Here is a 72,089-nt window from a genome sequence, read left to right on the forward strand (position 1 = left end):
ATTGAGCGGGACCGAAGCCCGCCGCTGGAGGGGGCGGAGCTTGGTCCCACAGCACTAACCAGCGCCATTTTCTCAACAGAGCACTGCAGAGACGCTGGCTCCCCGGACTCTCCCCTGCTGAACACGGTGACACAGGGCAAAAAAGAGGGGGGGGGAGGGGGCACTTGTAAGGCGCAGTGAGTGTATTATACATAATTATATAAAAAAGCGCTATATATTCTGGGAATTTGTTTTCCAGTGTCAGTTGGCGCTGGGTGTGTGCTGGCATACTCTCTCTCTGTCTCTCCTAAGGGCCTTATTGGGGGACTATGTCCAGATAAATATCCCTGTGTGTGTGGGGGTGTCGGTACGAGTGTGTCGGCATGTCTGAAGCGGAAGGCTCATCTAAGGAGGAGGTGGAGCAGATGATTGTGGTGTCTCCGTCGGCAACGCCGACACCTGATTGGTTGGACTTGTGGAATGTTTTAAATGCAAATGTGACCTTATTGCATTAGAGTTTGGACAAAGCAGAGTACAGGGAAAAAACAGGGAGTAAATCCATGGCTTTGACTGTGTCACAGGGCCCTTCAGGGTCTCAAAAACGTTCTCTATCCCAAATAGCAGACACTGATACCGACACGGATTCTGACTCCAGTGTCGACTACGATGATGCAAGGTTACACCCAAGGGTGGCCAAAAGTATTCATTATATGATTATTGCAATAAAAGGTTTTTTGCATATCACAGATGACCCCTCTGTCCCTGACACGACGGTGCGCATGTATAAGGAAAAGAAACCTGAGGTAACCTTTCCCCCATCTCATGAGCTGAACGAGTTATTTGAAAAAGCTTGGGAAACTCCAGACAAAAAACTGCAGATTCCCAAGAGGATTCTTATGGCGTATCCTTTCCCTGCACAGGACAGGGTACGGTGGGAATCCTCGCCCAGGGTGGACAAGGCTTTGACGCGCTTGTCCAAGAAGGTGGCGCTACCGTCTCCCGACACGGCAGCCCTCAAGGATCCTGCTGATCGCAGACAGGAAACTACCTTAAATTCTATTTATACACATACGGGGGCTTTACTCAGACCGGCAATAGCATCGGCATGGGTATGTAGCGCGGTTGCAGCTTGGACAGATAACTTGTCAGCTGACATTGATACCCTAGATAGGGATACCATTTTATTGACCTTAGGTCACATTAAAGACGCAGTCTTATATATGAGAGAGGTTGGGCTGCTAGGTTCAAGAGCCAACGCCATGGCCATTTCTGCTAGGCGAGCCCTGTGGACCCGCCAATGGACGGGGGATGCCGACTCAAAGAAGCATATGGAGGTTTTACCTTACAAAGGTGAAGTTTTATTTGGGGAAGGTCTCGCGGACCTGGTTTCCACAGCTACTGCGGGTAAATCTACTTTTTTGCCTTTTGTTCCCCCACAGCAAAAGAAAACTCCACAATATCAGATGCAGTCCTTTCGGTCACATAAGTCCAGAAGAGGTCGGGGCTCATCCTTCCTCGCCAGAGGTAAGGGTAGAGGGAAAAGAACGCCTGCTTCGGCTCCCAGGAACAATAGTCCTCCCCGGCTTCTACTTAATCCCCCGCATGACGCTGGGGCTCCACTGAGGGAGTCCGCACCGGTGGGGGCATGTCTTCGACTCTTCAGCCAGGTCTGGGTTCTGTCAGACGTGGATCCTTGGGCGATGAAAATTGTATCCTAGGGCTACAAACTAGAATTCGAAGAAGTGCCCCCTCGCCGATTTTTCAAATCGGCCTTGCCAGCTTCTCCTCCAGAGAGGGAAGTAGTGTTAGCTGCAATTCAAAAGCTGTGTCAACAGCAAGTGATTGTCACGGTTCCCCTAGTCCAACAGGGAAAAGGGTACTATTCAACCCTGTTCGTGGTCCCGAAGCCGGATGACTCGGTCAGACCCATTTTAAATCTGAAATCCCTAAACCTGTACTTGAAAAGGTTCAAATTCAAGATGGAATCGCTCTGGGCAGTGATCTCCAGCCTGGAAGGGGGGGATTTTATGGTGTAACTGGACATAAAGGATGCACACCTTCATGTCCCCATATATCCTCCTCATCAGGAGTACCTGAGATTCGCTGTACAGGACTGTCCTTACCAGTTTCAGACGTTGCCGTTTGGGCTTTCCACGGCCCCGAGGATTTTCACCAAGGTGATGGCGGAGATGATGGTGCTCCTGCGCAGGCAGGGAGTCACAATTATCCCGTACTTGGATGATCTCCTGATAAAAGCGAGATCGAGAGATCAATTGCTGAAAAGCGTGTCACTCTCCCTGAGAGTGCTACAACAGCATGGTTGGATTCTATATCTGCCAAAGTCGCAATTGATTCCAACGACTCGACTATCATTCCTAGGCATGATTCTGGACACGGAACAGAAGAGGGTTTTTCTCCCAATGGAAAAAGCCCAGGACCTCCAGAACATGGTCAGAGACCTGCTAAAACCAAAAAGAGTGTCGGTTCATCAATGCACTTGAGTTCTGGGAAAAATGGTGGCAGCCTACGAGGCCATCCCCTTCGGCAGGTTTCATGCGAGGACTTTTCAGTGGGACCTTCTGGACAAGTGGTCGGGGTCCCATCTACAAATACATCAGAAGATAAGCCTGTCCCCCAGGGCCAGGGTGTCTCTCCTGTGGTGGCTGCAGAGTGCTCACCTTCTAGAGGGTCGCAGATTCGGCATTCAAGACTGGGTTCTGATAACCACGGACGCGAGCCTCCGAGGATGGGGAGCAGTCACACAAGGAAGGAATTTTCAGGGACTGTGGTCAAGCCAGGAGGCTTGTCTACACATCAACATACTGGAATTAAGGGCCATATACAACGGCCTACGACAAGCGGAGAATCTTCTTTGCGACCTACCGGTTCTGACTCAATCAGGCAACGTCACAGCCGTGGCTCATGTAAACTGCCAAGGCTGGACAAGGAGCAGAGTGGCAATGGCGGAAGCCATCAGGATTCTGCGCTGGGCGGAAAATCATGTAAGCGCTCTGTCAGCGGTATTCATTCTGGGAGTGGACGACTGGGAAGCAGACTTCCTCAGCAGACACGATCTCCATCCAGGAGAGTGGGGACTTCATCAAGAAGTCTTTGCAGAGATAACAAGTCTTTGGGGACTTCCTCAAATAGACATGATGGCATCACGCCTCAACAAGAAGCTTCGGAGGTATTGTGCCAGGTCAAGGGACCCTCAGGCAGTAGCGGTGGATGCCCTGGTGACACCATGGGTGTTTCAGTCGGTCTATGTGTTCCCTCCTCTTCCTCTCATCTCAAAAATATTGAGAATCATAAGACGAAAAAGAGTACAGCCAATACTCATTGTTCCGGATTGGCCTCGAAGGGCCTGGTATTCAGATCTTCAGGAGATGCTCACAGAAGATCTGTGGACTCTTCCTCGCAGGGAAGACCTGTTGCAGCAGGGACCCTGCGTGTTCCATGACTTACTGCAGGTTACGTTTGACGGCATGGTGGTTGAACACCGAATCCTAGCGGGGAAGGGTATTCCGGAAGAAGTCATCCCTACTCTGATAAAGGCTAGGAACGAAGTGACGGCGAAACATTATCACCGTATCTGGAGGAAGTATGTATCTTGGTGTGAAGCCAAGAATGCTCCTACGGAAGGTTTCCACTTGGGCCGTTTTCTCCACTTTCTACAGACAGGAGTGGATATGGGCCTAAAGCTAGGCTCCATTAAGGTACAGATTTCGTCCCTACCTATATTCTTCCAGAAGGAATTGGCTTCTCTCCCAGAAGTCCAAACTTTTGTAAAGGGGGTGCTACACATCCAACCTCCTTTTGTGCCCCCAGTGGCACCATGGGATCTTAACGTGGTGTTACAGTTCCTAAAATCTCACTGGTTTGAACCTCTTCAAACAGTTGAATTAACGTTTCTCATTTGGAAAGTGGTCATGTTGTTGGCCTTGGCATCTGCAAGGCGGGTGTCCGAATTGGCGGCCTTATCTCATAAGAGCCCCTATCTCATTTTCCATGAGGATAGAGCAGAGTTGAGGACTCGTCCTCAATTTTGCCTAAGGTGGTGTCATCGTTTCATATGAACCAACCTATTGTGGTGCCTGTGGCTACGGGAGACTTGGAGGATTCCAAATCCCTTGATGTGGTCAGGGCCTTAAAAATTTACGTAGCCAGGACGGCTCGGGTTAGGAAAACAGAGGCACTGTTTTTCCTGTATGCAGCCAACAAGGTTGGCACTCCTGCTTCTAAGCAGACTATTGCTCGCTGGATCTGTAACATGATTCAGCAGGCTCATTCTACGGCTGGATTGCCGCTACCAAATTCAGTAAAGGCCGATTCCACTAGGAAGGTGGGCTCTTCTTGGGTGGCTGCCCGAGGCGTCTCGGCCTTACAGCTTTGCCGAGCAGCTACTTGGTGGGGTTCAAACACTTTTGCAAAATTCTACAAGTTTGATACCCTGGCTGAGGAGGACCTCATGTTTGCTCATTCGGTGCTGCAGAGTCATCCGCACTCTCCCGCCCGGTTTGGAGCTTTGGTATAATCCCCATGGTCCTTACGGAGTCCCCAGCATCCTCTAGGATGTAAGAGAAAATAAGATTTTAAACCTACCGGTAAATCTTTTTCTCCTAGTCCGTAGAGGATGCTGGGCGCCCGTCCCAGTGCGGACATATTTCTGCATGACTTGTATATAGTTATTGCTTACATAAGGCTTATGTTACAGTTAAGATCAGTCGTTGGCTGATACTGTTTTGTTCATACTGTTAACTGGTTGCGTATATTCCAGGTTATACGGTGTGGATGGTGTGGGCTGGTATGAATCTTGCCCTTGGATTAACAAAAATCCTTTCCTCGTACTGTCCGTCTCCTCTGGGCACAGTTTCTCTAACTGGGGCATAGAGGGAGGAGCCAGTGCACACCCATTCTAAAGTTCTTTATAGTGCCCATGTCTCCTGTGGAGCCCGTCTATACCCCATGGTCCTTACGGAGTCCCAAGCAATGCGACTATCCACCCTACCCCACAAGCTCTCTGCTTATGTGTCATCCTTGACTCTGAACTGTCCTTTGTTCCACATATTCAATTTGTCTCTAAATCATGTTACCTAAAAAACATATCCAAAATACGCCCTTATCTTACACAAGACACTGCAAAAACTCTAATCCATGCACTCATCATCTCCCGAATTGATTATTGCAATAGTCTCCTTACTGGTCTTCCCAAACATAGGCTCTTACCACTACGATCCATTTTAAATGCAGCTGCGTGGCTAATCTTCCCTGCTAGACATTCATCGTCTGCTGATCCGCTCAGTCAGCCCCTCCATTGGTTACCGGTATTTTGCCGTGTTAAATATAAAATACCTTTACTTACATACAAGGCTATTAACCAAACTGCACCATGATACATCTCTTCACTCATCTCAAAGTATCTCCCTACCAGACCTCTCCGCTCTGCACAAGATCTGCATCTCTCATCCACACGTATTACTTGTTCCCAATCAAAATTACAGGTCTTTATCCGGGCTTCCCCCACTCTGTGGAATGCCCTCCCATGCACAATAAGACTCACCTCTTGTCTCCAAACATTTAAACGTTCCCTGAAAACTCACCTCTTCAGACAAGCCTATCAAATGCTAGACACGCCCACATAACCTTCAATGCTTCCCTATCTAATTACATCCTCTCTGCACAGTCCACATAACCTCACATATTTTGTCTTCCAACATTGCTGGGTGATCATATCATACAACCCATTAAGAACCTAGCAATCTGGCGGACCATTATGCAATAGGTAGCATCTATCCTTGTGTATCAATGCCTGTTCCCCTATAGATTGTAAGCTAGCAAGCAGGGCCTTCCTACCTCTATGTCTGTCTGTTTTTGCCCAGTTTTGTTCTATTACTGTTGTTCTAATTGTTAAGCGCAACGGAATATGCTGCGCTATATAAGAAACTGTTAATAATAATAATAATAATAATAATTATAACTTAACTCTGTTTACATTCCCACCCGTCCTCTTTGCTCTGCTAATGCACGCCGTCTCTGCCAACTGATTACCTCCTCCCACTCTTACCTGCAAGATTTTGCACATGCTGCTCCCTATCTCTGGAATTCTCTACCTCCCCATCCAACTCTCCACCTCTCTTCAAAACTTCAAACGGGCTCTCAAAACTATTTCTTCAAATCCAGCCAACTCTCCTCCTAACCCTCTAGTCTATGCTAACTGTCTACCCCTTCTGTGTTAGCCCTTTACCTTTTAGATTGTATGCTCGCAACAGCAGGGCCTTCTTACCTCATGTGCCTTTCCTTTTTTCACTATCTTATACTCCTTACTCCCTTTGATGGCACCTAACCCCTGGTCTTCCATGCCTGTCCTATATTGTCTTGAACTGTAAGTGCTGTTTTCTTGTTTGCTCATTTTATTATGTACTGTGTAATGGGCGCTGCGGATCCCTTGTGGCGCCATATAAATAAAGGCTGATAATAATAATAATAATAATAATAATAATAATCCTATTGACTATCGACCTTGTAACTGTTTATCTATCGAAAACCTCCCGACCAAGGTTTCTCCATTCTGGACCTCAAATGCCTCCAACAGGTTATGTTTTCAGATTCTTTAATAATAAGTAAGTTAATATTTTTTGTAGAGTTTGACAAACATGTTCCTATACTAATTCTTAGAACATGACTGTTTGGGAGTACTTGAGGACTGAAGTTAAAAAACACCCACTCATAGTAGGCCCCACTCATTTCCTTTCGAAATAAACATCTTATAGATTTCACAGACTATAAATAGTTTAGTAATTGGTTATTTCGGGTAGTTATACTCCTGAGTGCACAGTATTTGTCATACAGAATGTCGGATAGTGGGAACTAGATTGTACTTTAATGTTTGGTTCTACATGACGGTTTTATAGTGCTTACTGTATGATAATTTTGGTTTACCAATAAAGCCTGCTCCTTATCAACTACTGTCTGTAACTTGGTATTGATCATCATTTCATAAGTGCATCAAACGGTGGAAAGAGTCTTCGTTCCCCAGTATCATCTGTGCACTAGTCACAACGAAGGGACCGGTGTTCTGTAGGAGGATGCATTGAACTCCAGAAAATGCACATCAGCATACCTTAACGGGAAGAAAAATAAATCTCAAAACTTTAATATCTACATTCCATAGCCCTAAATAGGCCCCCTTGGAAAACAGTTTTATTGTTTCTCATTAAATTAGAATTGTGCTGAGGTGCATCTATCCCGTCTCCTATTATTATTAATGTACAGAATCTGTGCATATTCAGCATTTTTTTTTTCTACTGTTAAGACTAAAGAAAAAAAAGTGTCCGTCTCATGGCTGGCTCTTCTCTTTTTGTTGTTTCTTTGACTTTCAAGATACTTAAATATAATGACTCATCTGCCAGAAAGCTGTACACATTCCATCATTTGTTACTTATACATACTCTAATATTTAATATCCACTAGCACGTATACATATATATTTTCCTAAGGTGTCCCTTCCTCACAGCTGGGGATGGGCCACCTTTTTGGTTTGAGATGGGTCCTACTGTTCACACACACACACCCTTCGCCATTTAAAGCTGATGAACAAAATGAACTTGCCAGTTCTGTAGTAATACATCAGCCATTCTGTCAGGGGGTAGTGCAGCTTTAGCAGTTTTCATCTAATATTTGTCTTTTACTAGAGAGTTCCCGAGGGCCTGATTCAAAGATATACACTGATGCCATCGTAGCTGCGTCATTGTACGTGCTAATGTGCAAAATGATATGCTGATGTCACAGCCGCTGGAATTTGTATTTAGACAGGAGGTAAGACGCCGGAGACATTTCTACTGCGTATGGAATTGCTGCAGTCAGTAACACCCCCACATATGCTCGCAGTGTTGGACTGGGGTATGAAGGGCCCACCGGGGAAATGCAGTGGTAGGGGCCCATTCTTAGAGGCTTGGCCAACCATTAGTGCATGGTCCTGGCCCCTTGATAAATAATATATATATAGTAATTAATGCTAGTGCATGCATGATAATGTACTAGATTAATAACAGCAATGCACTGTAGAAAATACACCATACTCCTGTGCAGTATAAAGTAACATATTCATAATGTATAATTGAGAGGGTGGGCCCCCCAGGCAGTGGGGCCCGCCAGTGGTTTCCCCTGTACCCCTGTGGGCCAGTCCGAGCCTGTATGCTCGCGACACGTGCTTTTGACGCCACTCCCACATTACCTCCACCAAACTGTCCCTGACTGTCAATCACTTTGCAAATAAATCCTCTCTGCAACCTTCGCCACAAGACCATCCCACCACATGTGTTGTGTCACTTAAAGACATGCACAGACTGCTGATAAATGCTCAACAGCGAAAAAAAATCATGTTTGCTTACATCTCTGAATCAGGCCCAGAGTAACAATCAGTGGCGGCTCCTGCCTGGATGGAGGAAGGGGGCTGCCGTTGGCGTGCTGCCTGGTCACCGCCACCTTGTCCCCATCGCCGGCTGGGTCCCGGCGTCTGTACCATGTAGCCGACAGGTGCATGCATAGTAGCAGTGGCAGTACTGCACACGCGCGCAAAATCCCACACTGCTTCGGCTGTAGCCCATAGATTCTGGCTAGGGCTGAAAGGCAATGAGTGGCTTCCTAATCGCAGTCCTGTCTCAATGGGACTGCCTGCTGGTGACTGGCAGGTAGAACTTCCAAGGAAGTCACTGCCAGTCACAGTGTAGCCAGTGTACTGGCAGCTGGAATGACGTTGTCGGCATAATATCGGCAGCCATGCGGGCGCCCGTAATTCATGCTGATCCCCCATGTACTGCATCTGGCTCACTAAGCTGAGGTGGCGGATTTTACCTGGGGGGACTGCAGTCCTGCAGCCCATAGGTAAAGTCCGCTACTGGTAAAAATCAGCTTTTATCAGTGATACGTAACTGCAAATAAATGCTGATAATACATTACCAAGAACACAGATATCCCTGTTTCCTCCTGTTTAAAGTGCAACTGGCACATAAAGAAAGAAACGGTCGCAACCATCCCATATTCAGTGGGAGAGTTACGATTTGAGGGCTCTGTACTACTGCCACAATTGGGACTGCACTGTACTGATTTTTACAGGAGTTTGAAGGTGTGTCCTATTCACCACTGCCCTGCCTAGCAGTGAAAGGGTGGTAGGAGGGGACCAATGTGGTACAATACTCACACCCATTGTTGGGTGGCACAGTAATTAGCACTAATGTTTCACAATACTTGAATTCTGCCATGCATTTCAGTCAGACAAGGGTATTATGTGGAGCAGGGTCATCTTAACAGCAGTGTAGACCCCTGGGCAAAGCAATGCACTGGGTCCTACCCATCCTCTATCGGTAGGGATGGGCTGTACTATCAGTTGCAACTTTGATGTCCCACGGTAGGGGTGTTCTATCTTCAGATCAGCATGTAGGACCTGCAGCAGTAATTTTTGCACAGATGGTAAAAGATGGGGCGGGAGGTAGAACACTAAACTGTAGAAGGGGCTGAATGAAGGTGCCCCAGTACATGACTTCCAGGGTGGTAGGGGGCGTTTAATATGCATGGGAGGGGTGGATAGTGGAGTGGGCTTAATATTCATAATTTCTCAGTAGGAGCACGGCTTGCTTGACTGCAGATGTGATAACCTACTACAGAACCCCGTCAGGACTCCTACAGCGTCCCTTATTTGGATCTTGTGCTCCCAGTGCTAGGGCAAGAACCGGAGCTGCAGGAGTTAACATTTCTCCTAGTTGTAGCAGGAAAAGGAGCCCAGACCTAGGAAGCAACAGGTTGACCTGAACGGGGGAGGGGCCAACTGTGTGGGAGCTGAGCTCTGAGGAGAGAGCGCTGTGTGAAGTGCCAGGGGAAGCCATCCCACCTGTGGAGAGACTGAGCTGAATGGTGCAATCTGTCAACGAGGTGGCAATTGAGGATTGACTGGGTCATAATGAGAGGCCTGAGTTTTGGAGCAGCCGCAGCTGCTGCATGGTGACGCGTTGAGCATGTCGGTGTGTGACAGGGACAGGCTGAGCCAGTTGACTGGAGGAGCTGGTAAGCACTAGGGACAGTGGGAAAGCCAGCAGAGGGCAAAACAAGCAGCTTTTACCTCACAGCTAGCACTCATTACCTTGGGCACCTGGCCATTGAGCCCATACAGAAAGATGGCCATGTGGAGTCATGTGGAATCTGTATGTTTTTTTTTTTTTTTACCTGAATGTGCTAATTGGTTTGCTGACAAAATGAGTCTATGGAATATATTTACTAAAATTCGTATTTCAGCCGAGATCAATCTCAGCTGAAATCGGCAGTGTGAGATTGCAACTTTTTGAGAAAAAATAAGAATTTACTTACCGATAATTCTATTTCTCGGAGTCCGTAGTGGATGCTGGGGTTCCTGAAAGGACCATGGGGAATAGCGGCTCCGCAGGAGACAGGGCACAAAAAAGTAAAGCTTTACTAGGTCAGGTGGTGTGCACTGGCTCCTCCCCCCATGACCCTCCTCCAGACTCCAGTTAGGTACTGTGCCCGGACGAGCATACACAATAAGGGAGGCATTTTGAATCCCGGGTAAGACTCATACCAGCCACACCAATCACACCGTACAACTTGTGATCTAAACCCAGTTAACAGTATGACAACAGAAAGGGCCTCTTAAAGATGGCTCCTTAACAATAACCCGAATTAGTTAACAATAACTATGTACAAGTATTGCAGATAATCCGCACTTGGGATGGGCGCCCAGCATCCACTACGGACTCCGAGAAATAGAATTATCGGTAAGTAAATTCTTATTTTCTCTATCGTCCTAAGTGGATGCTGGGGTTCCTGAAAGGACCATGGGGATTATACCAAAGCTCCCAAACGGGCGGGAGAGTGCGGATGACTCTGCAGCACCGAATGAGAGAACTCCAGGTCCTCCTTTGCCAGGGTATCAAATTTGTAAAATTTTACAAACGTGTTCTCCCCCGACCACGTAGCTGCTCGGCAGAGTTGTAATGCCGAGACCCCTCGGGCAGCCGCCCAAGATGAGCCCACCTTCCTTGTGGAGTGGGCTTTTACAGTTTTAGGCTGTGGCAGGCCTGCCACAGAATGTGCAAGTTGAATTGTGTTACAAATCCAACGAGCAATCGACTGCTTAGAAGCAGGTGCGCCCAACTTGTTGGGTGCATACAATATAAACAGCGAGTCAGATTTTCTGACTCCAGCCGTCCTTGCAATGTATATTTTTAAGGCTCTGACAACGTCCAACAACTTGGAGTCCTCCAAGTCGCTAGTGGCCGCAGGCACCACAATAGGTTGGTTCAGATGAAATGCTGATACCACTTTAGGGAGAAAATGCGGACGAGTCCGCAGTTCTGCCCTATCCGAATGGAAGATTAGATAAGGACTTTTATAAGATAAAGCCGCCAATTCAGATACTCTCCTGGCAGAGGCCAGGGCTAGTAACATAGTCACTTTCAATGTGAGATATTTCAAATCCACCTTTTTCAATGGTTCAAACCAATGGGATTTGAGGAAATCTAAAACTACATTTAGATCCCACGGTGCCACCGGAGGCACCACAGGAGGCTGTATATGCAGTACTCCCTTGACAAAAGTCTGGACCTCAGGGACAGAGGCCAATTCTTTTTGGAAGAATATTGACAGGGCCGAAATTTGAACCTTAATGGATCCCAATTTGAGACCCATAGATAATCCTGATTGCAGGAAATGTAGGAAACGACCCAGTTGGAATTCCTCCGTCGGAACCCTCCGATCCTCGCACCACGCTACATATTTTCGCCAAATGCGGTGATAATGTTTCACGGTGACTTCCTTCCGTGCCTTAATCAAGGTAGGAATGACTTCTTCTGGAATGCCTTTCCCTTTTAGGATCTGGCGTTCAACCGCCATGCCGTCAAACGCAGCCGCGGTAAGTCTTGAAAAAGACAGGGACCCTGCTGTAGCAGGTCCCTTCTCAGAGGTAGAGGCCACGGTTCGTCCGTGAGCATCTCTTGAAGTTCCGGATACCAAGTCCTTCTCGGCCAATCCGGAACCACTAGTATTGTTCTTACTCTTCTTTGCCGTATGATCTTCAATACCTTTGGTATGAGCGGCAGAGGAGGAAACACATACACTGACTGGTACACCCAAGGAGTTACCAGTGCGTCCACAGCTATTGCCTGTGGATCTCTTGACCTGGCGCAATATTTGTCCAGTTTCTTGTTGAGGCGAGACGCCATCATGTCTACAATTGGTCTTTCCCAACGGTCTATTAACATGTTGAAGACTTCTGGATGTAGACCCCACTCTCCCGGATGAAGATCGTGTCTGCTGAGGAAGTCTGCTTCCCAGTTGTCCACGCCCGGGATGAACACTGCTGACAGTGCTATCACGTGATTCTCCGCCCAGCGAAGAATCTTGGCAGCTTCTGCCATTGCACTCCTGCTTCTTGTGCCGCCCTGCCTGTTTACATGGGCGACCGCCGTGATGTTGTCCGACTGAATCAACACCGGCTTTCCTTGCAGGAGAAGTTCCGCCTGGCTTAGAGCATTGTAGATTGCTCTTAGTTCCAGAATGTTTATGTGAAGAGACTTTTCCAGACTCGTCCATACTCCCTGGAAGTTTCTTCCTTGTGTGACTGCTCCCCAGCCTCTCAGGCTGGCGTCCGTGGTCACCAGGATCCAATCCTGAATGCCGAATCTGCGGCCTTCTAATAGGTGAGCCTTCTGCAACCACCACAGAAGTGACACCCTTGTCTTTGGTGACAGGGTTATTCGCAGGTGCATCTGCAGATGCGACCCTGACCATTTGTCCAACAGATCCCTTTGGAATATTCTTGCATGGAATCTGCCGAATGGAATTGCTTCGTAAGAAGCCACCATTTTTCCCAGGACTCTTGTGCATTGATGTACTGACACTTTTCCTGGTTTTAGGAGGTTCCTGACCAGATCGGATAACTCCTTGGCTTTTTCCTCTGGAAGGAAAACCTTTTTCTGAACCGTGTCCAGAATCATTCCTAGGAACAGCAGACGAGTTGTCGGGATTAAATGGGATTTTGGAATATTCAGAATCCACCCGTGTTGTCTTAGCACCTCTTGAGATAGTGCTAAAGCTGTCTCCAGCTGTTCTCTGGACCTTGCCCTTATTAGGAGATCGTCCAAGTATGGGATAACTAATACGCCTTTTCTTCGAAGAAGAATCATCATCTCGGCCATTACCTTGGTAAAGACCCGAGGCGCCGTGGACAATCCGAACGGCAGCGTCTGAAACTGATAGTGACAGTTTTGAACAATGAACCTGAGGTACCCCTGGTGTGCGGGGTAAATCGGAACGTGTAGATACGCATCCTTGATGTCCAAGGATACCATAAAGTCCCCTTCTTCCAGGTTCGCTATCACTGCTCTGAGTGACTCCATCTTGAACTTGAACTTTTTTATGTAGAGGTTCAAGGACTTCAGATTTAGAATAGGCCTTACCGAGCCATCCGGCTTCGGTACCACAAATAGAGTGGAATAATACCCCTTTCCTTGTTGTAATAGGGGTACTTTGACTATCACCTGCTGAGCGTACAGCTTGTGAATGGCTTCCAACACCCTCTCCCTTTCGGAAGAGACGGTTGGTAAGGCAGACTTCAGGAAACGATGAGGAGGATCCGTCTCTAATTCCAACCTGTACCCCTGAGATATTATCTGCAGGATCCAGGGGTCTACCTGCGAGTGAGCCCACTGCGCGCTGTAATTTTTGAGACGGCCCCCCACTGTCCCCGAGTCCGCTTGAGAGGCCCCAGCGTCATGCTGAGGTTTTTGCAGGAGCCGGGGAGGGCTTCTGTTCCTGGGAAGGAGCTGCCTGTTGGTGTCTCTTCCCTCTTCCTCTGCCTCGTGGCAGGTACGACAAGCCCTTTGCTCTCTTATTTTTGTAGGAGCGAAAAGGCTGCGGTTGAAAGGTCGGTGCCTTTCTCTGTTGGGGAGTGACTTGAGGTAAAAAAGTGGATTTCCCGGCAGTAGCCGTGGCCACCAAGTCTGATAGACCAACTCCAAATAACTCCTCCCCTTTATACGGCAAAACCTCCATGTGACGTTTTGAATCCGCATCGCCTGTCCACTGTCGTGTCCATAAGGCTCTTCTGGCTGAAATGGACATAGCACTCATCCGAGATGCCAGTGTGCAAATATCCCTCTGTGCATCACGCATATAGATAAATGCATCCTTTATTTGTTCTAACGACAGTAAAACATTGTCCCTATCTAGGGTATCAATATTTTCAATCAGGGATTCTGACCAAACTACTCCAGCACTGCACATCCAGGCAGTTGCTATAGCTGGTCGTAGTATAACACCTGCATGTGTGTATATATTCTTTTGAATAACTTCCATCTTTCTATCTGATGGATCCTTAAGTGCGGCCGTCTCAGGAGAGGGTAACGCCACTTGTTTGGATAAGCGTGTGAGCGCCTTGTCCACCTTAGGGGGTGTTTCCCAGCGCGCCCTAACCTCTGGCGGGAAAGGGTATAATGCCAATAACTTTTTTGAAATTATCAACTTTTTATCAGGAGCAACCCACGCTTCATCACACACGTCATTTAATTCTTCTGATTCAGGAAAAACTGTTTGTAGTTTTTTCACACCATACATAATACCCTGTTTTACGGTATCTGTAGTATCAGCTAAATGTAACGTCTCCTTCATTGCCAAAATCATATAACGTGTGGCCCTACTGGAAAATACGTTTGAATTTCTACCGTCGTCACTGGAATCAGTGCCCGTGTCTGGGTCTGTGTCGACCGACTGAGGCAAAGGGCGTTTTACAGCCCCTGACGGTGTTTGAGGCGCCTGTACAGGCATTAATTGATTGTCCGGCCGCCTCATGTCCTCAACTGACTGTTTAAGGGAAGATAAACCATCACGTAATTCCACAAATAAAGGCATCCATTCTGGTGTCGACCCCCTGGGGGGTGACATCTGCATATTTGGCAATTGCTCCGCCTCCACACCAATATCGTCCTCATACATGTCGACACCACGTACCGACACACACCGCAAACTCACAGGGAATGCTCTAATGAAGACAGGACCCACTAGCCCTTTTGGGGAGACAGAGGGAGAGTCTGCCAGCACACACCACAAAGCGCTATATATACAAGGGATATCCTTATATTAAGTGCTCCCTTATAGCTGCTTTAATATATATATATATAGCCATTAATGTGCCCCCCCTCTCTGTTTTACCCTGTTTCTGTAGTGCAGTGCAGGGGAGAGACCTGGGAGCCGTTCTGACCAGCGGAGCTGTGACAGAAAATGGCGCCGTGTGCTGAGGAGATAGGCCCCGCCCCTTTTTCGGCGGGTTCTTCTCCCGCTATTTTTCCAGTCAGGCAGGGGTTAAATATCTCCATATAGCCCCTATGGGCTATATGTGAGGTATTTTTAGCCTTGTATAAGGTTTATATTTGCCTCTCAGAGCGCCCCCCCCCAGCGCTCTGCACCCTCAGTGACTGCCCAGTGAAGTGTGCTGAGAGGAAAATGGCGCACAGCTGCAGTGCTGTGCGCTACCTTATGAAGACTGAGGAGTCTTCAGCCGCCGGTTTCCGGACCTCTTCACGCTTCAGCATCTGCAAGGGGGTCGGCGGCGCGGCTCCGGGACCGGACTCCACGGCTGGGCCTGTGTTCGATCCCTCTGGAGCTAATGGTGTCCAGTAGCCAAGCAGCAAATCCACTCTGCATGCAGGTGAGTTTACTACTTTCCCCCTAAGTCCCACGTTGCAGTGATCCTGTTGCCAGCAGGACTCACTGTAAAGAAAAAAACCTAAACTAAACTTTCTCTAAGCAGCTCTTTAGGAGAGCCACCTAGATTGCACCCTTCTCGTTCGGGCACAAAATCTAACTGGAGTCTGGAGGAGGGTCATGGGGGGAGGAGCCAGTGCACACCACCTGACCTAGTAAAGCTTTACTTTTTTGTGCCCTGTCTCCTGCGGAGCCGCTATTCCCCATGGTCCTTTCAGGAACCCCAGCATCCACTTAGGACGATAGAGAAAACACGGTTATTTACTAAACTACCATGTTTTTTCAATACAAGTTCACCGATGTCGGTGAAATTTGTATTGCCGGCAGTGTTTTACAGGAGAGAATAGTAAAACACTGCCGGACTTAACACAATGGTCAAGAACTACAGAAAATGTTTGACCTCTGTAATTGCCAACCGAGGTTATATTACAAAGTATTTAGTGAAACTTTTTGATTGCCCAAATATTTATCTTCCGCAAGAATATACAAATAAATTGTTTAAAAAATCATACAATGTGATTTCCTAGTTTTTTTTTCAGATTCTGTCTCTCACAGTTGAAGTGTACCTATGATGGAAATTACAGACCTCTCTCATCTTTTTAAGTGGGTCAACTTGCACAATCGGTACCTGACCAAATACTTTTTTGCCTCACTGTAAATGTGTCCCCCGGCTGTGGCATTATGTCCGTGGCTAGTGGAGTCCGGTGCTGGTTTTAAAAATGCGGGGGACACCTACGTCTTTTGTCCCCTGTATTTTTGGAACCAGGACCGTACCAAGAGCCCGGTGCTCGCTGTATAAAAATACTGGGGTACCCTACGCATTTTTCCCCCTGTTATTTTAACAACCAAGACCGGCTCAAAGAGCCCGAGGCTGGTTATGCTTAGGAGGCGGGACCCCAAGCATTTTTAAAAAAAAAATATTTTTAACTCTTTTTAGACACTTTTACACAGAGAACCATGCACGGATCTCACTGATCAGTGCATGACTATCAGAACACGCGAGCAAAAAACAGGTCTATTTCAAACTCCATTTCTGTACGAATTCCATGCTTTCTCTGCAGTGTTTGGCTATTGTTGGCAGTGATTGAGAATACGAATTCCTAATAAATTCCCGTGTTGTATAAAATAACAGCCACGTTTGACCGATGATCTATTGATTCGTATTTGTGTGGTCGGTAGTGCCCCAACACTGCAGAGATTTGTGTTTAGTAAATTCCTGAGATGACACTTAGAAAATAAAAACAAACTCGAATGTATTCGGGAGCTTAGTAAATTTCCACCTATGATGTTTATTTTATTACCAGTTATTTATATAGCGCACACATATTCCGCAGCGCTTTACAGAGAATACTTGGCCATTCACATCAGTCCCTGCCCCAGTGGAGCTTACAATCTATTCCCTATCACATGTACACATTCACACCAGGGTTAATTTTGTTCGGATCCAATTAACCTACCAGTATATTTTTGGACTGTGGGAGGAAACCGGAGTACCTGGAGGAAACCTACGCAAGTATGGGGAGAATATCCAAACTCCACCCAGTTATGGCCGTGGTAGGAATCGAACCCATGACCTCAGTGCTGTGAGGCAGTAATGCTAGCCATTACACCATTCGTACTGCCCCTGTTTGAGTTAGTATGTGGTAGAGCAAGTAGACTGTAGGTGTAGATTTACTAAAGCTTCTAAAAATCAGATGTAGTGATGTTGCCCATAGCAACCAATCAGATTCTGTTTATCATTTCTCTATTGCATTCTAGAAATTGATAGACAAAATCTGATTTCTGTGGGCAAGAGTACCACGTGTCTGTTTTAGAAGCTTTAGTAAATCTACTGTACTCTACTAAATTGCAGTTTCTGATATAGAGGTGCTATATAGATAAATTATATTAATCATTGACCTTTTTATGCTTGCAAACATACATAAGTAAAGAAAAGGTTACAACTATCTGCAAACCAAATAATTCTGCAATTCCAGTCCCATGTCTTTGAGACGTATTCACAAAATAAGGCAACCATTTGTTAGGTTGCAATGCATGAATATTCTGCAAGCAAGTTCTCTCTCATTTCCATGATCAACTGATCACTGCAGTCAGATCCATGTAGGTTAGAGGAGTATTTATTACAATTCGCCATTTAAATGTGATTGTGATGTGATAATATCGATTAATATCACATTGCGATATTCGATATTATCACAGACATTGGGGTTTTTATTAGATATGTGCACCGGGCATTTTTCGGGTTTTGTGTTTTGGTTTTGGATTCTGTTCCGCGGCCGTGTTTTGGATTCGGACGCGTTTTGGCAAAACCTCCCTGAAATTTTTTTGTCTGATTCGGGTGTGTTTTGGATTCGGGTGTAAACAGCTTAAATCATAGAATTTGGGGGTAATTTTGATCCCATAGTATTATTAACCTCAATAACCATAATTTCCACTCATTTCCAGTCTATTTTGAACACCTCACACCTCACAGTATTATTTTTAGTCCTAAAATTTGCACCGAGGTCGCTGGATGACTAAGCTAAGCGACCCAAGTGGCCGGCACAAACACCTGGCCCATCTAGGAGTGGCACTGCAGTGTCAGGCAGGATGGCACTTAAAAAAATTAGCCCCAAACATCACATGATGCAGAGATAAAAAAAAAAAAAAGGGGTGCAAGATGGAATTGTCCTTGGGCCCTCCCACCCACCCTTATGTTGTATAAACAGGATATGCACACTTTAACAAACCCATCATTTCAGTGACAGGGTCTGCCACACGACTGTGGCTGAAATGACTGGTTGGTTTGGGCCCTCACCAAAAAAGAAGCAATCAATCTCTCCTTGCACAAACTGGCTCTACAGAGGCAAGATGTCCACCTCCTCCTCACCATCCGATTCCTCACCCCTTTCACTGTGTACAGCCCCCTCCTCACAGATTATTAATTCGTCCCCACTGGAATCCACCATCTCAGGTCCCTGTGTACTTTCTGGAGGCAATTGCTGGTGAATGTCTCCACGGAGGAATTGATTATAATTCATTTTGATTCATTTTGATGAACATCATCTCCACATTTTCCTTGCTGACAAGGTGACCGGCTGCACTAAACACTCTTTCGGAGAACACACTGGAGGGGGAGCAACTTAGGTAAAATAAAGCCAGTTTGTGCAAGGGCGTCCAAATTGCCTCTTTTTCCTGCCAGTATACGTACGGACTGTCTGACGTGCCTACTTGGATGCGGTCACTCATATAATCCTCCACCATTCTTTCAATGGTGACAGAATCATATGCAGTGACAGTAGACGACATGTCAGTAATCGTTGGCAGGTCCTTCAGTCCGGACCAGATGTCAGCACTCGCACCAGACTGCCCTGCATCACCGCCAGCGGGTGGGCTCGGAATTCTTAGCCTTTTTCTCGCAGCCCCAGTTGCGGGAGAATGTGAAGGAGGAGCTGTTGGCGGGTCACGTTCCGCTTGACTTGACAAGTGTCTCACCAGCAGGTCTTTGAACATCTGCAGACTTGTGTCTGCTGGAAAGAGAGATACAACGTAGGCTTTAAACCTAGGATCGAGCACGGTGGCCAAAATGTAGTGCTCTGATTTCAACAGATTGACCACCCGTGAATCCTGGTTAAGCGAATTAAGGGCTCCATCCACAAGTCCCACATGCCTAGCGGAATCGCTCCATTTTAGCTCCTCCTTCAATGTCTCCAGCTTCTTCTGCAAAAGCCTGATGAGGGGAATGACCTGACTCAGGCTGGCAGTGTCTGAACTGACTTCACGTGTGGCAAGTTCAAAGGGTTGCAGAACCTTGCACAACGTTGAAATCATTCTCCACTGCGCTTGAGTCAGGTGCATTCCCCCTCCTTTGCCTATATCGTAGGTAGATGTATAGGCTTGAATGGCCTTTTGCTGCTCCTCCATCCTCTGAAGCATATAGAGGATTGAATTCCACCTCGTTACCGCCTCTTGCTTCAGCTGATGGCGGGGCATGTTCAGGAGTGTTTGCTGGTGCTCCAGTCTTCGGCACGCGGTGGCTGAATGCCGAAAGTGGCCCGCAACTCTTCGGGCCACCGACAGCATCTCTTGCACGCCCCTGTCGTTTTTTTTAAAATTCTGCACCACCAAATTCAATGCATGTGCAAAACGTGGGACGTGCTGGAATTTGCCCAGATGTAATGCATGCACAATATTGGTGGCGTTGTCCAATGTCACAAATCCCCAGGAGAGTCCAATTGGGGTAAGCCATTCTGCGATGTTGTTCCTCAGTTTCCATAAGAGGTTGTCAGCTGTGTGACTCTTATGGAAAGCGGTGATACAAAGCGTAGCCTGCCTAGGAACGAGTTGGCGTTTGCGAGATGCTGCTACTGGTGCCGCCGCTGCTGTTCTTGCTGCGGGAGGCAATACATCTACCCAGTGGGCTGTCACAGTCATATAGTCCTGAGTCTGCCCTGCTCCACTTGTCCACATGTCGGTGGTTACGTGGACATTGGGTACAAATGCATTTTTTAGGACACTGGTGACTCTTTTTCTGACGTCTGTGTACATTCTCGGTATCGCCTGCCTACAGAAATGGAACCTATTTGGTACCGGGGACACAGTACCTCAAGCAATTCTCTAATTTCCTGTGAATTAATGGTGGATACCGGACACACGTTTAACACCACTGCAGCTGCCAACACCTGAGTTATCCGCTTTACAGCAGGATGACTGCTGTGATATTTCATCTTCCTCGCAAAGGACAGTTGGACAGTCAATTGCTTACTGGAAGTAGTACAAGTGGTCTTCCGACTTCCCCTCTGGGATGACGATCGACTCCCAGCAGCAACAACAGCAGCGCCAGCAGCAGTAGGCGTTACACTCAAGGATGCATTGGAGGAATCCCAGGCAGGAGAGGACTCGTCAGACTTCCCAGTGACATTGCCTGCAGGACTATTGGCTTTTCTGTCTAAGGAGGAAATTGACACTGAGGGAGTTGGTGGTGTGGTTTGCAGGAGCTTGGTTACAAGAGGAAGGGATTTAGTTGTCAGTGGACTGCTTCCGTTGTCACCCAAAGTTTTTGAACTTGTCAATGACTTCTGATGAATGCGCTCCAGGTGACGTATAAGGGAGGATGTTCCTAGGTGGTTAACGTCCTTACCCCTACTTATTACAGCTTGACAAAGGCAACACACAGCTTGACACCTGTTGTCCGCATTTCTGCTAAAATAATTCCACACCGAAGAGGTGATTTTTTTTGTAATTTGACCAGGCATGTCAATGGCCATATTCGTCCCACGGACAACAGGTGTCTTCCCGGGTGCCTGACTTAAACAAACCACCTCACCATCAGAATCCTCCTTGTCAATTTCCTCCTCAGCGCCAGCAACACCCATATCCTCATCCTGGTGTACTTCTACAGTGACATCTTCAATTTGACTATCAGGAACTGGACTGCAGGTGCTCCTTCCAGCACTTGCAGGGGGCGTGCAAATGGTGGAAGGCGCCACCTCTTCCCGTCCAGTGTTGGGAAGGTCAGGCATCGCAACCGACACAATTGGACTCTCCTTGGGGATTTGTGATTTAGAAGAACGCACAGTTCTTTGCTGTGCTTTTGCCAGCTTAAGTCTTTTCATTTTTCTAGCGGGAGGATGAGTGCTTCCATCCTCATGTGAAGCTGAACCACTAGCCATGAATATAGGACAGGGCCTCAGCCGTTCCTTGCCACTCCGTGTCGTAAATGGCATATTGGCAAGTTTACGCTTCTCATCAGACGCTTTTAATTTTGATTTTTGGATCATTTTACTGAACTTTTGTTTTTTGGATTTTACATGCTCTCTACTATGACATTGGGCATCGGCCTTGGCAGACGACGTTGATGGCATTTCATCGTCTCGGCCATGACTAGTGGCAGCAGCTTCAGCACGAGGTGGAAGTAGATCTTAATCTTTCCCTGTTTTACCCTCCACATTTTTGTTCTCCATTTTTTAATGCGTGGAATTATATGCCATTAATATACCAATAGCAATGGCCTACTGTACTGTACTATATATGTATACTGTTGGTCACCAAAATACTGCACTGTAATACTAGAAGCTATAGAAAAGTATATATATTATTGTATATCAGTACAGAGCGGTGTAACTGTGACCCATGTGTCCTGACAAGCAGTATAGAAGCTATAGAAAATAAGAAAAGTATATATATTATTGTATATATCAGTACAGAGCAGTGTAACTGTGACCCATGTGTCCTGACAAGCAGTATAGAAGCTATAGAAAAGTATATATATTTTTGTATATATCAGTACAGAGCGGTGTTACTGTGACCCATGTGTCCTGACAAGCAGTATAGAGGCTATAGAAAAGTATATATATTATTGTATATATCAGTACAGAGCGGTGTATCTGTGACCATGTGTCCTGACAAGCAGTATAGAAGCTATAGAAAAGTATATATATTACTGTATATATCAGTACAGGGCGGTGTAACTGTGACACATGTGTCCTGACAAGCAGTTTAGAAGCTATAGAAAAGTATATATATTATTGTATATATCAGTACAGAGCGGTGTAACTGTGACCATGTGTCCTGACAAGCAGTATAGAAGCTATAGAAAAGTATATATTATATACTGGTGGTCTCCAGTCCCCACAATGCAGCACACTGATCAGATATTTGCAGCACACTGAGCACAGATATGGAGCATTTTCAGGCAGAGAACGTACATATTTTCAGCACACTGAGCACAGATTATTTGCAGCACACTGAGCACAGATATTTTCAGCACACTGAGCACAGATTACGGAGCTTTTCAGGGAGAGAACGCAGCCACGTCCTCTCCGTTCAATCTCCAAAGCACGAGTGAAAATGGCAGCGACGCGCGGCTCCTTATATAGAATACGAATGTCGCGAGAATCTGACAGCGGGATGATGACGTCCGGGCACGTTCTGGTTAACCGAGCAAGGCGGGAGGATCCGAGGCTGCCTCGGAACCGTGTAAAATGGGTGAAGTTCGGGGGGTTCGGATCCCGAGGAACCGAACCCGCCTATCTCTAGTTTTTATAATGTGCAATGTGTGTGGTGCACACGGGCCCCTGGGTAGTAGGTACAGGGGGGCCCACATCGCATACACTGCACCCATGTTTTAATACTCACCTTTCCTGAGTCCTGCGTCCTGCGTCGGGCGCTGCAGCAGTTACAATAATCACAGACAAAATGGCCACCATGCATGCGCAGTAGTGATATTAGTCTCCAGGAAATGGCGGATGCCACGTTTCCAGAGACCTGCGCATGTGCAGTAGACTCCGGCACAATGCTGGAGCCTACTGCACTGTGGAAAGGAGCGGGCCCACCCACAGTCTGCATATGGGCCCCCTCCTCTATTACAACACCTCTGATCACAGGGATGTATTATAGTAAAGGTGCCAATACAGAGCTTGCAAGAAAGCTCTGTTCTGGCGATATGTCCACATCGGGCTTTTGTAATAGTGAAAGCCTTCACTTGCTGGAGCACGCTGTACACATGCCCAGTAAGGCAGTGCAGTGTGGAGACGGAGCATGCAGTCTGTGTCAGATAGGACACACTGTGCATGCAGAAAAAAAATGTCTGTAATAAATAGAGATGAGCGGGTTCTGTTCCTCGGAATCCGAACCCGCCCGAACTTCATTTTTTTTTTACACGGGTCCGAGCGACTCGGATCTTCCCGCCTTGCTCGGTTAACCCGAGCGCGCCCGAACGTCATCATCCCGCTGTCGGATTCTCGCGAGGCTCGGATTCTATCGCGAGACTCGGTTTCTATATAAGGAGCCGCGCGTCGCCGCCATTTTCACACGTGCATTGAGATTCATAGGGAGAGGACGTGGCTGGCGTCCTCTCCGTTTATAGAGAAGAGAGTGAGACAGTAGAGAGAGACACAGTAGTAATTTTGGGGAGCATTAGGAGGAGTACTAGACTAGTTACTTGCTGAAGTGATAGATAGTGTGACTGTATTATCTGACTTGTGGGGGAGACACTGACAGTGGGGAGCAGTTAGAGTCTGAGAGCAGGACTCAGGAGTACATATAACGTACAGTGCACACTTTTGCTGCCAGAGTGCCACACTGCCATTGTGACCACACTGACCACCAGTATAATATATATATTGTGATTGTCTGCTTAGGAGTACTACTTGCAAGTTGCTGATAGTGTGACCAGTGACCTGACCACCAGTTTAATAATCACCACCAGTTTAATATATATATATATATATAATTGTATATAATATATATATAATATTGTATACCACCTACCCGTGGTTTTTTTTTTTCTTTCTTCTTTATACATACTACTATAGTAGCTTACTGTAGCAGTCTGCGGTGCTGCTGAGCTGACAGTGTCCAGCAGGTCCGTCATCAGTCATTACATAATAAATATATCTACCTGTCCGGCTGCAGTACTAGTGTGATATAATATATATTGATTTCATCTCATTATCATCCAGTCTATATTAGCAGCAGACACAGTACGGTAGTCCACGGCTGTAGCTACCTCTGTGTCGGCAGTCGCTCGTCCATCCATAATTGTATACCACCTACCCGTGGTTTTTTTTTTCTTTCTTCTTTATACATACTACTATAGTAGCTTACTGTAGCAGTCTGCGGTGCTGCTGAGCTGACAGTGTCCAGCAGGTCCGTCATCAGTCATTACATAATAAATATATCTACCTGTCCGGCTGCAGTACTAGTGTGATATAATATATATTGATTTCATCTCATTATCATCCAGTCTATATTAGCAGCAGACACAGTACGGTAGTCCACGGCTGTAGCTACCTCTGTGTCGGCAGTCGCTCGTCCATCCATAATTGCATACCACCTACCCGTGGTTTTTTTTTTCTTTCTTCTTTATACATACTACTATAGTAGCTTACTGTAGCAGTCTGCGGTGCTGCTGAGCTGACAGTGTCCAGCAGGTCCGTCATCAGTCATTACATAATAAATATATCTACCTGTCCGGCTGCAGTACTAGTGTGATATAATATATATTGATTTCATCTCATTATCATCCAGTCTATATTAGCAGCAGACACAGTACGGTAGTCCACGGCTGTAGCTACCTCTGTGTCGGCAGTCGCTCGTCCATCCATAATTGTATACCACCTACCCATGGTTTTCTTTTTCTTTCTTCTTTATACATACTACTATAGTAGCTTACTGTAGCAGTCTGCGGTGCTGCTGAGCTGACAGTGTCCAGCAGGTCCGTCATCAGTCATTACATAATAAATATATCTACCTGTCCGGCTGCAGTACTAGTGTGATATAATATATATTGATTTCATCTCATTATCATCCAGTCTATATTAGCAGCAGACACAGTACGGTAGTCCACGGCTGTAGCTACCTCTGTGTCGGCAGTCGCTCGTCCATCCATAATTGTATACCACCTACCCGTGGTTTTTTTTTTTCTTTCTTCTTTATACATACTACTATAGTAGCTTACTGTAGCAGTCTGCGGTGCTGCTGAGCTGACAGTGTCCAGCAGGTCCGTCATCAGTCATTACATAATAAATATATCTACCTGTCCGGCTGCAGTACTAGTGTGATATAATATATATTGATTTCATCTCATTATCATCCAGTCTATATTAGCAGCAGACACAGTACGGTAGTCCACGGCTGTAGCTACCTCTGTGTCGGCAGTCGCTCGTCCATCCATAATTGTATACCACCTACCCGTGGTTTTTTTTTTTTCTTTCTTCTTTATACATACTACTATAGTAGCTTACTGTAGCAGTCTGCGGTGCTGCTGAGCTGACAGTGTCCAGCAGGTCCGTCATCAGTCATTACATAATAAATATATCTACCTGTCCGGCTGCAGTACTAGTGTGATATAATATATATTGATTTCATCTCATTATCATCCAGTCTATATTAGCAGCAGACACAGTACGGTAGTCCACGGCTGTAGCTACCTCTGTGACGGCAGTCGCTCGTCCATCCATAATTGTATACCACCTACCCGTGGTTTTTTTTTTCTTTCTTCTTTATACATACTACTATAGTAGCTTACTGTAGCAGTCTGCGGTGCTGCTGAGCTGACAGTGTCAAGCAGGTCCGTCATCAGTCATTACATAATAAATATATCTACCTGTCCGGCTGCAGTACTAGTGTGTGTTATGCACACCAGTGCCTGCAGGAAAGTACTGGTGTCAGGACTGTTATGCACTCCAGTGCCTGCAGTAATGTACTGGTGTTAGAACTGTTATGCAAAACAAATGGACTTACAGACAGACTGGGGAATATGACATAACGTACACAGAAGGTGATAGGTTAACAAAATACACACAAAGTGAACAGAGAAGCCCAGAGGCTAAGGAACTGGGTATCTCCCTTGTATTAGAACTGCTCAGATGGGAAAAGCAAGATGTTGTGTTTTAATACGTAGAGAACCCGAAATGCTGTTGCTAAGGGCAACAGCAAAACCCTAAAGGGTTACCAACGGGTGTGGCAGTAAACTCCTTGGTCAGAGATGGAATGATAGACACAAGGAGAGTCTCCACAATCCTAATTCTCACTTGCAGTGCACAGGTTCAGCTTACTGCCACTAAACTGACCCCTGACACCTAGCACAGTGAGACAGGATTAGACAGGCAAGTCTTAGAATACAGCCGCAAACTTACTAAGTTCCAAGAGTAGTAACAGAACCCCAGCAAGCTAAACGACTGACTCCAGTCTTACTGCTAGGTCTGGATTGGCAGAGTGTAATACCAAATCCCCAGGCCTATTTGCAGTAAGCAACAAACAAATACAAAGCTACACAGTACTGGCTAACTTTCAGAAACTGACTAACCAACAAAGATTCAGCAGCATCTGCTTACCCTGAGAAGAGGCCTTATAAAGCAGGTGCTGTCCACGCCCCACTCAGACCTCACAGACTGTGAGCACAAAAACCAGCACCGGATCCCCTGCCATGCACAGAGCCTATAACCACTGCACAGCAAAAGACCCGAACCGGAGTATCAGCTGCGCTCAGGTCACTCCGCTAGCACTTGTCTCCCGGTTGCCATGACGACGTGGCAGCACAGGGCAGGAGACCCTAACAGTACCCCCCCTCTGACGAGGGGTCAAAGAACCCCTACCACCGGGTTTATCAGGGAACTGCGAGAAGAAAGAGCGTATCAGTCTGAGGGCATGAAGATCACAACTGCGCACCCACGACCTCTCCTCCGGGCCATACCCCTTCCAGTGCACCAAAAATGACAGCCGACCCCGAACCACCTTGGAGTCAAGAATCCTTTCAACAACAAACTCCCTCTGGCCACGTATCAGAAGAGGGGAAGGTCTTCCACTGGAAGAAGGATTACTAATCGCCCGTTTTAAAAGGGAACAATGAAAGGTTTTATTGATACCCAAAGAACGGGGCAGATCTAACTGAAATGCCACCGGATTGATAACCCTGGTGATCTTATAAGGGCCGATGAACCGGGGGCCTAACTTATGAGATGGCTGTCTCAACTTCAAATTCTTGGTAGACAACCAGACGAAGTCTCCTAATTTGAAGCTGCAGGGTCTTTTCCGCTTATCAAAAACCCTTTTGGTCACTAATGACACAAACACAAGGGCTTTCTTCACTTTCCGCCAAATACCTCTAAGGACCGAAACCACAGAGGAACCACCAGGCGTGGAGTCCAGGGGGTCAAAAGAATTGGCCTTAGGATGATGCCCATACACACAAAGGAATGGAGAGATCCCTGTAGCAGAGTGAGCCGCGTTGTTATAGGCAAACTCCGCCATGGACAGATGAGCAACCCAGTCAGTCTGACACTTGGAGACATAACACCTGAGGAACTGCTCCAAGGACTGGTTCACCCTTTCAGTCTGCCCATTAGACTGCGGATGGTAGCCCGACGACAAGCTGACAGAAATCTGGAGATCGGAACAAAATGCCCTCCAGAATTTGGCCACAAACTGGGATCCGCGGTCAGAGACCACATCAAGTGGCAACCCGTGGAGACGCACAACATGCAGCATAAATAATTCAGACAGGCGTCTGGCCGATGGCAGCCCAACCAGTGGAACGAAGTGCGCCATCTTCGAAAACCTGTCAACGACAACCCAGATGGCTGTCATCCCCGAGGATTTGGGCAAGTCCACCACAAAATCCATTGAAATGTGGGTCCATGGCTTAGATGGGATAGAGAGTGGATGTAATGGGCCAACAGGAACCCCTCTAGGAGTCTTATTTCGGGCACAGATGTCACATGCCCGAACCCACTGATCCACATCCTTAGCCACCGAGGGCCACCACACTGCCCTAGATAGCAACTCCCGAGTTCTGGCAATACCCGGGTGACCTGCAGACTTCTTGGCATGGAATTCCAGGAACACTCGCTGTCTTAACCTAGGAGGCACAAACAAAAGACCTACCGGAAGGTCTGGAGGAGCCTGCTCCTGTGCTCTAAGGACTAATGATAAGAGGTCCTGGGTAATGCCCACTTTAATACATGATGGGGAAACAATGGGCAACGGCTCCTCGGTGGTCTCCTGGATTGGAACAAAACTCCGCGAGAGCGCATCAGCCTTGATGTTTTTTGACCCAGGGCGATATGTTATCAAAAAATTAAAGCGAGCAAAAAACAAAGCCCATCGTGCCTGCCTGGCATTGAGACGCTTCGCTGACTCTAAATATGCCAGATTCTTATGGTCAGTGAGAATTGAGACCACAAACTTAGCACCCTCAAGCCAGTGTCTCCACTCCTCGAGTGCATCCTTAATAGCCAACAATTCCCGGTTACCCACGTCATAATTCATCTCGGCAGGCGAAAATTTACGGGAAAAGTAAGCACAGGGATGAAGGCGATTATCAGACACTCCCATCTGAGAAAGCACTGCCCCAATACCCATCTCAGAGGCATCCACCTCCACCACAAAAGGACGCTCTGGATCTGGGTGTCGCAGCACCTTGGCCGAAACAAATGCCCTTTTGAGACGGGCAAAAGCCGCTTTAGCCTCACAAGACCAGTGAGCAACATCCGCCCCTTTCTTAGTGAGTGCCACCAAGGGCGCCACTATAGACGAAAATCCAGCGATAAATCGTCTATAAAAATTCGCAAAGCCCAGGAAACGCTGAAGCGCCTTCAAACTAGTGGGCTGCACCCAATCCAGGACTGCCTGTACCTTGGAACCCTCCATTTGGAAACCTTCTGGGGAGATAATATATCCTAGAAATGCGATTTGCTGAACTTCAAATTCTCCAGCTTCGCCCCAAGCCGGTGGTCTCTGAGTTTCTGGAGGACTAAGCGTACATGCTTCCGATGTTCCTCCAGGGAATGGGAGAAGATTAGGATGTCATCTAAGTATACAACTAAGAATCTATCCAAATATTCCCTGAGCACATCATTCATGAAATCCTGGAAGACTGCCGGGGCATTACAGAGCCCAAAAGGCATCACCAAATATTCATAATGCCCTGAGTGGGTATTAAAGGCAGTCTTCCATTCATCCCCCTCTCTTATTCGGATTAGATTGTACGCACCGCGTAGGTCAATCTTAGAAAAAATGGTGGCAGTACGAAGCTGGTCAAACAAGACCGAAATGAGAGGCAGTGGGTATGAGTTTTTAATCGTGATACGGTTCAATTCCCTGAAGTCGATGCAGGGTCGCAACGAACCGTCCTTTTTACCCACGAAGAAGAACCCCGACCCAACTTGAGACTGTGAAGGTCTGATAAATCCCTTAGCCAAGTTCTCCTGAATGTACTCTGCCATAGCCTGAGTCTCAGGACGTGACAGGGAGTACAACCTGCTCTTGGGAAGCTTAGCATTTGGCAACAAATCAATGGCACAGTCATAGGGGCGATGGGGAGGTAGTACCTCTGCAACTTTTTTGGAGAACACGTCCGCAAAATCTGCATAACACCCTGGCAATCCTGGCAAACTTAGCTGCGAGAGCCTGACTGGAAGGCTCAAGCAACTCCTGAAACAATCAGTACCCCAACTAAGAATCTCCCCAGAGACCCAGTCAAATTGAGGATTGTGGGCCCTTAACCAGGGTAACCCCAACACCAATGGGGCAAAAGTACAGACAGTCACATAAAAGGACAATTTTTCAGAGTGTGTGGCTCCAATAAACAAAGAAATCTGGCTAGTGCAAGAGGTAATTTTACCTTGGGATAATGGTTCCCCGTTTAACCCACAAATCTCAATTTCCGATGCCAAGGGTACTAAGGGAACAGAGTGTTTCAGGGCGAATTGGCGGTCCATAAAAACCCCGTCGGCCCCACTGTCCACAAAGGCCTCAGTCTTGACAGTTTGACCGAGGATCTTCAAGGTCACCGGAATGATAAAAGTCTTCTTGGGAAATTCTGACTTCTGGCCTGACAGGATATTTCCCATCACCCTCAGGCCCTGAAGTTTTCCGGCTTTTCTGGGCATGATACTACCACATGACCTTTATTCCCACAGTACAAACACAACCCCTGCTGTCTCCTCTGCGTCTTCTCACGCGAGGAGAGGCGGGTAGCCCCAATCTGCATAGGCTCCTCTGAAAATTCCTCAGAGTCTGAGGTTCCCTTGGGAAGGAAGGAAATCTCAGTCTCCCTTTCAAGCCTACGCTCTCTCAGCCGTCTATCCACCCGGATGGATAACTGCATGAGCTGATCCAAGCTATCAGGCAAGGGATATTGTACCAGTTGGTCCTTTATCTGGTAAGAAAGACCTCTTCGGCACTGGTGTCTCAGGGCTGGGTCATTCCACTGGGTATCATGGGCCAACCTCCGAAACTCCGTACAGTAAACCTCAACTGGCCTTCGCCCTTGCTTAAGGATCGAAATCTGAGCCTCGGCTGAGGCCGTCTTGTCAGGGTCATCATACAACATGCCCAGTGCCGTAAAAAAAGCATCAACACTTTTAAGCGACGGACAGTCAGGCTGCAACCCATATGCCCAGACCTGTGGGTCTCCTTGTAGCAAGGAAATCACTATGCCCACCCGCTGAATCTCCGACCCAGAAGACTGAGGCCTAAGCCGGAAGTATAGCTTGCAGCTCTCCTTGAAACAAAAGAACTGCGAGCGATCTCCAGAAAAACGATCCGGGAGATTTACTTTCGGCTCCTTAACCCCTGCAGGTGCTGCTGCTGCGGGAGCTCCGCCAGCAGCCTGGGAGGTGTGCATTTTAATGGACAAATCATTAAATTGTCGAGTCAGGACCTGCACCTGATCGACCACCTGTTGCAACGTATTTTGAGGGGTATGCTCCATATTCCCACAAAATTTCAACAGGAGTATTAGGCTGCTGAATATGTTATGCACACCAGTGCCTGCAGGAAAGTACTGGTGTCAGGACTGTTATGCACTCCAGTGCCTGCAGGAATGTACTGGTGTTAGAACTGTTATGCAAAACAAATGGACTTACAGACAGACTGGGGAATATGACATAACGTACACAGAAGGTGATAGGTTAGCAAAATACACACAAAGTGAACAGAGAAGCCCAGAGGCTAAGGAACTGGGTATCTCCCTTGTATTAGAACTGCTCAGATGGGAAAAGCAAGATGTTGTGTTTTAATACGTAGAGAACCCGAAATGCTGTTGCTAAGGGCAACAGCAAAACCCTAAAGGGTTACCAACGGGTGTGGCAGTAAACTCCTTGGTCCGAGATGGAATGATAGACACAAGGAGAGTCTCCACAATCCTAATTCTCACTTGCAGTGCACAGGTTCAGCTTACTGCCACTAAACTGACCCCTGACACCTAGCACAGTGAGACAGGATTAGACAGGCAAGTCTTAGAATACAGCCGCAAACTTGCTAAGTTCACAGAGTAGTAACAGAACCCCAGCAAGCTAAACGACTGACTCCAGTCTTACTGCTAGGTCTGGATTGGCAGAGTGTAATACCAAATCCCAAGGCCTATTTGCAGTAAGCAACAAACAAATACAAAGCTACACAGTACTGGCTAACTTTCAGAAACTGACTAACCAACAAAGATTCAGCAGCATCTGCTTACCCTGAGAAGAGGCTTTATAAAGCAGGTGCTGTCCACGCCCCACTCAGACCTCACAGACTGTGAGCACAAAAACCAGCACCGGATCCCCTGCCATGCACAGAGCCTATAACCACTGCACAGCAAAAGACCCGAACCGGAGTATCAGCTGCGCTCAGGTCACTCCGCTAGCACTTGTCTCCCGGTTGCCATGACGACGTGGCAGCACAGGGCAGGAGACCCTAACAGTGTGATATTATATATATTGATTTCATCTCATTATTATCCAGTCTATATTAGCAGCAGACACAGTACGGTAGTCCACGGCTGTAGCTACCTCTGTGTCGGCAGTCGCTCGTCCATCCATAATTGTATACCACCTACCCGTGTTTTTTTTTTTTTTCTTTCTTCTTTATACATACTACTATAGTAGCTTACTGTAGCAGTCTGCGGTGCTGCTGAGCTGACAGTGTCCAGCAGGTCCGTCATCAGTCATTACATAATAAATATATCTACCTGTCCGGCTGCAGTACTAGTGTGATATAATATATATTGATTTCATCTCATTATCATCCAGTCTATATTAGCAGCAGACACAGTACGGTAGTCCACGGCTGTAGCTACCTCTGTGTCGGCAGTCGCTCGTCCATCCATAAGTATACTAGTATCCATCCATCTCCATTGTTTACCTGAGGTGCCTTTTAGTTGTGCCTATTAAAATATGGAGAAGAAAAATGTTGAGGTTCCAAAATTAGGGAAAGATCAAGATCCACTTCCACCTCGTGCTGAAGCTGCTGCCACTAGTCATGGCCGAGACGATGAAATGCCAGCAACGTCGTCTGCCAAGGCCGATGCCCAATGTCATAGTACAGAGCATGTAAAATCCAAAACACCAAATATCAGTAAAAAAAGGACTCCAAAATCTAAAATAAAATTGTCGGAGAAGCGTAAACTTGCCAATATGCCATTTACCACACGGAGTGGCAAGGAACGGCTGAGGCCCTGGCCTATGTTCATGGCTAGTGGTTCAGCTTCACATGAGGATGGAAGCACTCAGCCTCTCGCTAGAAAAATGAAAAGACTCAAGCTGGCAAAAGCAGTAGCACCGCAAAGAACTGTGCGTTCTTCGAAATCCCAAATCCACAAGGAGAGTCCAATTGTGTCGGTTGCGATGCCTGACCTTCCCAACACTGGACTTGAAGAGCATGCGCCTTTCACCATTTGCACGCCCCCTGCAAGTGCTGGAAGGAGCACCCGCAGTCCAGTTCCTGATAGTCAGATTGAAGATGTCAGTGTTGAAGTACACCAGGATGAGGAGGATATGGGTGTTGCTGGCGCTGGGGAGGAAATTGACAAGGAGGATTCTGATGGTGAGGTGGTTTGTTTAAGTCAGGCACCCGGGGAGACACCTGTTGTCCGTGGGAGGAATAGGGCCGTTGACATGCCTGGTGAAAATACCAAAAAAATCAGCTCTTCGGTGTGGAAGTATTTCAACAGAAATGCGGACAACATTTGTCAAGCAGTGTGTTGCCTTTGTCAAGCTGTAATAAGTAGGGGTAAGGACGTTAACCACCTCGGAACATCCTCCCTTATACGTCACCTGCAGCGCATTCATAATAAGTCAGTGACAAGTTCAAAAACTTTGGGCGACAGCGGAAGCAGTCCACTGACCAGTAAATCCCTTCCTCTTGTAACCAAGCTCACGCAAACCACCCCACCAACTCCCTCAGTGTCAATTTCCTCCTTCCCCAGGAATGCCAATAGTCCTGCAGGCCATGTCACTGGCAATTCTGACGAGTCCTCTCCTGCCTGGGATTCCTCCGATGCATCCTTGCGTGTAACGCCTACTGCTGCTGGCGCTGCTGTTGTTGCTGCTGGGAGTCGATGGTCATCCCAGAGGGGAAGTCGTAAGCCCACTTTTACTACTTCCACCAAGCAATTGACTGTCCAACAGTCCTTTGCGAGGAAGATGAAATATCACAGCAGTCATCCTGTTGCAAAGCGGATAACTGAGGCCTTGACAACTATGTTGGTGTTAGACGTGCGTCCGGTATCCGCCGTTAGTTCACAGGGAACTAGACAATTTCTTGAGGTAGTGTGCCCCCGTTACCAAATACCATCTAGGTTCCACTTCTCTAGGCAGGCGATACCGAGAATGTACACGGACGTCAGAAAAAGACTCACCAGTGTCCTAAAAAATGCAGTTGTACCCAATGTCCACTTAACCACGGACATGTGGACAAGTGGAGCAGGGCAGTGTCAGGACTATATGACTGTGACAGCCCACTGGGTAGATGTATGGACTCCCGCCGCAAGAACAGCAGCGGCGGCACCAGTAGCAGCATCTCGCAAACGCCAACTCTTTCCTAGGCAGGCTACGCTTTGTATCACCGGTTTCCAGAATACGCACACAGCTGAAAACCTCTTACGGCAACTGAGGAAGATCATCGCGGAATGGCTTACCCCAATTGGACTCTCCTGTGGATTTGTGGCATCGGACAACGCCAGCAATATTGTGTGTGCATTAAATATGGGCAAATTCCAGCACGTCCCATGTTTTGCACATACCTTGAATTTGGTGGTGCAGAATTTTTTTAAAAACGACAGGGGCGTGCAAGAGATGCTGTCGGTGGCCAGAAGAATTGCGGGACACTTTCGGCGTACAGGCACCACGTACAGAAGACTGGAGCAACACCAAAAACGCCTGAACCTGCCCTGCCATCATCTGAAGCAAGAAGTGGTAACGAGGTGGAATTCAACCCTATATATGCTTCAGAGGTTGGAGGAGCAGCAAAAGGCCATTCAAGCCTATACAATTCAGCACGATATAGGAGGTGGAATGCACCTGTCTCAAGCGCAGTGGAGAATGATTTCAACGTTGTGCAAGGTTCTGATGCCCTTTGAACTTGCCACACGTGAAGTCAGTTCAGACACTGCCAGCCTGAGTCAGGTCATTCCCCTCATCAGGCTTTTGCAGAAGAAGCTGGAGACATTGAAGGAGGAGCTAACACGGAGCGATTCCGCTAGGCATGTGGGACTTGTGGATGGAGCCCTTAATTCGCTTAACAAGGATTCACGGGTGGTCAATCTGTTGAAATCAGAGCACTACATTTTGGCCACCGTGCTCGATCCTAGATTTAAAACCTACCTTGGATCTCTCTTTCCGGCAGACACAAGTCTGCTGGGGTTCAAAGACCTGCTGGTGAGAAAATTGTCAAGTCAAGCGGAACGCGACCTGTCAACATCTCCTCCTTCACATTCTCCCGCAACTGGGGGTGCGAGGAAAAGGCTCAGAATTCCGAGCCCACCCGCTGGCGGTGATGCAGGGCAGTCTGGAGCGACTGCTGATGCTGACATCTGGTCCGGACTGAAGGACCTGACAACGATTACGGACATGTCGTCTACTGTCACTGCATATGATTCTCTCCCCATTGAAAGAATGGTGGAGGATTATATGAGTGACCGCATCCAAGTAGGCACGTCACACAGTCCGTACTTATACTGGCAGGAAAAAGAGGCAATTTGGAGGCCCTTGCACAAACTGGCTTTATTCTACCTAAGTTGCCCTCCCACAAGTGTGTACTCCGAAAGAGTGTTTAGTGCCGCCACTCACCTTGTCAGCAATCGGCGTACGAGGTTACTTCCAGAAAATGTGGAGAAGATGATGTTCATTAAAATGAATTATAATCAATTCCTCCGTGGAGACATTGACCAGCAGCAATTGCCTCCACAAAGTACACAGGGAGCTGAGATGGTGGATTCCAGTGGGGACGAATTGATAATCTGTGAGGAGGGGGATGTACACGGTGATATATCGGAGGATGATGATGAGGTGGACATCTTGCCTCTGTAGAGCCAGTTTGTGCAAGGAGAGATTAATTGCTTCTTTTTTGGTGGGGGTCCAAACCAACCCGTCATTTCAGTCACAGTCGTGTGGCAGACCCTGTCACTGAAATGATGGGTTGGTTAAAGTGTGCATGTCCTGTTTATACAACATAAGGGTGGGTGGGAGGGCCTAAGGACAATTCCATCTTGCACCTCTTTTTTCTTTAAATTTTCTTTGCGTCATGTGCTGTTTGGGGAGTGTTTTTTGGAAGGGCCATCCTGCGTGACACTGCAGTGCCACTCCTAGATGGGCCAGGTGTTTGTGTCGGCCACTAGGGTCGCTTATCTTACTCACACAGCTACCTCATTGCGCCTCTTTTTTTCTTTGCGTCATGTGCTGTTTGGGGAGTGTTTTTTGGAAGGGCCATCCTGCGTGACACTGCAGTGCCACTCCTAGATGGGCCCGGTGTTTGTGTCGGCAACTAGGGTTGCTTATCTTACTCACACAGCTACCTCATTGCGCCTCTTTTTTTCTTTGCGTCATGTGCTGTTTGGGGAGTGTTTTTTGGAAGGGTCATCCTGCGTGACACTGCAGTGCCACTCCTAGATGGGCCCGGTGTTTGTGTCGGCCACTAGGGTTGCTTATCTTACTCACACAGCTACCTCATTGCGCCTCTTTTTTTCTTTGCGTCATGTGCTGTTTGGGGAGTGTTTTTTGGAAGGGCCATCCTGCGTGACACTGCAGTGCCACTCCTAGATGGGCCCGGTGTTTGTGTCGGCCACTAGGGTCGCTTATCTTACTCACACAGCTACCTCATTGCGCCTCTTTTTTTCTTTGCGTCATGTGCTGTTTGGGGAGTGTTTTTTGGAATGGCCATCCTGCGTGACACTGCAGTGCCACTCCTAGATGGGCCAGGTGTTTGTGTCGGCCACTAGGGTCGCTTATCTTACTCACACAGCTATCTTATTGCGCCTCTTTTTTTCTTTGCGTCATGTGCTGTTTGGGGAGTGTTTTTTGGAAGGGCCATCCTGCGTGACACTGCAGTGCCACTCCTAGATGGGCCAGGTGTTTGTGTCGGCCACTAGGGTCGCTTATCTTACTCACACAGCTACCTCATTGTGCCTCTTTTTTTCTTTGCGTCATGTGTTGTTTGGGGAGTGTTTTTTGGAAGGGCCATCCTGCGTGACACTGCAGTGCCACTCCTAGATGGGCCAGGTGTTTGTGTCGGCCACTAGGGTCGCTTATCTTACTCACACAGCTACCTCATTGCGCCTCTTTTTTTCTTTGCGTCATGTGCTGTTTGGGGAGTGTTTTTTGGAAGGGCCATCCTGCGTGACTCTGCAGTGCCACTCCTAGATGGGCCAGGTGTTTGTGTCGGCCACTAGGGTCGCTTATCTTACTCACACAGCTACCTCATTGCGCCTCTTTTTTTCTTTGCGTCATGTGCTGTTTGGGGAGTGTTTTTTGGAAGGGCCATCCTGCGTGACACTGCAGTGCCACTCCTAGATGGGCCAGGTGTTTGTGTCGGCCACTAGGGTCGCTTATCTTACTCACACAGCTACCTCATTGCGCCTCTTTTTTTCTTTGCGTCATGTGCTGTTTGGGGAGTGTTTTTTGGAAGGGCCATCCTGCGTGACACTGCAGTGCCACTCCTAGATGGGCCAGGTGTTTGTGTCGGCCACTAGGGTCGCTTAACTTAGTCATCCAGCGACCTCGGTGCAAATTTTAGGACTAAAAATAATATTGTGAGGTGTGAGGTATTCAGAATAGACTGAAAATGAGTGGAAATTATGGTTATTGAGGTTAATAATACTTTGGGATCAAAATGACCCCCAAATTCTATGATTTAAGCTGTTTTTTAGGGTTTTTTGAAAAAAACACCCGAATCCAAAACACACCCGAATCCGACAAAAAAAATTCGGTGAGGTTTTGCCAAAACGCGTTCGAACCCAAAACACGGCCACGGAACCGAACCCAAAACCAAAACACAAAACACAAAAAATTTCCGGTGCACATCTCTAGTAATAAACAGGGCCTGATTAAGGGTTCCAGCTGCCCTAGGCTAATACAGAAGTGGCCGCCCCATACATGCAGCACACATATATACTTATACATACACAATCACACATATGTATATATATATATATATATACATGTGTGTATGATATATACAGTATATATATATATATATATATATACATCACTTCACTTATCTCAAAATATCTCCCAACCCGACCTCTTTGCTCTTCACAAGACCTGCGTCTCTCACCCACACTCATTACTCGCTCCCACTCACGATTGCAGGACTTTCCTCGAGCTGCACCCACTCTGTGGAATGCCCTACCGTGCACAACAATACTCTCCTCTAGTCTCCAAATATTCAAGCGTTCCCTGAAAACTCACCTCTTCAGGCAAGCGTATCAAATTCCAGAACTGCCCACATAACTTTCATAAACCTTCCTATCAAATTGCATCCACTCTGCACAGTCCACACGTTTTCACATGTCTTTTCATTCTTCACTTTCCCTTCCTCCCGACCCCGGTTTATCATTGCTGTGTGACCATATCATACAGCCCACCAAGAACCTTTGCAATCGGGTGGACAACAATGCAATAGATAGCACCTATCCTTGTGTATCCATGCCTATTTCCCTATAGATTGTAAAGCTTGCGAGCAGGGCCCTCCTACCTCTATGACTGTTTATTATTACCCAGCTTTGTTATATCATTGTTATTTCCAATTGTAAAGTGCAACGGAATTTGCTGCACCATATAAGAAACTGTTAATAAATATATATATATATACAGATTCAAAAATTGCACTACACCCTTTTGTTTCAAAAACTGTGCAGGAAATGGGAAAACTGAATACTCCAGTAAGGTATGGGTGAGGTGGGCTATCTTTTAGGATATGTACCGAACATGGGCGCCATCTTGAAATCGGCCATCTTGAATCGAAGTCAGTTTTCCCATTTCCAGCACAGTTTTTGAAACAAACTGGCATACTGCGACCTTGACAAGGGTGTACTGCAACTTTTGACTCACCAGGTATGTGTATATATATATATATATATATATATATATATATATATCTTTGAAGATTTTTTTTACTGTGAAGCAAACAACAAATAGGACAAAATAACAGAAAACTTCAGCGTGCATAACTATTCACCCCGCTTAAGTCAGTACTTTGTAGAGCCACCTTTGCGGCAATTAGAGCTGCAAGTCGCTTTGGATAAGTATCTATGAGCTTGCCACATCTTGCCACTGGTATTTTTTCCCATTCCTCAGGACAAAACTGCTCCAGTTCCTTCATGTTGGATGGTTTCCGCTTGTGAACAGCAATCTTCAAGTTTGACCACAGATTCTCAATTGGATTGAGATTTGGCTTTGACTAGGCCATTTCAACACATTTAAGTGTTTCCCCTTAAACCACTCGAGTGTTGTTTTAGCAGTATGCTTTGGGTCATTGTCCTGCTGGAAGGTGAACCTCCATCCCAGTCTCAAATCACAGGCAGACTGAAACAGGTTTTGCTCAAGAATATCTCTGTATTTATCACCATCCATCTTTCCCTTGACTCAAGACAGTTTCCCAGTCCCTGCTGCTGAAAAACATTCCCACAGCATGATGCTGCCATCACCATGTTTTACTGTGATGGGATGTGTTGGGTTTGCTCCAGACATAGCATTTTCCTTGGAGGCCGAAAAGTTACATTTTAGTCTCATCTGACCAGAGCACCTTCCTCTATACATTTGGGGAGTCGTCCACATACCTTTTGGCAAACTCAAAACGTGCCTTCTTATTTTTATCACTTTTCTGGCCACTCTTCCATAAAGCCCAGCTCAATGGAGTGTATGGCTTATTGTGGTCACATGCGCATATACACCAGTCTCTGCTATGGAACTCTGCAGCTCCTTCAGGGTTACCTTTGGTCTCTGTGCTGCCTCTCTGATTAATCCTTACAAATAATTAAGGTTCAAAAAGGGTTGAGATTGCTTAAAGGATAAAAAAAAGGGGAAGACTAGAAGGGCCAAGTGGTTCTTATCTGCCGTCAAATTCTATGTTTCTATGTTTCTATGTTTATGTAATGCCCTCCTTGCCCGGTCTGTGAGTTTTGGTGGCCGTCCCTCTCTTGGCAGGTTTGTTGTGGTACCATGTTCTTTCCATTTGAAGATGATGGATTTGATGGTGCTCCAGGAAATCATCAACGATTTGGAATTTTTTTTATATTTTATAACCCAACCCTGACTTGTACTTCTCAACAACTTTGTCCCTGACTTGTTTGGAGAGCTCCTTGGTCTTCATGGTGTGATGCCTCTTGCTTAGTGATGTTGCAGCCTCTGGGGCCTTTCAGAAAAGGTATGTTTATACTGACAGATCATGTGACACTTAGATTGCACACAGGTGGACTTCATTTCACTAATTATGTGACTTCTGAAGGTAATTGGTTGCACCAGAACTTTTGAGGGGCTTCATAGCAAAGGGGGTGAATATATGCAGATGCCAATTTTCAATTTTTATATTTATAATAGTTATTTTTTTATATACATTTTTCTAATTTCAGTTCACCAACTTAGACTATTTTGTGCAGATCCATCACATAAAATTGAGATTAAAAATAAATGACAGGTTGTAATGTAACAAAATAGGTAAAAAGCCAAGGGTGAATACTTTGGCAAGGCACTGTATATATATATATAGCCAACCAACTGGATTTACACTCGGGCATTCAGAATTACAAACACTGATTGTGTGCAGAATATTGGCCTTGGCTCTGCTGACTCTGAGAGCGGGGGCGGGAACGGCACGTGACATCATGATGCACGTGGCATTCACCGCGCCCGCAGTGCTCCACTGGGAATGGAACCAGGGCGAGAATTTTTGGGATGACTCCATGTCGAGGTTGCCCTGTGGGAAATCCGACCCTGTTGCCGATGCAGCGCCCCCCCTTCTCCCCCAGTCCAGTGGTGCTGTGTTGTCCTGGATGGTGGCTTGACACTTAAACATCAGATATCAGCCACAATCAAATCCTCATTCTTTCACCTAAGGAACATAGCCAGAATCAAGCACTTAATTCCCTCAGATGATCTGCCAAAAGTCATACATGCAATTGTATCATCTCGATTTGACTACTGTAATGCCCTCTACCTTGGTCTCCCAGCAAAAGAATTGCACCGCTTACAGCTGGTGCAAAACTCAGCTACCAGGCTGTTAACCAACCAGCCCCATTCTAGTCACATAATACCCATACTCTACTCCCTTCACTGGCTGTTTGTAAGATGGCGAATCATCTTCAAGATTGGCTTACTGAGTTTCAAAGCACTACATGACTAGGGCCCAAGGTACCTGAAGCAGCTTCTGACCCCATACTGCCCCACTCGATTACTGCGAACTGTAGATGAAGGCATTCACCGCGCCCGCAGTGCTTCTCTGGGAATGGAACCAGGGCGAGAATTTTTGGGATGACTCCATGTCGAGGTTGCCCTGTGGGAAATCCGGCCCTGTTGCCGACGCAGCAGCCCCCCCCCCCCCCCCCCCCCCCCAGAACAGCCTATTGGTTGACCAGGCCCTGATAATTAAATATAAATAGAGAAAAAAATGACCTGCACCCAGGGATCTCTGATTGGTGAGCTACTTCTGTAACCCAATTAGCTGAGCTGTGTGTTCAGATTAGGTGCAAGCTGGGACTTTCACTGCAGCTCTGACGGTTAGGTCACAACAGCAGCTCACCAATCAGAGGTCCCTGTGGAGATAAATTTTATTTTATTTTAGGTTATATTATTTAATTTGACACAGGGTAACCACAGATATCAGCTCTGTTCTGTCTGTCAGATTTCAGGTAGGGCAGAGCAGGACTGGACCAAAGCCTCTACTACTAACGCCAGTGCCAGATTAAGGTCCACAAGGGCCTGGAGCTGAAATTGTTTACGGGCCTATTGTGTGCCATCACAGCGGTGTGACCAGTGCTGTGGTCGTGTGACTTGTGATGTGTGGGTGTGACTAGTGCTGTGGTCGTGTGACTTGTGATGCGTGGGTGTGACTAGTGCTGTGGTCGTGTGACTTGTGATGTGTGGGTGTGACCAGTGCTGTGGTCGTGTGACTTGTGATGTGTGGGTGTGACCAGTGCTGTGGTCGTGTGACTTGTGATGTGTGGGTGTGACTAGTGCTGTGGTCGTGTGACTTGTGATGTGTGGGTGTGACTAGTGCTGTGGTCGTGTGACTTGTGATGTGTGGGTGTGACTAGTGCTGTGGTCGTGTGACTTGTGATGCGTGGGTGTGACTAGTGCTGTGGTCGTGTGACTTGTGATGTGTGGGTGTGACCAGTGCTGTGGTCGTGTGACTTGTGATGTGTGGGTGTGACTAGTGCTGTGGTCGTGTGACTTGTGATGTGTGGGTGTGACTAGTGCTGTGGTCGTGTGACTTGTGATGCGTGGGTGTGACTAGTGCTGTGGTCGTGTGACTTGTGATGCGTGGGTGTGACTAGTGCTGTGGTCGTGTGACTTGTGATGCGTGGGTGTGACCAGTGCTGTGGTCGTGTGACTTGTGATGCGTGGGTGTGACTAGTGCTGTGGTCGTGTGACTTGTGATGTGTGGGTGTGACCAGTGCTGTGGTCGTGTGACTTGTGATGTGTGGGTGTGACCAGTGCTGTGGTCGTGTGACTTGTGATGTGTGGGTGTGACCAGTGCTGTGGTCGTGTGACTTGTGATGCGTGGGTGTGACCAGTGCTGTGGTCGTGTGACTTGTGATGCGTGGGTGTGACCAGTGCTGTGGTCGTGTGACTTGTGATGCGTGGGTGTGACCAGTGCTGTGGTCGTGTGACTTGTGATGTGTGGGTGCTGTGGTCGTGTGACTTGTGATGCGTGGGTGTGACCAGTGCTGTGGTCGTGTGACTTGTGATGTGTGGGTGTGACCAGTGCTGTGGTCTTGTGAATAGTGACGTGAGGGTGTGTCCTGTGCTGTGGGTGTGTGTGACCTGTGCTGTGGGGCAGTATCTAGGGGTGTGTAATCATTCCAGTAACAAGTGGCCTGCAGTATACATATATGTGCTCCTCTGTCCTTATGTGCCTATGCCTGTATGTGCTCCTTTATGTCTGTATGTGCTCCTCTATGTCCATACGTGCCTATGTCTATATCTATGTGCTCCTCTATGTCCATATGTGCCTATATGTGCATATGTCTGTATGTGCTCCTCTATGTCCATATGTGTCTTTATCTGTATGTACACTGTTCTCCACTATGTCTGTATGTGTTCCGCTATGTCTGTATGTGCCTATGTCTATATGTGCCCCTCTATCAATTGGGTACAGGATTCCGAAAGTAATACTGACACTTTTGGTAAGTAAAGTAACCCTACCCCTTATCCTTTCCCTAACCCTCCCACAGTCTAACCCTCCCTCATGCAGCTTAACACTCCCCTCCAACAGCCTAATTCTAACCTCCCCTCCCACAGCCTAACACTAACCTTCACCCTAGTGCCTAACCCTAACACTCCCCTCCAACAGCCTAATTCTAACCTCCCCTCCCACAGCCTAACACTAACCTTCACCCTAGTGCCTAACCCTAACACTCCCCTCCAACAGCCTAATTCTAACCTCCCCTCCCACAGCCTAACACTAACCTTCACCCTAGTGCCTAACCCTAACACTCCCCTCCAACAGCCTAATTCTAACCTCCCCTCCCACAGCCTAACACTAACCTTCACCCTAGTGCCTAACCCTAACACTCCCCTCCAACAGCCTAATTCTAACCTCCCCTCCCACAGCCTAACACTAACCTTCACCCTAGTGCCTAATCCTAACACTCCCCTCCAACAGCCTAATTCTAACCTCCCCTCCCACAGCCTAACACTAACCTTCACCCTAGTGCCTAATCCTAACACTCCCCTCCAACAGCCTAATTCTAACCTCCCCTCCCACAGCCTAACACTAACCTTCACCCTAGTGCCTAACCCTAACACTCCCCTCCAACAGCCTAATTCTAACCTCCCCTCCCACAGCCTAACACTAACCTTCACCCTAGTGCCTAACCCTAACACTCCCCTCCAACAGCCTAATTCTAACCTCCCCTCCCACAGCCTAACACTAACCTTCACCCTACTGCCTAACCCTAACACTCCCCTCCAACAGCCTAATTCTAACCTCCCCTCCCACAGCCTAACACTAACCTTCACCCTAGTGCCTAACCCTAACACTCCCCTCCAACAGCCTAATTCTAACCTCCCCTCCCACAGCCTAACACTAACCTTCACCCTAGTGCCTAACCCTAACACTCCCCTCCAACAGCCTAATTCTAACCTCCCCTCCCACAGCCTAACACTAACCTTCACCCTAGTGCCTAACCCTAACACTCCCCTCCAACAGCCTAATTCTAACCTCCCCTCCCACAGCCTAACACTAACCTTCACCCTAGTGCCTAATCCTAACACTCCCCTCCAACAGCCTAATTCTAACCTCCCCTCCCACAGCCTAACACTAACCTTCACCCTAGTGCCTAACCCTAACACTCCCCTCCAACAGCCTAATTCTAACCTCCCCTCCCACAGCCTAACACTAACCTTCACCCTAGTGCCTAATCCTAACACTCCCCTCCAACAGCCTAATTCTAACCTCCCCTCCCACAGCCTAACACTAACCTTCACCCTACTGCCTAACCCTAACACTCCCCTCCCGCAGCCTAATTCTAACCTCCCCTCCCACAGCCTAACACTAACCTTCACCCTAGTGCCTAACCCTAACACTCCACTCCAACAGCCTAATTCTAACCTCCCCTCCCACAGCCTAACACTAACTGCATACTTATATTAGGGAAGAGAGAGAGAGAGATAAGGGGGAGACACAGAGAGAGAAGGCGGGAGAGGTCAGAGAGGAGAGAGAAAGGGGAGGGGACAGAAAGACAGAAAGAGGAGGGAGTGACAAAGAGAGAGCGGGTGAGAAGTTGTAGAGGGAGAGAATGGGAAGAGAAAGAGAGAGAGAGAGAGAGAGAGAGAGAGAGAGAGAGAATGGGGAATATACAGAGAGAGGGGTGGGAGAAAGGTGAGAGGGGGAGAGAGAGGAGAGAGAAAAGAGAGAGGAGGGGGAAACAAAGAAAGAGGAGGTAGGAGAAAGAGAGAGAGAGAGAGAGAGAGAGAGAGAGAGAGAAGGGGGAGACAGGGAGAGACAGAGAAAGAAGAGGGGAGAGAGAGAAGGGAGGAGACAATGAGAGGGGGGAGGGAGATGAGAGAGGGGGAGATATAGAGAGATAGACAGAAGGGGAGGAGTCAGAGAGAGAGTGTAGGGGAGACAGAGCGAGAAGGGGGAGAGAGAGAGAGAGGGAGAAGAGGGGGAGGAGAGAGAGAGAGAGAGGGAGAAGAGGGGGAGGAGAGAGAGAGAGAGAGAGAGAGAGAGAGAGAGAGAAGGGTGGGGGACACACAGAGGGAAAGAGAGAAGGCGGGAAGATAAAAGGGAAGCACAGCAAGATAAAATGGATAAAGAGTGTGATACTGTGCTCTCTATGTGACAGTGGATATCCTTTGCGGGATGTGCTGCTGGGAGCGTGGCTGCACTATAACAGTCCACTATGGATAGAATATACAAATAAAAAAGGGTGGTTGCTCCCTGCGCACTTCCTTATAGGAAATAATAATATACATAACATCCAGTGATACTAAAAAATGGGGGTATTTATTAATTTACAATATTGCAATGTAGATTGCAGATGTTACTATTCACCGTAGCGATAGTTAGTATAAGTAATTATAAAAAGGTTAATGATAAAAACTGAACAAAGGGGAAGGGGTGGCCGAAATTCCTAATACCGGTATACACAGGACAAAAACATACATATACATACAAATTCACAACTAGTATCTATCGCACCAAAACGCGTTCAATGCGTCTTACTCTTGTGTGCTTACTTCCTGTGGTAATATATATCCGTTTATCTGGATTGTAAATACAACTAATCCCTCCTGGGTTTCCAGTATGCAGAGGTCCCGTGTACCAATATGCTCGTCCTATACAGACAAAGTCCCGTACTGCGCCCTGTAATGGTTGCCAGGCGGATTTGCAGTCCGTGTGCATATACCCCTGCGAGTGGTGTTTGAGTAAGGTGGAAACGAAATCCTTACCTCCTCCGGAGTTTGCTTCAAAAGGGCCGGTGAAGTCACCTGTGTACAGTGGTGGATGTCCGTTCCTGGGGATGGATGCGGTGTCTGCCGGCAGACTTCCCTCAGTTCAACTGGTAATCAGGAAATAGGCATACAAGATTAAGATGCACTGAGCGCGTTTTGGTGCAATAGATACTTGTGTATTTGTATGTATATGTATGTTTTTGTCTTGTGTATACCGGTATTAGGAATTTCGGTCACCCCTTCCCCTTTATTCAGTTTTTAGCGTTAACCTTTTTATAATTACTTATACTAACTATCGCTATGGTGAATAGTAACATCTACAATCTACATTGCAATATTGTAAATTAATAAATACCCCCCATTTTTTACTATCACTTGATGTTATTTGTATTATTACTTCCTGTAAGGAAGTGCGCAGGGAGCAACCACCCTTTTTTACAGCGAGAGAAGATGGTGGAGGACACAGAAAGAGAAGGGAGAGACAGAGAGAAGGGTGGGAGACAGAGAGAGAATGAGAAGGTGGACAGAGAGAGAAAGAGAGAAGGGTGGGAGACAGAGAGAGAGAGAGAGAGAAGGGGGAGTGAGAGAGAGAGAGAGAGAGAGAGAGAGAAGGGGGAGACAGAGAGAGAAGGGGGGAGAGAGAAAGAAGGGGGGAGACAGAGAGCAAGAGGAGAGAGAGATGGGGGGAAGATACAGAACGAGAGAAGGGGGGAGACAGTGAAAGGGTTGAGTCAGCCATCCCCTAACCCCCCCCCCCCCACACACACACACACAAACAGGCGGCATTGTGTACCTTTCCTACCCCCTCGCCCCCTCCCAGGACAGGCAGCACTTTGTACCTTCCTGAGCAGCGGGTCCGCGGCATTAGCATCAACAGCGGGTCCGGTCTTTAGCTACGGCAGGCGCGGGTCCCCATCATTTGGATGTGGCGCCAGTAAACCCCTGCAACAGCAGCGTCCCGAGGGGAGGCAGTGACAGGAAGGGAAGGACATGTGAGTAAAGGGGAGGAGCTGGACCATCTCAGCCAGCGCCGCGTCCGCGTCCGGCCTCCCTCTTAGCACTGGATCCGCACAGAGGCGCAGGGAGTGCGCACCACTGCGCTAGCAAGGTCACGGTTTACAAGTGCACGGTGGGTTGGAGGGGTGAGGGGAGTGAGTGGGCGGGTGTTCCGGCTGCCACTGGTGGTAACCAAAAAAAAATAAAAAAAATATTGTTCCCAAAGTTTGCTAAGCACCGTCTGGGCCTATTTTCATGGGGGGCCTGGAGCTGCAGCTCCACCCGCCCCATTGTTAATCCGGCCCTGACTAACGCCATCTGAAGATGGCATTATTTTATAAGGGGTTGCTCCAATAAGATTTAACAGTTAAGGTTTGTTAAATCTGGGCTGATCACATTTCTCATCAGAGGTGTGGGAAACGCGATTAGCATGCGGAGCTGATGCCAATTATAGGGCATGGAGGAGATTTTTAAGAACTCTCCAAAAGCCCAGTGATAAATTTATGTGTAAGTAAAATAATGTGAAAAGGGTGTGAAAACACCTGTCTGCACATTATTTTACTAGAAAAAACGATTATTACAGTAAATATGCCTGTAATACTTCATGTTATCCGTTTGACTTTCCCCTATGTTAATAATTACCAAGAGAAAGGAGAGAAGTTGTGGGTTTTAATTATAAAATGATACAAAGTACAAAGCGTTAACACAGAATAATTTGGAAACTGATGGGAGATACACTAATTTATTAAAGTCCGCAGGATGCAGGATGAACTGGCTTTAGCTGTAATCTGGAGATGAACCTTAAACCCTCGCTGAAACCTCATAAGGAGCAGCGCTCCAGAGGCTGACAGCTTAAAAACAACAGTACATGTGTGATGTTTGTAGTAAGGGCAGAGTCCAGATGGAGAAAATGCATTTTGTAAACCTGGCACTCCTATCATTAAAAATAATTTTGTCCCCATAAAATGTACCCTTTTGGCACAATAGTCAGCCCTAATGTACCTCACCTACCGCTGGCTTCATTTTAGAACAGGCTCGCTCAGGTCTAAAGTGAAGAAAATTCCTCCGCCCGCAGAAGCTTTTAAGAATAACAGAAGGAACTCCTTGTGCCATATGACTTAGCGTGTTCCTGCAGCTCAGCAAATGAGCAGAACCTGAGTGATTTCTGGATGCAGGGTGAATAAGAGAGCACTAGCAAGTACTCCGTGATATCTTAGCTAAGAGCATATAATTTAGCACTGTGTGAAGAATTCTTATTAAATTATAACATGCAGCCTCTTGTAGTGCTGACTGATTTGTCGTTACACAAAAGACTGCAACAAAAGCTCTTCCATATAATCAGACGGGGAAAGCAAAACACAATGAAACAAAAACAACAGCAATGCACTAAGACCAAGCACCCGGCCTGTAATTGTAATGCTCTGCATTTATGTTAAGCAGCTGAGGAATACGGAGACTGGGAACATTTAGTAAAGGCAAGACGTCTACAATTTAATCTAGTAAAAAGAAAAAAAAACAGGCTTTATTTTTTCTTCTACATTTTTCCTTCAGTTTCCATTACGTTTTACATTTCATTGTTCTTCCATTTTATAATGAAAACAGCAACAGAGGGCAGTGTGCTCTCAGTAAGAACGCTTGACCTCGTGTGCAGGTTACGTTACTGACTGCGTTTGGTTGAGATCTATCAAACCTTCTAAAGTGAAAAGTGGAAAAGTTGTCCAACCAATCAGCTTCTAGCTGTCATATATATAGCACCGTCTACTAAATCACAGATAGGAGCTTATTGGTTTGTGATGAGGAACATCCATATATCATAATCCTATCTAAACACAGTACGTCACCAATCATTTTGCCTGAACTTGTCTAATCTGCCCATAGTTGCGTGAAGCTACATCCCTTTGTGGATTGGGATGAATTGGCCTGAGAGGTTATCATATGTGTCAATCATGTACAGCATTATTGGTTTCTTTAGCCTTGCACTACAGCATTTTACACTGTACAGCTATATAATATGCTATATTGAATTATATTTTGCACAGAAGCCAAACAATCTATATTTATATCGCTGACAAAGGCAAAATGTAAAGAGCATGATTGAGAGCCTGTTGCTCAGTGTACAGATTGATCCATGTGTCTCTGGCTGTCCCACAATTTCATAGAGCATTATGTTCTACTCCTTTTACACCGCAAACACGGGTCTTGCCCCAGTCACGGAACACGTATTTCAAGCCACGTCACAGCAGTGACATCATCTCCACTCCAAGCACCAGAGAGCTGGCTCTCCACACATCACTACCCATGTTGGATTGCCAGGTCTGTCGACCTGGGTGTTTCCTCAGAGGGTTTTTAACACTGAGGGTCAACCTGGCAATAACACAGGTTTTTTGGACAGTGTTTTTATGGGGTATAAGTGGGGTGAACTAAAGCAGTCTGCTCCAAAGCAGTCATTTGCTGGTGGCCTATCAGTCCAAACTAAAGTTCTCTTTCTGTAGCTTTAAATAGAGTATATTCAATCTATTTCACATATAATGTTTGAGGCTATCTGGTGTGTGAAGTTTAACTTCCTGGTGTTTAAATTAACCATAGGCAATTACCATAAGTGTAGCATCTGTGTGAAACAGCTGTTGGTTGTGATGCTGACTTGCTGTTACCCAGATACGTTTTTCCACCCTGCTTTAAATTCCCAGAAAAGTAAAGGTGGTATATACCTTTACACATATTTCTGCTGGTGAGCGGCATATTTGAGCAATTATTTTCCTTTAAAAACTGTCTATTTAAATACTGTTGTTATTATTATTACTATTATTATTATTATTATTGTTGTTATTATTATTACTATTACAGTTATTATTATATTACTGTCCCAGGCAGAAATTAAGCCGTACATTGGTAATTAACAGATTGTGTGCTACATTATTAACCTAGTTTGTCTGTAGAATTACATTTATTAATATAAGTGCCCAGCTGGGTGAAGTGAAATATTGATGCAAGGCATCGTTCCACAAGTCTGCATACCCTCTGCTGCATTGATCAGCTTCAGCCTGGGTGTAAATACGGGTGTATGATTTGGTGTTGCATGCCTTCTCCTGCCCCTATAAATGGTTTTTTATAAGATACTGCTTGTTTCACCTTATTTCTCTTTCATCCAATCTGGGGGACACTGGAGCTTGGGGTTCTCTGTGGAGTCCATAGAAGCAGGCCCTTAATTATACTAGTATAACTTTGAGAGAGTAGCCGCACCTCTCTGCAAACCATGGCTTCAATTTCTATCAAGGCCTATCTGTACATTTTCCCCATTTTTGTGTGGTTTTCCAATGGGTATTCCAGTTTCCTTCCACAATCAAAAAACATCTCCGAATGACTAACTAAATAATTTTGGTAAAGCGCTACGGAATAGGGACTTTATTCAGAGACGGACGCAGATCGCTGCATACGCAGCCAGATCTGCGTCCATCTCCTCACATGCTGGGGGCCGCCCAGCATGTGTATCGCCGTCTCACGATGCACTGAACTAAGGTTGACCGCTGTCAGACAGTCTGCCACCATTTTTTTTATCGGAGCGGCTGCATGTGACATCACCCCGCCCCGAAATCACTCTCAGCACGCACCTGTTCGTCCCATCACGCTCCCCCAACGCCGCGTCACCGCCCAGCGTATTCCCACCACTGTCAATCACATTACTCCGGGATGCGGCAGCAATGTTTGAGGCCGTGTAGGCGCGATCTGGCCTCTGCGCATGCACAGTTTGCCGATACAGGCAAACTGCGTTGCGGGACGCAGCAGCATCCATCTCTGAATAAGGCCCTATGTGTGTATTATATAAATAACTTGACGAATAAATAATACCACAAATTACTAAGCAATCGTTTTGAAACAAGGCTTGTTTATTATGTGGGAAAAGTCTCGGTTTTATCCAGCCATACTAGATGTCTGTTTTTTGATAATTCATCATGACGTGCCTTTAAACAGATTCACACTAATATACCTGTGTCCCTTCCAGGGATGGGGGTGTTGGGAATCACTCTGGGATGCGCATATTGCATTTCGGAATCACACAGCATGTAAAACAGATGCTGCGCCAAATGCCTAAGAACAGTTATTGTCTTCAACCAAATGTCTCCTGAAATGCTGTGGGGAGTGATGGCTTCTTTCCCTCTCATCTCCTCTGTGCTTCAGTGCACAATTCTCGTATTAGATAATGTCCTACATCAGCATTTCTTCAAACTGAGCAACAGCTAATGATGACAAACCACGAGAAATGGATAGTGTTCATTTGCATAAAAATTAAAATATATCCAAAGGCGCTTTCTTGCAAGAACATTTGCAGAGCCAATGGCTACGTCTTTTTTGACGGTGATCAGACTTCACTTTTTAAAGACAGATTTGCATGCAGATTTGTTGAGTGTTTTATTTAGATCACTGTATAATTAAGTAGGCATTCAGCAGAGAAAAAACATCCTTTGTGTAGTTAAAGCTTCTGAATGGTATTAACTCAGCTGGTGCCAAAAAGATTCCAAAGAACTTAATATATACAATAAATGTTGCATTTTCAGGAAACAGTATTATCTTACATTATTAAACACATACAGTATGTCAACGTTTCTTCACTTCAGTGGGAACACATTCATTTTTACAGATGTTCTGGACGTAAGATCTGTGCATTCAGTCAGTTATTAAATAACCCCAAAAAGGCTGATGTTCTGTTTAACAAAACAGTATTGCCGGGGCACAGGGGCGCTTTAAGAGAGGAGGAGGCCTGTGTGCAGCCTTCTCCATTCAGGGTCCGGCCCTCCACTCTGCCAACAGCGCTGTACAGTCTGAGCACTAGAGGGCTCAGCCTCCACCATGCATGCGCAGATCTATGGGAAAATGGTGCAGCGGCCACTTTCCCAGTGATTTCGCTACTGCGCATACACAGAATGCCGTCAAAATGGATGCTGCACCATTTTTTTGGTGATTTAACACCGCTACGGTGTGGGACTCTGAAGGGTGAGTATTAAAAAGAATGGGTGCAGCGTGTGCGGTGTACGGTGCCCCCCCCCCTCCCCCACCCCCGGACTCAGAGGCCTGTGTACACTGCACCCATAATAAATATGCCTGTGCCGGGGCACCAGAGCAATACTCGGCTACCCAGCTATATTGTCCATCAGTAGTAAGGGTAGACTTACCACATGCGCACTGCACTGCACCTGGAACCTGATCACGGATTTCCAAGCACAGATTAAAAAAAAAAAAAAACTAGCATTTGCCCGCTGCTCTAATCTCATGGATATCTGTTATTGCTTCGCAGAAATAAGTTTTTCAATGACAGCAGTGGCAACTAATATTGGGATGTATATTTTCTATTGTACACACTGATCACAAAATTTCTTTGTAGCCAATACTTGCAGTTTTTCCTTCAGGGATTAACACAAAAAGATGCTACTAACTCGTGACTAAGCCACGTAAAGCTGCCCATGGGAGAAGCAGCTGGTCCTGAGATCTACGCCTGCTGCCCTGAGCATTTTCCGGGTTGTGCAATTAATGTACTGTATATATATATTTCTATACATATAGTAATTTTGGACTTGAGGAGCCTGCACACTGCACGCGCAGAGTGTCAAACGTTTGGTTTTTCCTTTATTGCTCCTTTCTCTGATGTCACATCGAGATCATACTGTACATACTCTTTATAGGCCGCTAAGCTGTACAATAATAAAAACGTGATCCAAATTCATACAGTAGTTTTTGCGTGATGTTGGAACCAACAGACAGACAGACAAAAACAGTCCCTAGGTGTATATTTCTCCCCCCAAAAAATGCTATGTACAGACACAACCCTTACAGTTGTATTATATGTATAGATCAAGATTAAAGAAAAATTTAAAAATAGGAAAACAAGTTTAATATAGTCTTAAAAATGCTTTATTTATATAGTCTTGTTTTCATGTACCACATCTGCTATTTTCTTCCTGAGATAGCGATAGCATTGGAGGACAGCCAGGAGAATGTGAGCTGGCATTGTCCTTGATAAATATATGTGGCATCCCACTGGGAAGCTATCGTATCATAGTCCCTGTATCGGCTACACAAGCATTACCCGGCAATGGCCACTGCATACTGCTGGGATTTCTAAATTGGCAAAAAACAGCATTTTTTCTGTATATAGGAATCTTCTGCCTTGATGAATAGACTCCTTGGTTTATTAGTGACAGGCACTTTGCACTATCTATTAGACACGAATAAAGTAATAACAATGTTTCTCTTACGTCCTAGAGGATTCTGGGGTCCACATTAGTACCATGGGGTATAGATGGGTCCACTAGGAGCCACTGGCACTTTAAGAGTTTGAGAGTGTGGGCTGGCTCCTCCCTCTATGCCCCTCCTACCAGACTCAGTTTAGAAAATGTGCCCGGAGGAGCCGGTCACAGCTAGCGGAGCTCCTAGAGCTTCTTTAGTTTTATTATTTTTCTAAGAATTAAGTTAGGCACAGGGAGGCAGCTGGCAACAGCATCCCTGCTTCGTGGGACTTAGGGGTGGGGAGTAGTGGAGGAGTAGTGCGGAGTAGTGGGGTTTTGAGCCACTATCTCCGCAGACAGGACATTAGCGCCTGAGGGTGATGATCGTTAGCTGCCCCAGACGACCACTCACTCCCGCAGCATGCCGCCACCCCGTAACAGAGCCAGAAGATTCCGGTGGCGAGTGAGTCACTGACCCCCTCAGCAAGCGAGGAGCCGTGTGAAGATGGCAGCAACAGGGTGGGAGCGCAGTATTAACTGCGCTCCAGAGGCTCAGCGATACATAGTGCGGCGCTGTGATGGGCTCCCTGAGCCTACACTGGTCAGAAAGCCTGTCAGGTACCTCGGTAATGCTGCCAACAGAAATTCTCAGGCCAGTATAAAGAATGGAAGAGCAGGAAGCAGCGCCATGTTCAGGGGTCGGAGCTTCTCCTCAGAGCGGGCCCAGCAGCGTTAAGCGCCATTTTCCTGCCTGCAGATCCTATGCAGTGACGCTGACAGGGAGAGCTGTCTCTCCAAGCAACTCCAGCTGTCCTTTGCGGTACCAGGGGGTTGTAGAAGGGGGGGGGGGGGAGGCTGTGTAAATACTGTGTAGTCTATTAAGGTACACAGTAAGCGATATGTAGTTGTATCATCTACCTAAGTAAGCGCTGTGTGTGGGTTGGCTCCAATCTCTGTGTCTCTCTGTGGCATACTTGGGGGGAAACTGTGTGACATTTCCCTGTGTGTGTGTGTGTGTGTAGGTGTTTGTTGTCTCGCCATGTCTAGGGACTCTGTGTCATATGCTGCAGAGGATGTTTCCTATCAGGAGGAATCCATTTCATGTACACAGGTGGTGATAATGTCAATTATTACCATTAAACATAAAGCTATACACTATTACAGACTGAGTACGCTATTTGCGTACTGAGTACCGTAGGGGTACGCACTTAGCGTAACAGATGCTAGGCCGTGGGCGCGACGCACGAGCGACACGTACGCTCACGGATTCACGCTTTGTATCGAGCACGTTATAGGCGTACCGAGTACCGTACTGCTATGCTATTGGCGTAGCGGACGCTGCTCCGTGAGAGTGAGACACGAGCGGCGCAGATGCTCACAGAATGATACGCAGTTCGCCCTGAAACACTCTGTTCCCTTAGTACCCTTGGCATCGGAAATTGAGATTTGTGGGTTAAACGGGGAACCATTATCCCAAGGTAAAATTACCTCTTGCACTAGCCAGATTTCTTTGTTTATTGGAGCCACACACTCTGAAAAATTATCCTTTTATGTGACTGTCTGTACTTTTGCCCCATTGGTGTTGGGGTTACCCTGGTTAAGGGCCCACAATCCTCAATTTGACTGGGTCTCTGGGGAGATTCTTAGTTGGGGTACTGATTGTTTCAGGAGTTGCTTGAGCCTTCCAGTCAGGCTCTCGCAGCTAAGTTTGCCAGGATTGCCAGGGTGTTATGCAGATTTTGCGGACGTGTTCTCCAAAAAAGTTGCAGAGGTACTACCTCCCCATCGCCCCTATGACTGTGCCATTGATTTGTTGCCAAATGCTAAGCTTCCCAAGAGCAGGTTGTACTCCCTGTCACGTCCTGAGACTCAGGCTATGGCAGAGTACATTCAGGAGAACTTGGCTAAGGGATTTATCAGACCTTCACAGTCTCCAGTTGGGTCGGGGTTCTTCTTCGTGGGTAAAAAGGACGGTTCATTGCGACCCTGCATCGACTTCAGGGAATTGAACCGTATCACGATTAAAAACTCATACCCACTGCCTCTCATTTCGGTCTTGTTTGACCAGCTTCGTACTGCCACCATTTTTTCTAAGATTGACCTACGCGGTGCGTACAATCTAATCCGAATAAGAGAGGGGGATGAATGGAAGACTGCCTTTAATACCCACTCAGGGCATTATGAATATTTGGTGATGCCTTTTGGGCTCTGTAATGCCCCGGCAGTCTTCCAGGATTTCATGAATGATGTGCTCAGGGAATATTTGGATAGATTCTTAGTTGTATACTTAGATGACATCCTAATCTTCTCCCATTCCCTGGAGGAACATCGGAAGCATGTACGCTTAGTCCTCCAGAAACTCAGAGACCACCGGCTTGGGGCGAAGCTGGAGAAGTGCGAATTTGAAGTTCAGCAAATCGCATTTCTAGGATATATTATCTCCCCAGAAGGTTTCCAAATGGAGGGTTCCAAGGTACAGGCAGTCCTGGATTGGGTGCAGCTCACTAGTTTGAAGGCGCTTCAGCGTTTCCTGGGCTTTGCGAATTTTTATAGACTATTTATCGCTGGATTTTCGTCTATAGTGGCGCCCTTGGTGGCACTCACTAAGAAAGGGGCGGATGTTGCTCACTGGTCTTGTGAGGCCAAAGCGGCTTTTGCCCGTCTCAAAAGGGCATTTGTTTCGGCCAAGGTGCTGCGACACCCAGATCCAGAGCGTCCTTTTGTGGTGGAGGTGGATGCCTCTGAGATGGGTATTGGGGCAGTGCTTTCTCAGATGGGAGTGTCTGATAATCGCCTTCATCCCTGTGCTTACTTTTCCCGTAAATTTTCGCCTGCCGAGATGAATTATGACGTGGGTAACCGGGAATTGTTGGCTATTAAGGATGCACTCGAGGAGTGGAGACACTGGCTTGAGGGGGCTAAGTTTGTGGTCTCAATTCTCACTGACCATAAGAATCTGGCATATTTAGAGTCAGCAAAGCGTCTCAATGCCAGGCAGGCACGATGGGCTTTGTTTTTTGCTCGCTTTAATTTTTTGATAATATATCGCCCTGGGTCAAAAAACATCAAGGCTGATGCGCTCTCGTGGAGTTTTGCTCCAATCCAGGAGACTACCGAGGAGCCGTTGCCCATTGTTTCCCCATCATGTATTAAAGTGGGCATTACCCAGGACCTCTTATCATTAGTCCTTAGAGCACAGGAGCAGGCTCCTCCAGACCTTCCGGTAGGTCTTTTGTTTGTGCCTCCTAGGTTAAGACAGCGAGTGTTCCTGGAATTCCATGCCAAGAAGTCTGCAGGTCACCCGGGTATTGCCAGAACTCGGGAGTTGCTATCTAGGGCGGTGTGGTGGCCCTCGGTGGCTAAGGATGTGGATCAGTGGGTTCGGGCATGTGACATCTGTGCCCGAAATAAGACTCCTAGAGGGGTTCCTGTTGGCCCATTACATCCACTCTCTATCCCATCTAAGCCATGGACCCACATTTCAATGGATTTTGTGGTGGACTTGCCCAAATCCTCGGGGATGACAGCCATCTGGGTTGTCGTTGACAGGTTTTCGAAGATGGCGCACTTCGTTCCACTGGTTGGGCTGCCATCGGCCAGACGCCTGTCTGAATTATTTATGCTGCATGTTGTGCGTCTCCACGGGTTGCCACTTGATGTGGTCTCTGACCGCGGATCCCAGTTTGTGGCCAAATTCTGGAGGGCATTTTGTTCCGATCTCCAGATTTCTGTCAGCTTGTCGTCAGGCTACCATCCGCAGTCTAATGGGCAGACTGAAAGGGTGAACCAGTCCTTGGAGCAGTTCCTCAGGTGTTATGTCTCCAAGTGTCAGACTGACTGGGTTGCTCATCTGTCCATGGCGGAGTTTGCCTATAACAACGCGGCTCACTCTGCTACAGGGATCTCTCCCTTCCTTTGTGTGTATGGGCATCATCCTAAGGCCAATTCTTTTGACCCCCTGGACTCCACGCCTGGTGGTTCCTCTGTGGTTTCGGTCCTTAGAGGTATTTGGCGGAAAGTGAAGAAAGCCCTTGTGTCTGTGTCATTAGTGACCAAAAGGGTTTTTGATAAGCGGAAAAGACCCTGCAGCTTCAAATTAGGAGACTTCGTCTGGTTGTCTACCAAGAATTTGAAGTTGAGACAGCCATCTCATAAGTTAGGCCCCCGGTTCATCGGCCCTTATAAGATCACCAGGGTTATCAATCCGGTGGCATTTCAGTTAGATCTGCCCCGTTCTTTGGGTATCAATAAAACCTTTCATTGTTCCCTTTTAAAACGGGCGATTAGTAATCCTTCTTCCAGTGGAAGACCTTCCCCTCTTCTGATATGTGGCCAGAGGGAGTTTGTTGTTGAAAGGATTCTTGACTCCAAGGTGGTTCGGGGTCGGCTGTCATTTTTGGTGCACTGGAAGGGGTATGGCCCGGAGGAGCGGTCGTGGGTGCGCAGTTGTGATCTTCATGCCCCCAGACTGATACGCTCTTTCTTCTCGCAGTTCCCCGATAAACCCGGTGGTAGGGGTTCTTTGACCCCTCGTCAGAGGGGGGGTACTGTTAGGGTCTCCTGCCCTGTGCTGCCACGTCGTCATGGCAACCGGGAGACAAGTGCTAGCGGAGTAACCTGAGCGCAGCTGATACTCCGGTTCGGGTCTTTTGCTGTGCAGTGGTTATAGGCTCTGTGCACGGCAGGGGATCCGGTGCTGGTTTTTGTGCTCACAGTCTGTGAGGTCTGAGTGGGGCGTGGACAGCACCTGCTTTATAAGGCCTCTTCTCAGGGTAAGCAGATGCTGCTGAATCTTTGTTGGTTAGTCAGTTCCTGAAAGTTAACCAGTACTGTGTAGCTTTGTATTTGTTTGTTGCTTACTGCAAATAGGCCTGGGGATTTGGTATTACACTCTGCCAATCCAGACCTAGCAGTAAGACTGGAGTCAGTCGTTTAGCTTGCTGGGGTTCTGTTACTACTCTGTGAACTTAGCAAGTTTGCGGCTGTATTCTAAGACTTGCCTGTCTAATCCTGTCTCACTGTGCTAGGTGTCAGGGGTCAGTTTAGTGGCAGTAAGCTGAACCTGTGCACTGCAAGTGAGAATTAGGATTGTGGAGACTCTCCTTGTGTCTATCATTCCATCTCTGACCAAGGAGTTTACTGCCACACCCGTTGGTAACCCTTTAGGGTTTTGCTGTTGCCCTTAGCAACAGCATTTCGGGTTCTCTACGTATTAAAACACAACATCTTGCTTTTCCCATCTGAGCAGTTCTAATACAAGGGAGATACCCAGTTCCTTAGCCTCTGGGCTTCTCTGTTCACCTTGTGTGTATTTTGTTACCCTATCACCTTCTGTGTACGTTATGTCATATTCCCCAGTCTGTCTGTGAGTCCATTTGTTTTGCATAACAGTTCAAACACCAGTACATTCCTGCAGGCACTGGAGTGCATAACAGTTCTGACACCAGTACTTTCCTGCAGGCACTGGTGTGCATAACACCAACTGGATCTCCTAGACAAATGGTCGGGTTCTCACCTACACATGCACCAGAGGATACGTCTGTCACTGAAAGCCAGGATTTCACTCCTCTGGTGGCTGCAAATACCTAGCCTTCTGGAGGGCCACAGGTTCAGGATTCAGGACTGGGTCCTTCTTACCACAGATGCAAGTCTCCAGGGCTGGGGCGCAGTCACTCAGGGGAAGGTGGTCAAGCCTGGAATCCAGTCTTCAAATAAACATTCTGGAACTAAGAGCTGTCTACAACGGTCTTCTCCAAGCGGCTCACCTTCTGCGAGATCGAGTCATTCAAGTGCAGTCAGACAATGTAACGGTGGTGGCCTACATAAACCGACAGGGCGGAACAAAGAGCAGAGCTGCAATGTCAGAGGTAACAAGAATCATCCTCTGGGCAGAAAAGCATGCGGTGGCGCTGTCTGCAATCTTCATTCCGGGAGTAGACAACTGGGAAGCGGACTTCCTCAGCAGACACAATATCCATCCAGGAGAGTGGGGACTCCATCCGGAGGTGTTCACGGAGGTAACAGGTCTTTGGGGTGTACCTCAAATAGACATGATGGCCTCTCGTCTCAACAAGAAGCTTTGGAGGTATTGTTCCAGGTCGAGGGAACCGCAAGCCCTGGCGGTGGACACCCTAGTGACTCCGTGGGTGTTCCAGTCGGTGTACGTGTTTCCTCCACTTCCACTCATTCCAAGAGTTCTAAAACTCATAAGGAGAACAAGAGTTCAGGCAATCCTCATTGCTCCAGACTGGCCAAGAATGGCTTGGTACGCGGATCTTCTGGATCTACTGCTGGAAGAGCCGAGGCCTCTTCCTCTTCGGGAGGACCTGCTGCAGCAGGGGCCGTTCGCTTATCAAGACTTATCACGGCTACGTTTGACGGCATGGAGGTTGAACGCCAGATATTAGCTCGGAAAGGCATTCTGAACAAGGTTATTCCTACCCTGATACAGGCTAGGAAAGGAGTAACGTCTAAACATTACCATCGTATTTGGAAAAAATATGTATCTTGGTGTGAGTCCAAGAAGTTTCCTATGGTGTAGTTTCAACTGGGACGGTTTCTCCTCTTCTGCAAGCAGGTGTGGATATGGGCCTGAGGTTGGAATCCGTTAAGGTCCAGATTTCGGCCCTATCCATTTTCTTCCAGAAACAATTGCCTTCCCTCCCTGAGGTTCAGACTTTCTTGAAAGGGGTTCTGCACTTCCAGCCTACCTTTGTGCCACCTACGGCACCCTGGGATCTTAACGTGGTGTTACAGTTCCTCCAATCGGATTGGTTCGAACCTCTACCGGAGGTTGAGGTCAAGTTTCTCATGTGGAAGGCTGTCACTTTGTTGGCCTTAGCTTCTGCTAGATGTGTGTCGGAGTTGGGGGCTTTGTCTTTTAAAAGCCCCTACTTGATTTTCCATGAAGATAGGGCTGAGCTCCGGACACGTCTGCAGAGCCTTCCGAAGGTTGTGTCGGCATTTCAAATCAACCAGCCTATTGTTGTGCCAGTTGCTACTGACTCCTTAATTTCATCAAAGTGCTTGGATGTTGCAAGGGCTCTGAAAATCTATGTGAAGAGGACTGCTCGTCACAGAAAAACGGACTCTCTGTCCAGTATGATCCCAAGAAACCTGGGTGTCTTGCTTCTAAGCAGACGATCTCTCGCTGGATCAGGTTCACTATCCAGCATGCGTATTCTACAGCAGGATTGCCATGTCCTATGTCTGTTAAGGCCCACTCTACTCGTAAGGTGGGTTCTTCCTGGGCGGCTTCCCGGGGGGGTCTCGGCTTTAAAGATTTGCCGAGTGGCTACTTGCTCTGGGTCGAACTCGTTTGCAAAGTTCTACAAGTTCGATACTTTGGCCCCTGAGGACCTGAAGTTTGGTCAATCAGTTCTGCAGGAGCCTCCGCACTCTCCCTCCCGTTCTGGGAGCTTTGGTACATCCCCATGGTACTAATGTGGACCCCAGCATCCTCTAGGACGTAAGAGAAAATAGGATTTTAATTACCTACCGGTAAATCCTTTTCTCGTAGTCCATAGAGGATGCTGGGCGCCCGCCCAGCGCTTCGTGATCCTGAAGTGGTTACTTAGTTCAGTACTGCTTAGTTCGTGGTTAAGTACTGTTTTGTTACTTGGTTAAGTAATATTGTTCAGCCGTTGCCGAGTTTTCAAGCTGGTTAGCTTGGTTTGCCTTGTATGTGTGAGCTGGTGTGAATCTCGCCACTATCTGTGTAATATCCTTCTCTCAACGTTGTCCGTCTCCTCAGGCACAGTTTCTAGACTGAGTCTGGTAGGAGGGGCATAGAGGGAGGTGCCAGCCACACTCTCAAACTCTTAAAGTGCCAGTGGGTCCTAGTGGACCCATCTATAGGGGTCATTCCGAGCAGATTTTAGCAGCATTGCACACGCTAGGCCGCCGCCCTCTGGGAGTGTATCTTAGCTTAGCAGAATAGCGAACGAAAGATTAGCAGAATTGCGAATAGAATTTTTTTTAGCAGTTTCTGAGTAGCTCCAGACCTACTCACAGATTGCGATCAGCTCAGGCCGTTTCGTTCCTGGTTTGACGTCACAAACACGCCCTGCGTTTGGCCAGCCACTCCCCCGTTTCTTCAGACACTCCCGCGTTTTTCCCTGACACGCCTGCGTTTTTCCGCACACTCCCAGAAAACGTCCCGTACCCCATGGTACTAATGTGGACCCCAGCATCCTCTACAGACTACGAGAAACGGATTTACTGGTAGGTAATTAAAATCCTATTTTTTCAGCTGTGAAAATTCCTGTTGATACATTTTTCAAGTTCCAAATTTGTTTTGCCATGCTGCACTGTGTTTGTAAGTTCTGCATTTTGCAGACTTTACTCATACCTCCCAACTGTCCCTGATTTTCGCGGGACAGTCCTTTTTTGGGCCGCGGTGGTGGTGGGGGGGTGCAGTTGGGAGGCACCTGTCACTCGCTGCTCTGCTTAATGCAGTGCAGCGATAAATAGACGCTGTGCGCAGCATCTATTCCCGGGAGGCAGAAGGACTGGGGGCGTGGCAAGCCCATGCCCCAACTGTGACTAAAATGGGAGACGTGGCTCAAAGTCAGCGAACAAACTGCCGTTTTGCCAGCGCACCTAATACTTTGCACGGGGTTGATGAGTCTAAACTCAGTGCATTTGGGTGCCATAAGTGCGATAATTAATGGGTGCCCATCACCAATATCGCATGTTAGGAACCCATTACTTGCACGCACACAAAAACAATTGAATTTCCACCTATAAGAGCATATAAACCCACTAATGGATAATGGGCCTAATTCAGACCTGATCGCAGCAGTAAAATTTTTCTCTAATGTGCAAAACTATGTGGGGCAGATGTAACATGTGCAGAAAGAGTTAGATTTGGGTGGGGTGTGTTCAAACTGAAATCTAAATTGCAGTGTAAAAATAAAGCAGCCAGTATTTACTCTGCACAGAAACAATATAACCCACCCAAATCTAACTCTCTCTGCACATGTTATATCTGCCACACCTGCAGTGCACATGGGGGGTAATTCAGATCTGATCGCTGCTGTGCATTTTCGCACAGTGGGCGATCAGGTCCAAACTGAGCCGCAATGTGCATGCGCGTCGGACAGCTACAACGTGCATCGGTGGTCAGCAACGGGATGGTGCGAAGGATCCATTTGCACGGGCGTTTGTGGGTGGTAACTGACCATTTACAGGGAGTGTCCGGAAAAACGCAGGCATGTCCAAGCCTTTTGAGGGAGGGTATCTGACATCAGCTACGGCCCCGATCAGCAAGATTCAATCGCACTGGAAGTGTAATAGGCCCTACACACTGGTTGATGTGAATGAAAGATATGAACGATCTTGTTCATTAATGAATGAGATACCGTTCATATCTTTCAGTGTAGAGGCCCCGCGCTCGTTCATCGCTGGTGCCCCGTCGGCTGTGCTTGCAGGCCAATATGGACGATCTCGTCAGTGGCAAACGCAGGATTTAGCGAGGGGGGTTTCCGTGGGTGGGTTGGTGTGTATATAATTATATGCGCAGGTATGTGTAATAAATATATATATATATAGATATACACACACACACACACACAAACATACATACATATATATGTACGGAGGCAGGACGGCACTCATTGAGACTGGTAAACCATAGAAAATCAGCACAGGACGCTGAAGCTGTATGTCAATGTTTCATTGTTAGACCTAGAGTCCACCCTATTGAAATTACTCGCTCATTCGAGTGCATTGCTGCCCGGAGTTCGACAGGATTAGGTTTCAGAGTACTTCTCATTTACCGGCCCCCTGGAGATGGAAAGATATTTCTACAAGAAATTGCAGACACTGTTGCTGGCCTGGTTCTGGAACATCAAAGATGGCTCATCCTCGGGGATTTCAATGCATGGGTGGATGATGAGCTCTCACGCCTTGGCCAAGACCTTCTGTGCACAATGAATGGTCTGGGCATCACACAGGTCATTCCTTCTGCCACACATGAAAGTGGCCACACTCTCGATCTTGTCTTTCAGATTGGATTAGAAGTCACTGACCTAAAAATAAACCCAGTCATCTGGTCAGACCACTACTCCCTTTGGTTCTCAGTTGCAACCCCTCAAATAAGAGCTGTGCCTGTGGAGTTGACCAGGTATCGTCCAAGGAGGGGTATGACTCCCCAGGCTCTTGCAGCAAATCTGGATCTCAATGCTATACTGGGTGCCTGTGAAGATCCCTGTTCCCTAGTCCGTTATTATAATAGGGATGTTATGGCTGCAATTTATATTATCGCCCCTGTGCGTATAAGACCTCGTCAACCACAACGTCAAGCTCCATGGTTCGACAACAGTGTTAGTGAGCTCAAGAAAAGGAGGCGTAGACTGGAAAGACGATGGAGGAAGACTAACCTAGTGGTTGATAAAATAAAACTAATCAAGCATAACGAAGAATATCAATCGACAATCACTCGTAAGAAATCACAGTTCCTGTCAAATTAGATCACAGCAGCAAACAATAGGCCAGCTCAACTTTTTCGTACAGTGGAGATGCTTTGCAAGCCAGCATGCCTGCAGACTGATGAAACCCTCTCCCAGGCAAGATGCAATGAGTTTGCAAAATTCTTTGCAGATAAAATATCCACCATCCAGGCTGGAATCTCCACAGTGCCATCAAAGGAGTGCCAAACTACAAAGCCTGCCAATATAAGCTACCTGCCTTCATGGACCAGCTTTGACCCAGTGGTTGTAAAGGACACTGCTGAAATTGCTCGGATTTTGCGTCCCACCACCTGTGATCTGGACCCGGCCTCAACCAAGCTTCTAATAGGTTGTATGGATATAATTGGTCCTATCTTTGCAAAAATTGTTCAATGCTCTTTGCAGACAGGCATTTTTCCTGGACCCCTAAAGGAAGCAATTGTTAGACCTCTTCTTAAAAAACCTAATTTAGATCCCGACTGCATGACCAACCCATGATATTTATGATCCATTCCAATCAGGATTCTGGAGAAGACATAGCACTGAAACAGCCCTGGTGTGTGTGTTAAATGATCTTCTGATGGCAAGAGACAGAGGTGACTGTTCAATATTAATCCTTCTGGATCTCTCAGCAGCATTTGATACCGTGGACCATGGGCTTCTGATTGAGCGACTGATACATTTCTGTGGTCTGGATGGCACAGTCCTAAGATGGTTCAAATCATTTCTCACAGGCAGGTCACAGAGAGTATCGTCTGGATTATACTCATTACCACCAGTGCCATTGCCATGTGGTGTCCCACAAGGTTCTATACTATCCCCCATGCTTTTTGCAGTATACATGCTCCCATAGGGCGAAATAATCAGGCGCCATGGCCTGGTCTACCACTGCTATGCAGATGATACACAACTGTACATGTCCTTTGCTCCGGGCACTGATAACCCAATAGTAACCTGAAATGGCTGTCTAGCTGAGCTATAGGAGTGAATGAGCGCCAGTTGGCTGCGACTGAACCCAGATAAAACAGAGGTCCTTATGATACAACCGCAACATCAAAGGACAAGACATAGCCAACCAACTGGACTTACACTCGGGGATTCAGAATTACAGACCAGTGATCGTGTGCGCAATCTTGCCGTTGTCCTGGATGGTGGCTTGACACTTAAACATCAGATATCAGCCACAATCAAATCCTCATTCTTTCACCTGAGTAACATAGCCAGAATCAAGCACTTAATTCCCTCAGATGATCTGCCAAAAGTCATACATGCATTTGTATCATCTCGATTAGACTACTGTAATGCCCTCCACCTTGGTCTCCCAGCAAAAGAATTGCAGCGCTTACAGCTGGTGCAAAACACAGCTGCCAGGCTGTTAACCAACCAGCCCCGTTCTAGCCACATAACACCCATACTCTACTCCCTTCACTGGCTGCCTGTAAGATGGCGAATCATCTTCAAGATTGGCTTACTGAGTTTCATAGCATTACATGACCAGGGCCCAAGGTACCTGAAACAGCTTCTGACCCCATACTGCCCCACTCGATTACTGCGATCTGTAGATGAAGGACTTTTAGCAGTACCTAGAATCTACCGTAATTCATCTGGGGGTCGAGCTTTTAGTCATGCGGCTCTGACAGGGCTGTTTCTAGCCAATTTGGCTCCCAGTGCGAGATTAAAAAATGCGCCCCCCCCCCCTCCTCATTCACATAAGAAAAAATGCGCCCCCCCCCACCCCCCCATTGATATAAAGAGGAAAAGCATGCGCGCGCCTTTGGTGTGCGCGCTCCCGACAAGGGGCGTGGTCTCGTTAAAATGGGCGTGGCTTTAAGATGGGCGTGGCCTCATCTGATCTCATCATCATGGCCACCACAGGCTAAAAAAAAAAGTCCTCATTTTACACATTACAGCAGGCACGCGACCCCATTTTACACAGCACAGCAGGCAAGTGTCCCCATTTTACACAGCACGGTAGGCAAGTGTCCCCATTTTACACATTACAGCAGGCACGTGCCCCCATTTTACACATTGCGGCAGAAAAAAGTGTTCCCATTTTACACATTGCGGCAGGCACGTGCCCCCATTTTACACAGTACAACAGGCAAGTGTCCCCATTTTACACATTGCGGCAGGCACGTGCCCCCATTTTACACAGTACGGCAGGCAAGTGTACCCATTTTACACATTGCGGCAGGCACGTGCCCCCATTTTACACAGTACGGCAGGCAAGTGTCCCCACACACATTGCGGCAGGCACTTGCCCCCATTTTACACATTGCGGCAGGCACGTGCCCCCATTTTACACAGTACAACAGGCAAGTGTCCCCATTTTACACATTACAGCAGGCAATAGTCCCCATTTTACACATTACGGCAGACAGGTGTCCCCATTTTACACAATACGCAAGGCAATAGTCCCCATTTTACACATTACGGCAGACTGCGTCCCCATTTTACATATTACGGCAGGCAAGTGTCCCCATTTTACACATTCCGGCAGACAGGTGTCCCCATTTTACATATTACAGCAGGCAAGTGTCCCCATGTTACACATTCCGGCAGACAGGTGTCCCCATTTTACACAGTACGGCAGGTGGTGGTGGGGGGGAGGGAGGGAGAAAGAGGGAGAGGGGCTGACTTACATTTGAAGCGGTTCTTCCCACTCTTCAGCCGCCTCTCCCTCGTCTGCGCGGCTCCCTCTTCTCCCTCCTCCCGAGTGCCCAGCTCGGGGGGCGGGGTTTCGCGGAATGACGCGATTGCGTCGTGATGTCACGACGCAAACATGTCATTCCACGAAACCCCGCCCCCCGAGCTGGGCACTCGGGAGAAGAGGGGAGGGGGATTCAAAGTGCTGAAGAAGTGCCGCGGCGGGCGCCCCGTGCGGTTGCACGGCTCGCCCGCCGCAAGAAACGGCACTGGGCTCCGACTCTATGGAACTCACTTCCCCGCACAGTGCGAGAGGCCCCAACTATAGAATCCTTCAAAAGTAGACTCAAGACTTTCCTGTTTACTCAAGCATTTCCATAATGTCCCTTTTAGTATCTTCATGTTTCTGTATTTTATGAAAATGTACTTCATTATTTTCTGTACTATATTATGCTATGTATCTGTTAAGCGCCTTGAGTCCTATTGGAGAAAGAGCGCTATATAAATAAAATTATTATTATTATTATTAAACGTTGACATACAGCTACAGCGTCCTGTGCTGATATACTATGGTTTACTAGTCTCTATGAGTGCCATCCTGCTTCCGTACATTTTATCTGATCCTGACGGGCACCGGAGCATGTTGTGCGGTACTAGTAAGGAGTGCCATTCATCATTTGCAGATATATATATATATATATATATATATATATATATATATCAAGCGTGGAGACTGCGGCACTCATATGAATGAACAAGTTTAAATGAACAAGTATTGTTTACTGAAGCATATCAGATAATTACAAATGCCTTAACAATATATATATATATATATATTTAAAAAATAGAGATAAGGGCGCCTTCTAGTGTCTAGATAAATAAATATAGTGTATACCCAGTGTGAAAGGAAAATTGGACACTACTTATCTGGGGCATGTATTTCTCTTCGGTCACGAGACCAATATTGGTACATAAAAGAGATAAAGGAAATATATCATTTATCTCTTTTATGTACCAATATTGGTCTCGTGACCGAAGAGAAATACATGCCCCAGATAAGTAGTGTCCAATTTTCCTTTCACACTGGGTATACACTATATTTATTTATCTAGACACTAGAAGGCGCCCTTATCTCTATTTTTTAAATTTCACTATATGTGTGTGTTCCAAGCACATGTTCTTCTGTTTAAGGTTGCTGCCACTCGTTTTTAAGAGGAGTGTAAATTCAGTGAATTAATTTTATATTAATTGTGTATTATAGTTCTCTACCACGTGCTTTAGTAGTGCAATTCCAAGTGTCACCTGGGCGCCTCCGCATCTATTTTGGTTTTGATATATACAGGTTGAGTCTCCCTTATCCAAAATGCTTGGGACCAGAGGTATTTTGGATATGGGATTTTTCCGTATTTTGGAATAATTGCCTACCATAATGAGATATCATGGTGATGGGACCTAAATCTAAGCACAGAATGCATTTATGTTTCATATACACCATATACACACAGCCTGAAGGTAATTTTAGCCAATATTTTTTATAACTTTGTGCATTAAACAAAGTGTGTGTACATTCACACAATTCATTTATGTTTCATATACACCTTATACACACAGCCTGAAGGACATTTAATACAATATGTTTAATAACTTTGTGTATTAAACAAAGTTTGTGTACATTGAGCCATCAAAAAACAAAAATTTCACTATCTCACTCTCACTCAAAAAAGTCCGTATTTCGGAATATTCCGTATTTCGGAATATTTGGATATGGGATACTCAACCTGTATATATATATATTTGTGTGGTCGTCTGGCACTCTGGGTGATAAAAGCAAAGATGCCAGGGTGCCCTCCTGAAATTAATATAACTGGTAATGCTCCTTGGGTCCTGTGATAAGACCTCTATTCAAGAAAAATAGGCGGCACTCCAGGGACTTAAATAAAGTCAAACTGTATTAAAAAAAAAATGTCATGCTGCAAAAAACGTTTCAAGGCTCTACGGCATTTCCATCAGGTTATGCATTATAGGTGAGGTGAAAAAAAACAGATGACCAGATGAAAAGGCCGCAGAGCCTTGAAACGTTTTTTGCACCATGAAATTTTTTTTTTTAATACAGTTTGACTTTATTTAAGTCCCTGGAGTGCTGCCTATTTTTCTTCAATAGAGGTCCTATCACAGGACCCAAGGAGGATTACCGGTTTTATATATATATCAGTAGCGGCTCTTGCCACAGGTAAGCAGTACTTTTGCCCAGGGCGCCGCTGTCCCGGGGGCGCTGCCGCCGTGGCAAGAGCCACTACTAACTAGGATGGCGGCGGTGGGTTTGAAAAGGTCCTCTCCGTGAAGGGAATCTAGAGGCGCAGTAAGGGTAGCGTCTAGTTTCCCTTCGCGGAGAGGACCTATCTGTGCAGCGCTATGGGAGACGTCATGACGTCTCTCCCATAGATCAGAAGAGCGGCGCCGGCGGCGGAAACAGTGCAGTGTTCGGGAACAGGAACGGGGCTGGTAAGTATTTTTTATACAACTAGTGGGGGCACAGCTGCAGGAGGCACAACTATTGGGGCCACAACTAATGGGGGCACAGCTGCAGGGGGCACAACTAATGGGGGCACAGCTGCAGGGGGCACAACTAATGGGGCACAGCTGCAGGGGCACAGCTGCAGGGGGTACAACTACTGGGGCCACAGCTGCAGGGGGCACACTAAGGGGGGCACAACTACTGGGGCGCCAAAGGAAACTTTCGCCCTGGGCGCCACAAGGTCTAGAACTGGCCCTGATATCTATCTATCTATCTATCTATCTATCTATCTATCTATCTATCATACATTTATATATACATACACCACTCACACATGTAAACTAAACACACATACATACATACATACATACATACATACTGTACATACACACAAACCCACATACATACATACATACATACATACATGCATTCATATCATACAAAAACACACTTAAACAATGATTTAAAACTTACATATAGTATACAAGGCTGGGAGCAGAGGGGTGGCCGCGGCAGTGTGAGGACAGAGGGAGCTGCTGTGGCTGAGCATGCGTAGCCAGCAGCTCCCCCGGCACCCGGGACATTCTCTAAGCTTAGAGCTGCATAGCTCTCTGCTCTTGCTACAGCTCCGTCCGCGATCGCGGTCGCGACTTTTGCTTTTGTTGAGACGGAGACAGCTGTGTCTCCGTCTCAAATTTTTCTTTGGGTCATCAGGGGGGGTTTCCAGGTACTCGGACCCCCCCCCCCCTGCGTGCGCCACTGGATCTCGTCCATATTTGCCTGCACTGCTATGGAGCCAGGTGACGGGGGGATGTATCCGCCGTCGGGCAGCTCGGCGGCGGATCGTTAAATGTGTAGGGCCCTTTAGTCCTGGGCTGCGCAGAGACTGCACAAACTGATTTTTAGCAGCTCTGCTAACACATAGGAACGCACACTTCCACAGCGAAAATACACAACCCCTATAGGCGGCCACTATCTGATCGCAGGACAGCAAAAAACACAGCCCAGTGATCAGATCTGAATTAGGCCCATAGGTTATGCCAAATACAGAAATATTTTTCTGCTGCGATCAGGTCTGAATTAGGCCCAATGTTCTTCATTACACTTATCAATGACTGGAATTATTTAATTGCTCACACTGGCATGTGAATTTATATAATTAGTAGTTCTTAGTGAAAGCTGTTTGTATACAATTTAGATTGTTACTTGTTTGTTTGTTTGTTTGTTTGTTTGTTTGTTAATAAATAGATTTGTTTTGGATCGGCATAGGTGGTTAATATATTAATTATACTAATACCCTGGTTTATAATCTTCTATAAACGTTTTGGTGTAGTGAGATTATAAGAGACAATAAAAATCATGGCAGAACGAAAATCATAGGGGAGTTCAAAATGAAAGAAAATTACCGTATATACTCGAGTATAAGCCGAGTTTTTCAGCACATTTTTGGTGCTGAAAAAGCCCCCCCTCGGCTTATACTCGAGTGATGCTCCGTAACTGCTGCCTGGGAAAACTTACCCTCCCGCGCTCCCCCGCTGTTTTGTGAAGGAGTGACACGGAGGGCACAGCGCGCGCCTCTCCTGTGTCCCTCCTGCGTCTCCGGAGGCAGCGGTGGGTCTAAATGAAGTACCCGTTCGTGAGCTCTGATTGGCTCACGAACCGGCACTTCATTTAACAGACCTGCCGGAGTCGTAGGAGGGACACAGGAGAGGCGCACGCTGTGCCCTCCGTGTCCCTCCTTCACAAAACAGCGGGAGGGTAAGTTGTACCTGGCACTGGGGGAGCATATTTGGCACTTGGGGGGGCATATCTGGCAGTATGAGGGCATATCTGGCAGTATGAGGGCTGTGTACGGTTAGAGCTGCATTTCCCACCCTAGGTTTATATTCGAGTCAATAAATTTTCCCTGGTTTTGTGGTAAAATTAGGTGCCTCGGCTTATATTCGGGTCGACTTATACTCGAGTATATACGGTATATGCCCAAAAACACCATATGTAACCATACGTAAAAATAAAACCAACTCCATAACCATTTGCATCCATACTTCCATCTAGGTGCACAAGCACAGTTTCTTTAGTATGTTTAGAGCATGTTACAACAGTTGAAGTCATGTGATTATGTCAATGGAAGAAATATATATATATATATGTGCACAAATAAGGATGCACTCACCAGACTTCTCCAGGGTGAAATTGATAGATTTTAATCCAGACAGCACATACTCACAAACAGAAGGTCAACGTTTCGGCTCACAGCAGAGCCTTTGTCAATACCAGATTACCAGGTAGCCATCTTCCTGGGAGCCACCTCCCAGGTTTTGCCACCTCCCAAAGTTTGTGCACATGTATCGTGGAACTTTGTTCTGATAGGACCTGTTCCTGGATTTTGCACCACAGCAACTGTGATTATTAACGACATGTGAGTGCGGCTCTTCTACAATGGATGTATATATATATATATATATATATATATATACACACACACACACATATATATATATATATAGATATATATATATATATATATAGATACAGTATATATAGTTATTAAGCACATTCATTCCATTGGTCCATTTACATGAATACGTTATTATTATGATTATTATTTTTAATATCCATATCAGTAGAGAAGCAGTTAAAGTAGCTGATGTGTTACCAAAGTAAGGAATCCCTGAACTCACCTGAACTCCATCCAATCACCTCATGACTAATGCGGATACGGCCAACGGCGACCCGGTGGTGGGGGGGCAGTGACGGGGGGAGTGAAGTTTCTTTACTCCCTTCGTCACCCGGCGCCATTGAAGTGCAGGCAAATATGAACAAGATCGTCCATATTGGCCTGCATGCACAGCCAACGGGGCACCAGCGATGAACGAGCGTGGGGCTGCGCATCGTTCATCGCTTGGGCATCCAAACTGAAAGATATGAACGATATCTTGTTCATTCATGAACAAGATCGTTCCTATCTTTCAGTGAGATCGGCCAGTTTGTAGGGCTTATTACATGCAATAGCGGTTGTGAATGGAGTCCCAAGCAATTCTGTTCAGTCATACTGCAATGGGGAACAATTTGCTTCATCTATTGATTTTGCTTGGATTACAATTCAAGATTCAGGATTTACCTGAGATCACCAAGAGGTACAGGTACCAGGATCAATAGGAGACCACCTAGGTCCATACATCCAATACCTTGGGCTAGATGCGTCATTGCTTGGAAAGTGATAAAATGGAGAGTGATAAAGTACCAGCCAATCAGCTCCCAACTGTCATGTTACAGACTGTAGTTGAAAAATGTCAGTTAGGAGCTGATTGGCTGGTACTTTTTCACTCTCAATTTTATCACTTTCCAAGCGATGATGCATCTAGCTTGGTACACCTGGGCATTATGTCTCTCTCGGCGGGATGTACAAAGCCTTGAAAAGTGATAATTTCACGGTGATAAAGTACCAACCAGTCAGTTCCTATCATTTTTCAAACCCAGCCTGTGACATGGCATTGGCTGGTATTTTATCACCGTGTAATGATCACTTTTCAAGGCTTAGTGCATCTCGCCACCTACAGATGGAGCCGCGTTAATCTGAGGTGGCTCCATTGCAGACGTGCACTCCCGGTGTGACTAGGAGATCCACCTAGTCACGTCGGGAGTGCACAGAGACGCTCTC

At 46.8% G+C, this 72,089-nt stretch overlaps 1 long non-coding RNA gene across 1 annotated transcript; it reads right to left on the reverse strand.

Annotated features, from left to right (window-relative positions):
- Nucleotides 1–6,623: 6,623 nt before the first annotated feature.
- Nucleotides 6,624–46,716, reverse strand: LOC135057660 (uncharacterized). The gene is made up of 3 exons (XR_010244275.1): nt 46,442–46,716; nt 45,600–45,709; nt 6,624–7,099 (listed from the first exon to the last, which is right to left on the reverse strand). It is a non-coding gene; the product is annotated as an uncharacterized LOC135057660 (long non-coding RNA).
- Between the last annotated feature and the right edge of the window lie 25,373 nt (nt 46,717–72,089).

This window comes from Pseudophryne corroboree, chromosome 3, assembly GCF_028390025.1.
Source record: "Pseudophryne corroboree isolate aPseCor3 chromosome 3, aPseCor3.hap2, whole genome shotgun sequence".
In the NCBI taxonomy this organism is placed as follows: domain Eukaryota; kingdom Metazoa; phylum Chordata; class Amphibia; order Anura; family Myobatrachidae; genus Pseudophryne; species Pseudophryne corroboree.